The 72089-nt window shown below is 37.2% G+C and overlaps 1 non-coding gene across 1 annotated transcript; it reads right to left on the bottom strand.

Moving 5' to 3' along the window:
- Positions 1 to 37972: 37972 nt before the first annotated feature.
- Positions 37973 to 38079, bottom strand: LOC138093318 (U6 spliceosomal RNA). Its single transcript, XR_011146051.1, has one exon. It is a non-coding gene; the product is annotated as a U6 spliceosomal RNA (small nuclear RNA).
- Positions 38080 to 72089: the final 34010 nt, after the last annotated feature.

Below are 72089 nucleotides of genomic sequence, written 5' to 3' on the forward strand. Positions count from 1 at the left end.
ATATTTAACAAAAATTTATACATATGTACACCAAAAGCCACGCACAAGAATGTTTATAGAAGTATTACTCTTAATTGCCTAGGTCTGGAAACAGTCCAGGATCCATCAACAGTAGATTAGATAAATAAATTGTGGTATATTTATACAATGGAATGCTAAACAGCAAGGAAATGAATGAACTATTGCTACATAAAAAAAACCTGAATGAGCTGAACAAATACAGTATTTTCCTAAAGGCACCAGACACAAAAGAATACATTTTGTAGTTTGTTGTTCAGTTGCTCAGTTGTGTCCAACTCGTTGTGACCCCACACTGGGTGTATAGTATACATATATATAAATTCGGAATCAGGAAAGACTAATCTGGTGGTTTTTAGGGGAGGGGGAAGGAGAGTGACAAGTAGGTGGCAGAAGAGGACACTCTGGGCTTCTTATTCAGTTGCTAAGTTGTGTCCAACTCTTTGCAACCCCAGTGTGCCAGCCTTCCCTGTCCTTCACTATCTCCTGGAAGAGTTTGATCAAACTTATGTTCATTGAGTTGAAGATGCCATCCAACCATCTCATCCTCTTGTTGCCCCCTTCTCCTTCTGTCTTCACTCTTTCCCAGGATCAGGATCTTTTCCAGTGAGTAAGCTGGGTTTCTGGAGATGTTCTGTTTCTTGACTTGGTTCCAAGTTGGCCTCACTTTGTAATAGACAATTAAGGTATATTCTTTATTTTATGCACTTTTTGATTTATACCTCAATGAGAACATTTTTTGTTGTCGTTGGAAAACCATATGCACAAAGTTATGTGATCACAGCATAACAAAATATCTGACTTTAGACATCAAAGAAATCAGCTCAAAGGGGGGATTTGAAGTCAGGTTTTATACCATGATGCATTCCAATACAAGTTCAGAAATTCCTTTCTTTAGTAGCTTAAAAGTAAGACTTTATGTTCATTTAAAAAATAATAATAATAACCTTAGGAAAGTACATGTCTCAATTAAACATGGAACTTAGGCTAACTCAGCTTTCACTGACCTTACTCTATTTTGTCCTGTTGGCTGCAAGAGGCTGTTGCTTCTCCAGGGATTTAGTCTCAGCTTTAGGAATGAAGAGGAAAAAGAGGAAAAGGTTTCTTGGCAGTCACATACTCATGCCTCACTGACCAGAGCTGGGTCACCTCTAGGTTTGAAGAAGTTGATCATGATAAAATAGATAGAAACAAAAGGAAGAGGGGTTGAAATGGGTGTTCAGTAAGCCAACCTATGTGATTTATTGCACACCTAAAAGATATGTCTTAACAACAAAACAACTCTGCTTGATATGTTTTGGGAGGGTGTGTGTGCATACTCAGGTGTGTTGGACTTTTTACAACTCCATGGACTGTAGCCTGCCACAGTCCTCTGTCCATAGAATTTTCTATACCAGAATACTGGAGTGGGTTGTCATTTCTTACTCCATGGGAATCTTCCCAACCCAGGGATGGAACCTGTGTCTCTTGTGTCTCCTGCATTGGCAAGCGGATTTTTTTACCAACAGCACCACCTGGGAAGCCCCTTTGGGAGGATACTACAATGCAGTATATATGCTACGTATTTATATATGTGTGTGTATATATATATATATATATATATATATATATATATATATATATATATGTACTTTGACCACCATCTACTTCTTCTACCTTAAGGAAGGTCACATGTTTTCAAAAACTTTCTCATCTCTTTATGTATAGTAAGGTTTAAGGTATAGTGACAGTACTTAAAGTTATGGTGATTCTCCAGGACATAAAGGGCCACAAAGGAATTCACTGCTAAGGCAGCTATTAATAATTTAGACACAGAAAGAGAAGTGTCTGGCATAGTAACTGTGGGGTGATTTTTTTTTTCTTTTTTGTTGTTCTTTAATAGTTTGGCAGAGAAGAGATGATGGGAAAACTAATTTTAGGCATCAATTTTCTGAACCATTCAGTATATAGGCATTCAAATTTAAAGTTTATTAAAAAAAAAAAAAGCAAGGAAAGAGGAAAAAATATGTCAGTAACTTTAGAAACAACAAAACTATCTTATTGGTCAGTTCACCTTCAGTAGAATAGAAAGAAGATTTTGTTAATTCTTGAATTCCTGAGAATTGATCACTCATTTATTCAACAAATGATTATTGTGTACCCCTATGTGCTGGTACTGTGCTACCTAATTAAATATTCATCTTCACAAAAGCCCTTGCCGATTGCAAACTATAAAACTGAGTCCCAGATGGGTTCAAGAATTAACCAATTGTACAGTTAATAAATTCTAGAATTGGAACCAAGCCCTTCTTGACTGTCTTTCTACTCTATGAGCTGCTTAAATGATCTCAATCCCTGTAATGACCTTGATGCTTGACTGCACCCACCCAACAGCCCAACTGAGTAGCCAGTTCATACTAACAATATATGGACATAGTAAAATGGATGCAGTTCTACATCATGTTACATCAGCATCAGTTGTTGTCAGTAGGTTCTAAGTTATTTCAGTTCAGTTCAGTTCAGTTCAGTTCAGTCACTCAGTCATGTCCGACTCTTTGCGACCCCATGAATCGCAGCATGCCAGGCCTGTCCATCACCAACTCCCGGAGTTCACTCAGACTCACGTCCATCGAGTCAGTGATGCCATCCAGCCATCTCATCCTTTGTCGTCCCCTTCTCCTCCTGCCCCCAATCCCTCCCAGCATCAGAGTCTTTTCCAATGAGTCAACTCTTTGTATGAGGTGGCCAAAGTACTGGAGTTTCAGCTTTAGCATCATTCCTTCCAAAGAATACCCAGGGCTGATCTCCTTTAGAATGGACTGGTTGGCTCTCTCTAAGGTATTTACTATTAGCTAATTCTGAAAGGGAGAGATGTTCGTGAGGGAAGTTACACAGTTCCTCCCAGGGATGGATCACTGGATTGTAGAATTTAGGTGAGATTCTAGTTCAGTGTTCTGACTGTGTAAGCATGGGGGTCTGAATTTATCTCATGCAATCAGATATTTTGAAACATCACTTTAGAAAAGATTAGAAAAATCCTTATGCATTTAATTCTAAATGATATAAAAGAAAAGCAGCCATTTCCAGAGACAAGATACCTAAATAAAGTACATCACTCATTTTTCTAGTCTTGGCCAGTCCTAAACTGGATCCTAATCAGAGTCTATATGAGCAACTTCTAAGAAGCATTGCTGTACAGCGAGGTGGCACCCCCAATTTAGCTTTGCATTTTCCTTGGCATTGTTGCATTGTTTGAGGACTTTGACTTTTCTTAAATTAACAGTTGAGGCAAAAGTGTTCCAAGTGATACTAAGAATGGAATCTTAAACAAAATAAAGTCCTATTCAGAACTTTAAAATAGAATCATTTTGTTCTAAAATGTTGATAACCTCATGGCGGTGACTCAAAGCCAAATTAGGAAAACAGCATGTTGATGTCGCTGATCCTTGCACAGATGAACCTGAGGCAGGATATGCATCATCCATGAACATGTAGGAACACTGAGACTGGATTATAGTTTTGCCTTGTAAACTGTACAGAATAGTTTTACTCTTCCACTGCCCTTGAGAAACTGATAAACACTTAAGGACTGCACTTAGCATATTGAGTGGGGTGGGCTTTTTCTTCCTTCTCTCTCTCTCTTTTTTAAATTTGAAGCAAAATATCTGGCTTGCCTTTCAGTCATGGAAATAGATCCATATGGGTGTGAAGGAAGCAAAGATAGAGATCTTTCATATGGCTCTTTCCAGTGTAAACCACCTTTAAAATAAATACAATCCCTTGCCTGAGAAAAACCAAATTTGTATACTTTATACATTTTTTCTTTTGTCAGGAAGACATTGCAGAGGATGGAAAATCCCTTCTAATGGCTCTGAAACTTGTCACAGGTAGGTGGCAACTGATGACTCACAAAAGAGGAACTGTGGTACAGATTAATTTTTCTTTTTGGCTATAATATAATGCTGGTTTACTTTGTACTAATAATAGGAAAGTTAATAAATGTCATTCAAGTCATTAAAACTGAAGTTTCTGATGCTATTGGAAACTGTAATCCAAGAATATTTTGAGGAAACTAAAATGTACGGTAGACTACCAAAATTGCTAATATTCTTACTATTAATTTAGTTTGCCATTTAACCTACCGTTAATTGTTCAGTTCAGTTCAGTTCAGTTGCTCAGTCATGTCCAACTCTTTGCGACCCCATGAATCGCAGCACACCAGGCCTCCCTGTCCATCACCAGGTCCTGCCTGTCCATAACCATCTCCCGGGCTTCACTCAGACTCATGTCCATCGAGTCAGTGATGCTATCCAGCCATCTCTCATCCTCTGTCGTCCCCTTTTCCTCCTTCCCACAATCCCTCCCAGCATCAGAGTCTTTTCCAATGAGTCAACTCTTCTCATGAGGTGGCCAAAATATTGGAGTTTCAGCTTTAGCATCATTCCTTCCAAAGAACAGCCAGGGCTAATATCCTTTAGAATGGACTGGGTGGAACTCCTTGAAGTCCAAGGGACTCTCAAGTGTCTTCTTCAACACCACACTTCAAAAGCATCAATTCTTCAGCACTCAGCTTTCTTCACAGTCCAGCTCTCACATCCATACATGACTCCTGGAAAAACCATAGCCTTGACTAGACGGACCCTAGTTGGCAAAGTAATGTCTCTGTTTTTGAATATGCTATCTACGTTGGTCATAACTTTTCTTCCAAGGAGTAAGCGTCTTTTAATTTCATGGCTGCAATCACCATCTGCAGTGATTTTGGAGCCCCAAAAAATAAAGTCTGGCACTGTTTCCACTGTTTCCCCATCTATTTCCCATGAAGTGATGGGACCAGATGCCATGATCTTCGTTTTCTGAATGTTGAGCTTTAAGCCAACTTTTTCATCTCCACTTTCACTTTCATCAAGAGGCTTTTTAGTTCCTCTTCACTTTCTCCCATAAGGGTGGTGTCATCTGCATATCTGAGGTTATTGTTATTTCTCCTGGCAATCTTGATTCCAGCTTGTACTTCTTCCAGCCCAGCATTTCTCATGATGTACTCTGCATAGAAGTTAAATAAGCAGGGTGACAGTATATAGCCTTGACGTAGTCCTTTTCCTATTTGGACCCAGTCTGTTTTTCCATGTCACTTCTAACTGTTGCTTCCTGACCTGTATATAGGTCTCTCAACAGGCAGGTCAGGTGGTCTGGTATTCCCATCTCTTTCAGAATTTTCCACAGTTTATTGTGATCCACACAGTCAAAGGCTTTGGCATAGTCAATAAAGCAGTAATAGATGTTTTTCTGGAACTCTCTTGCTTTTTCGATGATCCAGCAGAGGTTGGCAATTTGATCTCTGGTTCCTCTGCCTTTTCTAAAACCAACTTGAACATCAGGAAGTTCATGATTCACGTATTGCTGAAGCCTGGCTTGGAGAATTTTGAGCATTACTTTACTAGCATGTGAGATGAGTGCAATTGTGCGGTAGTTTGAGCATTCTTTGGCATTGCCTTCCTTTGGGATTGGAATGAAAACTGACCTTTTCCAGTCCTGTGGCCACTGCTGAGTTTCCCAAATTTGCTAGCATATTGAGTGCAGCACTTTCACAGCATCATCTTTCAGGATTTGAAACAGCTCAACTAGAATTCCATCACCTCCACTAGCTTTGTTTGTAGTGATGCTTTCTAAGGCCCACTTGACTTCACATTCCAGGATGTCTGGCTCTAGGTGAGTGATCACATCATCATCATTATCTGGGTCATGAAGATCTTTTTTGTACAGTTTTACTGTGTATTCTTGCCACCTTTTCTTAATATCTTCTGCTTCTGTTAGGTCCATAACATTTCTGTCCTTTATTGAGCCCGTCTTTGTATGAAATGTTCCCTTGGTATCTCTAATTTTCTTGAAGAGATCTCTAGTCTTTCCCATTCTGTTGTTTTCCTCTATTTCTTTTCATTGATCACTGAAGAAGGCTTTCTTATCTCTTCTTGCTATTCTTTGGCACTATGCATTCAGATGCTTATATCTTTCCTTTTCTCCTTTGCTTTTCACCTCTCTCTTTTCACAGCTATTTGTAAGGCCTCCCCCAGACAGCCATTTTGCTTTTTTGCATTTCTTTTCCATGGAGATGGTCTTGATCCCTGTCTCCCATACAGTGTCACGAAACTCATTCCATAATTCATCAGGCACTCTATCAGATCTAGGCCCTTAAATCTATTTCTCACTTCCACTGTATAGTCATAAGGGATTTGACTTAGCTCATACCTGAATGGTCTAGTGGTTTTCCCTAGTTTCTTCAATTTCAGTCTGAATTTGGCAATAAGGAGCTCATGATCTGAGCCACAGTCAACTCCCGGTCTTGTTTTTGTTGACTGCATAGAGCTTCTCCATCTTTGGCTGCAAAGAATATAATCAATCTGATTTTGGTTTTGACCATCTGGTGATGTCCATGTGTAGAGTCTTCTCTTGTGTTGTCAGAAGTGGGTGTTTGCTATGACCAGTGCATTCTTTTGGAAAAACTCTATTAGCCTTTGTCCTGCTTCTTTCCGTATTGCAAGGCCAAATTTGCCTGTTACTCCAGGTGTTTCTTGACTTCCTACTTTTGCATTCCAGTCCCCTATAATGAAAAGGACATTTTTTTTTAGGGTGTTAGTTCTAAAAGGTCTTGTAGGTCTTCATAGAACCATTCAACTTCAGCTTCTTCAGCATTACTGGTTGGGGCATAGACTTGGATTACTGTGATATTGAATGGTTTGCCTTGGAAACGAACAGAGATCATCATCTTCATCAAGCAATGGATGACTTGCTTCTCTATTTTGGCCAAACAGGATAATCTAAACATTAGCACTTAATACTGAAGTTTTTTTCCTACACATACATACCACGCCATAAAATAGTTCTTAAATATGCCATTAGCCAGGGCTTGTGTGGGCGAGGGTGTTAGAGAATGGACATCTTTATATTTTACTTGTGGGAGTAAACTAGTACTCCCTCCAGTATTTCTAGAGGGCAGCGTGTATCAAAAGGTGACATTCTCTTTGAATTCGAGTCTAATTTTAGAAAGCTGTTCCAAAGAATCAATCAGATAAATTCTAAGGATTTTTATCACCATAAGATTTACAATAGAAAAAATGAAATCATTAAAATTTACTATAAGAGGACTTGAAAGATGTTATCATTGATCTATATCATAAAACATGTCACATTTAAAACTATTATGTGAATTTATGTTTTTGATATGGAAGATATTCATAATATGTTGTTAACAAACATAAAGAAGTTACAGAAAACTGTATATGGTATCCCTACTTTTGTAAAAATAAGTGTATTTATTTAGAGTTTAACATGTATGATATATAGATATGTGATCTGTGTAACCAGTGCTTAGACAATTATAACTATATTAAATAGATGTGAATGATTAGAATAGAAAGAGTATTATAACATTAAAACAGTAATTTATATATGTATAGATGATTTAAAATTTTCCTTCTGCTCTTACGTGTATTTTTAAAAAATAAATATGAATACTTGCACAGTGAAAATTAACGACTTTTCCCTACGCTGCCACTGGGATGACTCCAACCTCTTGTGAAATTGTAAGTGCAGAAAGAACATTCTAAGCAGTAAGCTACCTAAATCACACCTCCTAATTTCAACTACACAGAAGGCACCAGAAATCAGTCTCTGAATCTCTCTCTAATTTTCCTCCTTTCATCAGCTGATCGAATTTTCCCCTTCTTTTGAGTTTGAAGGATGTGCTTCCACTATTATATATTTTTATCCATGTAGGGAAGGACTTTGAAACTTTGCATCTGTGTACCAGCAAGTCAAATTCTTCAGCTGGAGGTCTGGCGCTTCAAAAGAGAATTATCCTTCACTCAACTTCCTCTCCTGTTTAGAAATGTCAGAAAGGACTTCCCAAGCCCAAGACTGATGACTCTTGCCATCTAGGATATAAAGGGAATCTAGAGAGGTGTTAGGCAAAGCCTCAGGAGGGATTTTTACTCCATTTTGGACATTACATCAGTTTAGATGTAGAATAACACTGGTCCTGCCAAAGGGCCAATTTGAAAGGATACAGGAGATGATAGATAAGGGAAACCATGAAAGTTAGTGGTTACTAACATGACTTGTTGTGTTAGGCACACCTGGATTTGATTTCTAACTTTGCCATTTACCACTGGTGACCTTATGGCAGTTCACTTAGGTTCCCTAAACCTCAGGTTCTTCATATGTGAAACTACTATAAGAATACCTATCATTCAGTTATTTTTAATGTGAAGATAAAATAGACAGTATATGCAAAGTAATTAGAGTAATGCCTAGTATAGCATCAGTTTAGTTCAGTTCAGTCGCTCAGTTGTGTCCGACTCTTTGCGACCCCATGAATCACAGCACGCCAGGCCTCCCTGTCCATCACCAACTCCCAGAGTTCACTCAGACTCATGTCCATCGAGTCAGTGATGCCATCCAGCCATCTCATCCTCGGTCGTCCCCTTCTCCTCCTGCCCCCAATCCCTCCCACCATCAGAGTCTTTTCCAGTGAGTCAACTCTTTGCATGAGGTGGCCAAAGTACTGGAGTTTCAGCTTTAGCATCATTCCTTCCAAAGATATCCCAGGGCTGATCTTCAGAATGGACTGGTTGGATCCCCTTGCAGTCCAAAGGACTCTCAAGAGTCTTCTCCAACACCACAGTTTAAAAGCATCAATTCTTCAGCGCTCAGCCTTCTTCACAGTCCAACTCTGATATCCATACATGACCACTGGAAAAACCATAGCCTTGACTAGACGGACCTTAGTCGGCAAAGTAATGTCTGTACTTTTGAATATGCTATCTAGGTTGGTTATAACTTTTCTTCCAAGGAGTAAGCGTCTTTTAATTTCATGGCTGCAGTTATAGCATAAGAGTACAAAAATGGTAACTTATAGTGATAATGATTATTCATGTGGGTTGTCATCATTATCATCCTTATCATTAGATGGAGTCCATCTAGGAAAGTAGAGAAGGCTGAGAATCTGGGTTAGAAATCACAATAGTAAACACTATTGTTATTCATACAGAAGAGTAACCACAGAGTTCATTGGCCCATATTCCCATGTATATATTTATACATATATTTACCATCCATTACGTGTTGTTGTTCAGTTGCTCAGTTTGTCTGACTCTGTGACCCCATGGACTGCAGAATGCCAGGCTTCCCTGTCCTTCACCATCTCCTGGAGCTTGCTCAAATTCTTGTCCATTGAGTCAGTGATGCCATCCAATCATCTCATCCTTTGTTGTCCCCTTCTCCTCCTGCCTTCTGTCTTTCCCAGCATCAGAGTCTTTTCCAATGAGTCATCTCTTCGCATCAGGTGGCCAAAGTATTGGAGCTTCAGCTTCAGCATCAGTCCTTTCAATGAATATTCAGGGTTGATTTCCTTTAGAATGGACTGGTTTGATCTCCTTGCAGTCCAAGGGACTCAAGGGTCTTCATTCAAAAGCACCAATTCTTAAGTGCTCAGTCTTCTTTATGGTCCAGCTCTCACATCCATATATGACTACTGGTAAAACCATAGCTTTAAATATATGGGCCTTTGTTAGCAGAGTAATGTCTCTGCTTTTTAACACTCTTTCTGGGTTTCTCATAGCTTTTCTTCCAAGGTGCAAGGTTTCATTACTTCTAAGTCTGGTTATACTACATGTGTAAGTTCAGCCTTTGGCTCAAAAGTGGAACAAAACAAAACATAGACAGATAAAACAGATTTGTACTTACTCCTATGAAAGGTTGACCTGTTTGCTCCAAATTGGGACAGATCCTGACAACTAGGAGTCTGAAATCAAGATGTTGGTTGGCAGGAACATGGTCCTTCTGAGGACACAAGGAAAGAATCCCTTTTTGCCTCTGTCTTCCCATGGCCTTCTTCCCTCTGTGTATCTGTATCTCTGTTATCTTCTCTTGTAAGGATATCAGTTGTTGGATTTAGGGCCCAGTCTAGCTCAATATGACCTCGTTTTACCTTGATTGTATGGGTGAAGACCAAATCCCCAAATAAAGTCACCTTGTATACTGTATACTTTGAGTAAAGCTATGGTTTTTCCAGTAGTCATGTGAGGATGTCAGTTGGACTATAAAGAAGGCCAAATGCCAAAGAATTGAGGGTTTTGAATTGTGGTGCTGAAGAAGACTCTTAAGAGTTCCTTGGACTGCAAGAGATCAGGTCAGTCAATTCAAAAGGAAATCAACCCTGAATATTCATGGGAAGGACTGATGCTGAAGCTCCAACACTTTGGCCACCTGATGCAAAGAGCTGACTCATAGTAAAAGACCCTGTAGCTGACTGAGGGCAGGAGGAGAGGAGATGGCAGAGGATGAGATAGATGGTTAGATAGCATCACCGACTCAATGGACATGAATCTCAGCAAACTCCAGGAGATAATGAAGAAAAGTTAAGGAGGAGGAGACTGACGTGCTGCAGCCCATGGGGTCACAAAGAGTTGGACACAACTTAGCGACTGAACAGAAAGAACAACAACAGCATGGGTACCAGGGATTAGGACTTAGACATATCTTTTGGGAGACACAGTTCATCCCACAACAATCACACAGCACTTTATACCTGAGTTATAGTGCTTAATGTGTAATTACTAACTTACGTAATGTCCACACCTTTCCCCACCATCTCCTATTGCCCAACCCTCAAGGGCAAGATTAATTTCTTAATTATCTTTATATCTGCCTTTGAAGTTAGCATGTTGCTAAACCTATTCCCTTAATTAAGTTAAGTGGTGGATAGAATGGAGGAGGTGAAGAGTAACATGAGAATTCTAAAAGAAGAGTTGGTTGACACCAGTGGTTTGCACAACTTGCTGGTTGTCAGCAGTGTTTTGCAACCTTTGAAAAAAGAATCGTGTGCTTGTCCCCTAGATATTCTCATTCATTGAATGAGAATTATGTGACCCAGGAAATCTGTATTATAGAAAACTTGCTCAGATGATTTAACTTTTGGTCAGAAAAGTTTAACTTTTGGTACAGAAAACACTCTGTCCCTTGTGATTATAGGAAAATGACATGGGGAAAGTGCAGGCAAGCTAGCCTTCATTTCTCAGGCCAGTGCAAGCTGTTTTTCCTTAGTCAATTGCTTCGTTATCCTGAAGATTTTTCTTCATTGGCAAAAGAAGTGACAGTCACTACTAAAATTCATTTTTTCCTATTCAAGGTTATTGTTTGGCCTTAAAAATGTGTGAGTGTAGTGGAAGAATTTCCACATTTGGTCTTTATAGAGGACATAGTATATTATATTTGAAATGATTTCTCAAGTGTCATCTTGGCCCAGTGATTCTGAGTTATAAGAAAAGTGTCAATGTTGGTTATCTTTTAGTGTTAAAACAATAGATACTTCTTTCTCTTACTTGTTTCTATATTTCACATCTATATAATGAGTCTGTATTAACTTTATAATGGAGATCTATTAATATACATTATAGGTTTGTTTAACAAGCAAAAATTAAATGCCAGGAAAAGAAATGCAAGAAGTTAAGTGCTATTAATAGTAAAGAACTAAAGGGAAAAAAACACAAACACAAAACATAAGACAAACACAAAAAACAAAACAAAAAAGCTTCACAAAACTTAGAAAAATTCAAGAGGCAAAGAGAAGCAAAAGAAGTGCATATACAATTTAAAATAGGGAAACAGAGTTTACATAAAAGTTGATGGGGTATTAGATTTTCAATGTCAATATTTGTGGCTTTTCTTTTAATTTATATCTTCCCTAAGATATTCGGAATTCTTTTACTATAAAATGGTATTTTTCTCTTAAGTTTTCTAAGCTGAAGTTTATTCAAACTTAGAATATATTGGACTTGTCCAACCCTCAGCCAATGGATAAAATAATGAAACTGTCATATTGAGGGTGACATGTCAACAGCACTGTCAGAAAGTGGGTGTTCTCAGATGAAGACACAAATATAAGAAAACTGGTATAAATTAAAAGTGCTTACACTTTATTCTTTAAAGAGGACTGAATGGAAAATATTTGTACATAAAGTACATAATCTGTATTTTTACACACATATCTATATACTTATAGTTTAAGAATTTGCAACAAGAATTTAGCTTTCCTGTTTTGAATTCAAGTTTCAAAATCTATTCTTTAGAAGAAATGAAACTCCAGGAAAAAGGACACTGCAGAATGGGTTGACAAGAAAGCCAATGTGACATGTGACAGCTTTATTATTTCCTGTGATTTTATAAGAGGCTTTGTCTTGAGAGAGAAAGTCACACTGAAAAACTTCAACATGAATGGGAGAATTTATCTTTGTGAATTCATAGACAGGTCTTCAGCAGTCAGACGAGTCATACAAAAATTGTTGAGGACCTAATTTTGACCGTTAGGAAAAACAGATCATGGAAGTGCTGTGAATAATTGAGACCATGCCTTGAATTATTTTGGAAACAATTACTCTATTAAAAGGAAAAGAGAATCTCAATTACAAATTGAAGTTGGATCCAATATTTGAAAAGTTACTTAATTCATTGTGTTACCTTCTTTGTTTTTGTCCCGGATTCAAAACTCACATCAAAATTCCCAATATTAACCAAGAAGGTATATGAAAGTAAAAGTCACTCAGTCCTGTTCAACTCTTTGTGACCCCAAGGACTATAGTCCATGGAATTCTTTAGGCCAGAATATTGGAGTAGGTAGCCTTTCCCTTCTCCAGGGAATCTTCCCAGCCCAGGGATCCAAGCTTCCTTGCCCAGATATTTTCTACTTCAAGATACTTCAGTGTTTTTCTCTTAACCCAAAATATTCTTGGAGTACCATGTAACCTTTCTTTCACAGCAAATGTACCATACCTGCAATTTTGTATTGATTTATATGATTACTTAATTAGTGCCATTCTTCCCCACTAAGTCATTAGTTCCATAGGCATAGAAATCAAGTCTTTTTTTGTCATTATTGACTCTTCCTTTCCTAGCATATAGTCTAACACTTGGTTGGTACTCAATAAATATTTTCTTGAATTTATAAAAGGATGAATATAGTAAATTCTTTCTTTTTTAACCTTTAAAAGGCAATCTGAGGTGACACTATAATCAGTATCCTAACATGTCCATAGAGTAATTATTTTTCAATATTCCAAGGTCAATGTGTTCCTTTTAAATCACAATAATTAAAAATAGTTAGAGTTGCCCTCTTTCTAAAGTACTTCTAGTTTAGGAAAGTATGAAAACACATATCTTCTTTTGGGATCAAAACATATAAAATTTTTCATGTTTTCTCCTCATCTGCCATCACACAGGTAGCATTATAAAACCTTGATGAAATACTATGCAGCCTTGGAAAGAAAAACTCCATTTAAAAGCTCCATAACTCCATTTTTATTAACAAATAGCAGAGATAAACCTGACCTATTTTAAGAAAGATGTGTAGTATAAATGGATGCTATAATGATACATTATTTTACTTATTTTATTTATTCATTTTAGCTCCTGGAATTTTTAGAGATAATTTCTTTTTTTTTTTTTTTTTGAAAATCAATGATACAAAACCAAACTTAATCAGTGGTGTGGGCGGGGTCACTAATTAAATTTCTAAAATTACCTTCTCTATTAATATTTAGAAATTCTCCTCTGAATTAAGTTAGGTGGCATTATGTAAAAAGAAGCAACCAAAGTGCTAAACCAAAGGCCCAAATTAGCAGCAGGCTTTACTGGTATTTGTAACTTGTAAATTAAAAAATCACAAACAGTAATTGCATCTTTGTAGTATATAAATTAATAATATAATGATGACTTCATCTTCATGTTTAATCTTACCAAAAGAAAAATCACTTTATGATTAATTCAGTTATCTTAAATTTAGAGTTATTGGGTATTCTCATACATCAAAATTATTTCCATAAAGTGTCAGTTCAAAGTATAATTATCTTTGGAGCTATATTTAATGTGTTTTATGACTATAAGAAAATATATCCACAAAGTAGCCAACTGTAGCACATGCTTATAATTGACAACTAATGAAGGCCACCATAGAATTTGCAAGTTCACAATTTTCTTTATGCTAAACTTCTTTCCTTTGGTGATTAGTATCAATTTTTGTGATTTGGGAGCAACTGAGTTCAAGATCAGGGTGCCAGTATGGTTGGTTTTTGTGAGGACAATTCTTGACTTGCAGATGCTTGCCTTCTAGCTAATTGTGTGCTCAAGTGGCTTTCCGCTGATGCAAATACATGGAGAGAGTAATCTCTCCTCTTTCTCTTCCTCATACCACCAGTCCTATCAAATTAAGTATCCACTCTTTTGACTTTACTTAACCTTCAATTAAAACTCTATCTCCAAATAAAAAGATTTATAAAGACCTACAAGGCCTTCTAGAACTAACACCAAAAATGATGTTCTTGTCATCATAGGGTACTGGAATGCAAAAGTAGCAAGTTAGGAAATATTTGGAGTAACAGGAAAGTTTGGCCTTGGAGTACAAAATGAAGCAGGGCAAAGGCTAACAGAGTTTTGCCGAGAGAATGCACTGGTCATAGGAAACACACTATTCCAGCAACACAAGAGACAACTCTATACATGGACATCACCAGATGGTCAGTACTGAAATCAGATTGATTATATTCTTTGCAGCTGAAGATGGAGACACTCTATACAGTCAGCAAAAACAAGACTGGGAGCTGACTGTGATTCAGATCATGAACTCCTTATTACAAAATTCAGACTTAAATTGAAGAAAGTAGGGAAAACCACTAGGCCATTCAGGAATGACCCAAATCAAATCCCTTCAATTATACAGTAGAAGTGACAAATAGATTCAAGGGATTAGATCTGATAGACTGAGTGGCTGAAGAACTATGGAAGGAGATTTGTACATTGTGTAGGAGGTGGTGATCAAGACCATCCTCCTGAAAAAGAAATGCAAAAAGGCAAAATATTTATCTTAGGAGGGCTTACAAATAGTTAGGAAAAGAAGAGAAGTGAAAGGCAAAAGAGAAAAGGAAAGATATACCCACCTAAATGCAGAGTTCCAGAGAATAGCAAGGAGAGATAAAAAAGTGTTCCTAAGTGAACAATGCAAAGAAATAGAGGAAAACAATAGAATGGGAAAGACTAGAGATCTCTTCAAGAAAATGAAAGATACCAAGGGAATATTTCATGCAAAGATGGGCACAATAAAGGACAGAGCAGTATTGACCTAACCGAAGCAGAAGATATTAAGAGGTGGCAAGAATACACACAAGAGCTATACAAAAAAAAAAAAAAAAAAGGTCTTAATGACCCAGATAACCACAGTGGTGTGATCACTCACCTAGAACTAGATATCCTGGAATGCGAAGTCAAGTGGGCATTAGGAAGCATCACTGTAAACAAAGTTAGTGGAGGTGATGGAATTCTAGTTGAGCTATTTCAAATCTTAAAAGATGATGCTGTTAAGGTACTGCATTCAATATGCCAGCAAGTTTGGAAAACTCAGCAGTGGCCACAGGACTGGAAAAGGTCAGTATTCATCCCACTCCCAAAGAAGGGCAATACCAAAGAATGTTCCATCTACTACACAATTGTATTCACTTCACATGCTAGCAAAATAATGCTAAAAATTCTCCAAGCTAGGCTTCAACAGTACATGAAGTGAGAACTCCCAGATGTTCAAGCTGGATTTAGAAAAGGCAGAAGAACCAGAGATCAAATTACCAGCATCTATTAGATCATTAAAAAAAAGCCAGAGAATTCCAGAAAAACGTCTACCTCTGCTTCATTGACTATGCTAAAGCCTTTGACTGTGTATATCATAAAAAACTATGGAAAATTCTTAAAAGGGATGGAAATACTAGACCATCTTACATGCCTCCTGTGAAATCTGTATGCAAGTCAAGAAGGAACAGTTAGAACCAGACATGGAACAACAGACTGGTTCAAAACTGGGAAAGAAGTATGTCAAGGCTATATATTGTCACCCTGCTTATTTAACTTATATGCTGAGTACATCATGAAAAATGCCAGGCTCGATGAAGCACAAGCTGGAATCAAGATTGCTGGGAGAAATATGAATAACCTCAGATATCCAGATGACACCACCCTTATGGCAGAAAGTAAAGAGGCACATGATGAATGTGAAAGAGGAGAGTGAAAAAACTGGCTTAAAGCTCAACATTCAGAAAACTAAGATCATGGCATCCAGTCCCATCACTTCATGGCAAACAGATGGGGAGACGATGGAAACAGTGAGAGACTTTATTTTCTTGGGCTCCAAAATCACTGCAGATGGTGACTGCAGCCATGAAATTAAAGGATGCTTGCTCCTTGGAAGAAAAATTAACCTAAACATTGTATTCAAAAGCAGAGACAGTACTTTCCCAACAAAGGTCTGTGTAGTCAGAGCTATGGGTTTTCCAGTAGTCATGTATGAATGTGAAAGTTGGACTATGAAGAAGGCTGAGTGTCAAAGAATTGAGGCTTTGTAAGTGTGTTGGAGAATTGGTGTTGAGTGTTCGTTGGACTGCAAGGAGATCAAATCAATCAATCCTAACGGAAATCAACCCTGAATATTCATTGGAAGGATCAATGCTGACGCTGAAGCTCCAATACTTTGGCCACTGATGCAAAGAATTGACTCACTGGAAAAGACCCGGATGCTGGGAAAGATTGAAGGCAGGAGGAAAAAGGGACCACAGGGGATGAGACGGCTGAGTGGCATCACCAACTCAGTGGACATGAGTTTGAACAAGCTCCAGGAAGGACAGAGAAGTCTAGGTTCTGCAGTCCATGGGGTCGCAAAGAGAGTCAGACATGACTGAGCAACTGAACAACAACATCTCCAAATATGAGACTGGATGTTAAGGTGTCAACATATGAATTCTAGTGTTATACAATTCAGTCCATAGGATATAACTGTAAACTTGTTACCAGTCTATTACTTCCATGTCCCCATGATAGGATTTCCTGCCATAGTTAATGGGCCGCTTGCTTGGAGCAATACTCTACAAAGGAAGGATTTTTAAAGACCATAAAATACATTTTTCTAAAATCAGCTGAGAGGGATTTGGCCAGTAGTTTCAGTATGAGGCACTAAGTCATTTTTCGCCATCTTTACAGGTTAACACAATTGGAGAAGATATGATTCACACAGGACAAGTTTCCTGTCTTGCTGTGTTCCTATAAAGATCTGACTCAAGTGTGAGGATCCAATTTAAAACCAGCCTCTTGCCTGGATCAAGATTGAAGAGGGGGTGGAAGTGGTGGCCGTGTTTAAGCTTTCTTAAATATAAATTACTTTTATGGAACAAATTGTACCTTCTTGGAATATAGCTAAGTGGAAGTCTTATTTGGATTGAAGCTTAAAAATACAGGTGTCAACTGATAAAGTAATGAAGCCCCAATATAGGAAGAAGCTTATAGGAAGAAGCTTATTTGAATATATGTGGCTATATTCTGTTGGTTTCTTCTATAGAACTGTAACCAATATTTTCTACTATGTCACTTTGCCACATTTGAAAGCCAAAAGGGATTTGTGTAATGATTATACTTGATTGAAAAATACAAACTTAGAATCATCAAAAAAGTAGATTATTGAAAGCTATCTGAAGAAAAGTTGCATACTCAGTCTGTAAGCTTATATAGTCCCAGTTTATTCTTATAATTTTTATATCACAACTCAGGAAAAACTCAGGACAACCTACGGCAGTATCCTGTTGGTTCCTCTAACCCAAGCTAAATCATAAGGTATTGTTGTTGTTGCTTTAGTCACTGAGTTGTATCTGGCTCTTTTGAATCCCATGGACTGTAGCCCACCAGGCTCCCCTGTCCATGTGATTTCCCAGGGGAGACTACTAGAATGGGTTAGCCATTTCTTTCTCAAGGAAACCTTCCTGGCCCAGAGATCAAACCCACATCTCCTGCACTGACAGGTGGATTCTTTACTACTGAGCCACCTGGAAAGCCCAAACCATAAGGTATATGTTCATGAAAATCTTTTAGTTAATGCTGTGTGGACTGTCTGCTCCAGAATGATTTTACTTAAACACTAAAGTCAGTTGTTCTGTTTAGACATAGTCTTGATTCTGTATTCTTGATGAAGCTCTGGACTAATCTACTAGAGACACTAAATGTTTGCCCCCTCCAAACCCCTTCTTGAGAAAACCCCCTGTCCACAGCCCTAGATTCCAGTTAGATTATCTCTTCTAGTTACAGAGAGAATGTGAATTAGTTAACTGGGGAGTTGGTGGTAATGATTGACTATATTCAAGGATACAGGAAAAAACAGCTTTCAGAGAGATTGACTAGAGGGAAAATAGAAAATCAGCAGCAAGAAACAGAAAGAGAAGATAATTCTGAGCAAGAGAAAGGAATACATTTCCACTAGTGAATTTGTAGGTCTCTCACTCATCTTCTCTGATGTCTACTCCTTTCATTTTCCAGTTATAAATGAATGTGTATTTCATGATTACATCTGTTTTTAAAGGACATCTGTTATTAACTTTATTTTTGATTTTTGCTCTTTGCCACCAAACATATCTAACTTAGAGAGCTACCAAGAACAGGACTCTATATTTTGCCCTCTAGATGCTTTATTTCTTCTTCTTATGGAGTAGAGCTTTGTGTATAATTCGAGAGTGAAATTTAACAAGGCTGATACAGTGATTCTATCCTTCAGTATTAGGAGACCTGGTTTGTAGGAGAGCTCTTCTTACTCCTGATCTTGTCATTGAGGATTCTGGCTCTGGCCTTTCTCCAAAAGCAAAGCCAAGTTATGGTAAAGAGGCCCATCTTAGGTGTTTGATACTGGTTCATTCATTTTTGTCTGTTTTCAGCCACAGAGTCATTTGCCTTGTGAGAACTGAGAACCACACTTAACAGAAATAGATAGGAACTCTGAAACATAGCTGAAAAGCTATTCTTATTACTTCTCAAGTTCTAAATAACATGCCACATTCATATCTGAATCATTGAGACTTCTACCATAATCATATTTCATATTTTTCCTTTATGCCAATTAGCAGCAATGATATTAACCCTACTATATTATTAGTCTTTAAGGCACATCATTTCCAGGACTAGAATTGCTACACTTTGCTTTATTTATGTGTGTAATCCAACTGTAGATCACTGCATGCTCTTTTTAATCTTCAAAGATGCTTCTTATTCCCCAAACATCTATTATCCCCACTGCTTACTCACTGTGTTTTGGCTGTCAGGCCATAGATTACTGATGAAAGAAAATGCACAAGAGTGCGACAATTATAGATTCATTCTAAGGAGTCTCATCAGGATCATGCCTGTCATCACATCACACCTTTTATTCACCTATCAAATGTCACAAAGCGATTCTCTCACTTATTATTGTTTTCTCCTGGAAACATTCACCTATCTTCCATTTTCTCCCCCTCATTCTTAGTGAAAATATTGCTTCTTATGTTGCAAACTTAATATTCTTGCAAACTTGGTCACATTCCTTCATCATCAATTTAGTATCTTCTCATGAATTCATATGGGGTCTTCAGAGAAGAGTCCACTGGATTGTTAAGTCCTTGAGGGCAACCCTCATGATTTTTTTATTCACCCTTATATTTTTGATGCCCAGCTAATTTTCTTATGTTGTAAAGATGGCTTCCAAACACACTCAACAATATCTGCTATTAAAATAATAAACACCTCCCTTGACGTTATTACTTCTTCTGAAGGTGTTAGTGCTCAGCCATGTCTGACTCTTTGTAAGCCCATGGACTGTAGCCTACCAGGCTCCTCTGTCCATGGGCTTCTCCAGGCAAGGATACTGGAGTGGGTTGCCGTGCCCTCATCCAGGGGATCTTCTCAACCCAAGGGTCAAACTCAGGTCTCCCTTGTTGCAGGCCAAGATTCTTTACCATCTGATCCACCAGGAAGCCCAAGAATATTGGAGTGGGTAGCCTATCCTTTCTCCAGGGGATCTTCCTGTCCCAGGAATTGAACCTGGGTCCCCCTCATTGCAGGCAGATTCTTTACTGTCTAAGTGACTATAGCTACGTTTTAATCTTTTCATTTGTTATTGAAATCTTAAGTTTTTTCCATTGCTTCCACTTCCAATCTGACTCATTTTAACTATGAGAGATAGGATTCGGCTTTCTTCCAACCCTGTGAACTCTTGAGAACAGTATCAAAAGATTACGAGTGACCTTTATGTCCCTAAAGCCAATAACTGTACCTTTCCTCTTATGTTCCTTCAATACACTTAGATGTTTGATATTTGAGAACATATTCTTCTTGAATCATTCTTCTGCCTGAGCCTTTGCTGTTCTTACAGATATTCACAGCTTCATTTCTGATCTCTATGTAGACAATTCCCAAATGCCATCTTTAGCCCTCCTCGCCTGTGTGCCTTCTTCCTGAGTTTATTCTCAGCTAGCAATCGTATGGGTTGGATTGAACTGTGGATAACATGTGAATTCAGTGCATACTAAATGAATTCAGTATTTTGCTCCCCTAACTGTCCTTACTTTCTAGATAAAATTGTATGCAGTATCTCTCTCATATGTCTAGGTCCCTGAACTTAAATCAGAGCATTGTCCTTCATTCTTCTCTCTCTGTCCTACACAGAATCCAGTATGTCACTTTGCCTTTTGATTCTTCTTTTGAAAAATCTCTGGGTTTCTTTGTTTCCCTTCTCATTATTCACAAAAGCCCAGGCTTTCAACACCGCAGCCTTGATACTATCGCATGATTTTCTGGTCTTTTCCATTGTTTTTCTATCATTGGACCATCACTGTGGCACTGATATTAAGAGAAACTTTAAACCTGTCACTCCATACCTGACTTGCCTACAACATCAAGTTCATATTTTCCGGGTTGGGTTTAGTATTCTGATAAGCTTACCTCACTTTATCTTGCTAATACTTTCTCCTTAAACACTAACTTCTAACCTCTGCCCCAGATCAATCTGTGTTCTCACATTTTCTATCTGAACTTTGCAAACATATGCCAGGCTCTTCCTTATTTCTAGATTTTACGTATTCATCTTGCCCAATGTAATCCTGCATTTCCTGTGCTACAGTACCTATCTCATTAAATTTCAATTTCCTGTTTACGCATCAGTCTTACCAGACTCATAGTGCATAAGGATTTTGTTATTATGTTTCCTGCTTATACACAGTGCTTAGCACTATGTCTGTCATTTAGCTAGTGCTCGGTGTATATTGAAAAATAAATATCTTAGCTCTGAATCACCTACAGGATCTAGTCAACTAAGGGCCACATACTATGTCCACCATTCATCTTGGCTGTTTAATTGATGTGCAGACTTTTCTTCTTTGTCACAAGTGAATGATATCTATTATTGGCACCACTTCGTTGGGTAGATTTATACTAAGCACACTCATATTTATATTTGGTTTTTGCTTCTCCAATGTCTTTAATACCATGTCTAAATAGCTAAATTGCCAAAAATAATTTCAGTAATATCTAATGTATTAAGCACTTACTTTCAATGATTTTATATGAAATAGATATATTATGCTGACTATAAAAGGGAAAACATTACTTACCCACTTAATACTCCTTCCTTGACCTTATTAAAAATTAGTGGCAAAGAAATTTCACAGTTTGTCCCATCTACATTTTATATAATTTCATGCTGGTTGATGTAACTCACTGTTCTGTACCTATGTAGTTAATGTATGATATTTGCTTAGAAACAAGTGGGGCTTTTGTTCAATATATTCAGACTAAACAAGGTTTATTCTATTATTTATTAATGTTAATATTATTATTATTCAGACTCTAAAGATTCTCAAAGTAAGTTATTAGGCTTAACTGTATTATCGAGGTAAATAATTTGTGAAGAAATTTGTGAATAAATTGTGGAGAATAATTGTGAAGAAGGCTGAGTGCCAAAGTATTGATGCTTTTGCTGTGGTGTTGGAGAAGACTCTTGAGAGTTCCTTGGACTGCAAGGAGATCAAACCAGTCAATCCTAAAGGAAATCAACCCTGAATATTCATTGGAAGGACTGATGCTGAAGCTGAAGCTCCAGTACTCTGGCCACCTGATGTGAAGAACTGACTCATTGTAAAAGGCCCTGATGCTGGGAAATATTGAAGACAGGAAGAAAAGGGACGACAGAGGATGAGATGGTTGGATGGCATCACTGACTCAATAGGCACGAGTTTGAGCAAGCTCAAGGAGTTGGTGATGGACAGGGAAGCCTAGTGTGCTGAAGTACATGGGGTTGCAAAGAGTCAGACACAACTGAGTGACTGATGTGAACTGAAATAATTTATGTACCTTAAATATATTTCATAAAATTTACAGCAGTTAAGTATGGGAAGACAACCCAGCACTTCTGTAGTGAAATCATAGTGCAGAGAACTTTTGTTCAGACATTCATACATTCATGAACATAATAGGATAAAAGCAGTGAAAATTATGAGTATCTTTGATTTAATAATATACAGGTTTTAAAATATATTTTTTTGTTTGCTCTGTATAATTCCAAATTACTAAAGATATTCAGCGCACATTTTAGACAAATGACTACATTCTTTATAGCACAGAATCTTGAATATTAAGCTTTGTTGTAAAAGTTACACAGTTCTTGATAAAGCAAGAAGCAACAGATTCTTTAAGAACCTTTAAGTATGAAGATTGTGCTTAAAGACTCTTAAAATTGACTTAACCTTTGGTTTCATTTGTTTCGGGGGTGCTTGACAAGTTTTCTTTTAAGGAATTCGCTAAACATAAGTACTTTCATAGATAGAAATGTGTAGTAATGTGACTTATGCATCACCATAGGTTAAAATACCAAAAGAAGTAATGCCTCATGGCATTCTGAATGGGAAACCTGTACTAAGTCTCTTTTCTGCTGGAGACCTTCCCCTCTGTCACCTGCCACCCACTTCTGACCTATGAGTCACTGACTATTCCAACTTCATTTAAAGTCTTCATTAAATTACTTTGAATCCTAAGCCTCTATACTAAGAAAAAAAAAAACTATATTGAATTTTATACCTTTAAAATGAAGAATTGTAGTGGAGATTACAGAATCTTTGACTTGCTTGTGTATATATATTTTTGTGTGTGAAAACATATATGTGTGGGTATATATATGAATGCAACTGAATTGACATCCACCTCTATTTTCCATAAGTCTCTGATAGCATGTAGTATTCTTTGAGAAGGAATAACAACACAAATAGTGATGAACATTTATGGAGTGTTTATTACGTGCAAAGTACTATGCTAAGTGCTTTGTCGCACATTTTCACTAATGAAATCTCCTCCGTTCAGTGGTAAGTTGAGTATAGTAGCCTGTGTGTATCTTGTTTATTGCTAGATAATGTTTACTGAGTAGTGGATACTCAATAAACATTAACTGAGTGAAGGAATGATATTCTATATTTTTAAGGTATTATGCAAATGAGAAAATGAGACTGAGAACTCCAAATTCACTCTTCATGCAAAGCCCATGGGTTTAATTACATTATAATTAGATAGGAGCATTCACCAGAGGCAAACATTTTTGGACAAAATTTCCAATTTAATTTATTAATTCCTTTGTGGAAAAAAATTCAATTACTAACACATAATTCTTTATCTCTCATGAAACACTAGCCTACTAAAAACTTTTCTTTAAATAAAAGTGTCTACAATGCTTTACACAGTTTCAGATTATTAATAAATGGTTTCTGGGTAATTTAAAAATATGTTTATGTTGCTTTAAGCTATTTTCATTGTATAGATATGGAACTCATAAACTAGATATATTTAATAAGTAAGTTTATATCAGTTAGTTCAGTTCAATCGCTCAGTCATGTCCGATTCTTTGCGACCCCATGGACTGCAGCACGCCAGGTCTCCCTGTCCATTGCCAACTCCTGAAGTTTACCCAAACTCAGTTTTAGAATTATTTATTTAAGTTTGGAATTATCCCTTGGATTAATCTATCAGGAAAATCTTTACTCTTGTCTTTGATATAAGTGAATAGAAGGTAGATGCCTATGAGCTATTTGTGTTTGCCCCTTTAAAAACTGAAGAAAAAGTTTCCCAAGAAGTCAGAAGTTTTTTGTTTTTTTTTTTTTTTTCTGGAGTTCTCTGGGAAATCAATGCCTTCTAAAATTGATACTATGTTACCCACCTGTCTTCATAGAGTCTTCATTTCTAGTCTTTATCACTCTGACTGTTCACATGTTCCTAATATCACTTGTTGAATTCTAATTTAACAGTAGCCCACATCAGCATGGCTAAGAAGTAAAATGTTCTCCAAAGTATGCAATGTATTTAGAAACAACATATTTTATATGGTTTATTGTCATTTCCTTTCCATTGTACTAGCTGATAAGAGTACATTTAGTGAGCAAGTTAAAGGTTAGTTACCAAATGTCTCATATACATGTGTCAAGCATTAAGCTAGGGAATGGGGATTCTAGGATGAACGAGACCAGTATCTCCCTTACCTTCAGTCTGAATTCATAATGTAATGGGGAAAATACAGTAAACTTAACTGAAGAATATAGAAATACAAATTGCATGATAGAGAAAATTTGAGGTACTCTCAAAACACTTAAGAAGGGCCTGTGATCCATGTTGAGACAATGAAAGAATGCTTCTGGGAGGAAGTGTCATTTAAGCAGAGAAGTGGAAGATGAATCGGAGCTTATCATTTCTAAGGACATGAGAAGAGTGTGTATGCAGTAAGATGAGGATGACAGAACACTAACAGTAACATCATCTATTGTGGGTTAGATAGGAGTCTAATTCCCATTTCAAAAGAAATGAGCTCAAAACCAGGACTTGTGGCTTTCTAGAAAATAGATCAATTCTCTAAATAATTTAAGAAATGTCTATTTTGTTATTATAAAAGTAATAAATGATCATTTTTGAAAAATCTGGAAAATACTGAAAATTGAGAAAAATTGAATGTGAATCACCTAGATTTAGGCCATGTATCACCTAGATTTAGGCCATACAGAGTTCTGGGATATTAAATCTTGTCAAGTTTACTACAGGAATTTAATTTCTTCATGTTTCCCTGGACCCAGGGCCTCGGGACTTGCCATATGACCAGTTTCAGGAAATGGAAAATATGATGCAAACAGAGTGATGAAACATGCCTTTGGGGCTTGCTATCTGCCCACTCCAGCTCCATGAGACTGCCCTCGGGAAGAGCAGCCCAAGCTAGCCTTCTGGGTGATGGAGCAGAGAGGAGTTGTCTCAGCTAAGACCTCCTATACCTACCAGACTTCCAACTTGTCAGTGAGGCCATCCAGAATCATCCAACCCTAGTCAAAATGTCCCAGACCATAGGAATATCAAGCCAGCTTACTATCATGAAAAAAAAAAGAAATGTTTGTTCCTTTACACCTTGAGTTTTGGGGTGATTTGTTAATAAAGCAAAAGTTAACTGATAGGATAGGTGTTAAATGAATTAGCAAATAAGAGATATTTTACCCATACTTAGAAAACTTGGGTTTGATCTCAACTCTGCTCTGCCCTGACTATACGACCTTGGGTAGGAAATGGCAACCCACTTCAGTACTCTTGCCTGGAAAATTCCATGGACAGAGGAGCCTTGTAGGCTACAGTCCATGGGGTCGCAAAGAGTCGGACACAACTGAGCGACTTCACTTCACTTCACTTCAATTAACTTCACCTATTTGAACGTCCATTTCTTTATCAGTAGAGAATTTCTCTAGCTCTACTGAGTGTCCAACTCTTTGCAACCCCATGGACTGTAGTCCACCAGGCTCCTCTGTTCATGGAATTCTCCAGGCAAGAATACTGGAGTGGGTAGCCATTCCCTTCTCCAGGAGATCTTCCCAACCCAGGGATTGAACCTGGGGTCTCCTGCATCACAGGCAGGTTCTTTACCGTTTGAGCCACCAGGGTAATTTCAGGGTATTTCTCCAGATTAAGGGTAATAATGAAAATGAAATTACTGAATAAGTTCTGAAACATTATCTGTAATTGTTTTGTTTTATGAATCTCTTTTCTCTAAACCAATTTTCCTACTAGGCAACTATCAATTTAATATGACAAAATTCTCATCCAGTTTATCCTATTGCAGTATCCAATACACTGTACTAAGAAGTTATGAAAGTATCCATATTTGCCAAAGTAAAACATGACCTGGAATTATTTCTGTTGTTGTTCAGTTGCCAAGTCATGGCCGACTCTCTGTGACCTCATGAACTGCAGCATGCCAGGCTTTCCTGTCCTTTGCTATCTCCCTGAGTTATTATTTTGATAATTATTATAAGAATAAAGGTAAAAGCTCATATTATATTGAGGGATTTGTGCTATGTTTTGTCCATTTTACATCATGGAAAGTTCACAACAACCCCATTACCCATTTTTATGTGGGGAAATGACCAGGACTTAGCCTCTAAGTCAGGTTTTTCTGAATTCAGTATCTGGGCTCTTAACTACTATATTGTTGTGTTCTAGAAATAGAGTCCAAGGTTTCAGAGAGTAAACTGTAGAAACCCTGTAAAATTCACATATCACTTGGGGCATCAACTTAGCAACACTCTATTCAGTTATAGCTTTTCTAAGAGTGAAACTATATTCCCAGATCTCCCTACAGAATGTGCCTGGGACATTTCAGGATGCTTTATCCATGGTCCCTTACTTAGAACCTCTGAGAGATATCAAAACACTCCCTGCTTACCTGCAATTAACCAGCACAAATTTCTGAAAAATATATCTCTTCCTACATAGATTTATCATATCCTTTTAAGCCGTTTTTTCATCCTATGTCAGGTGGTTTGCACCAGTGTTAAAATTTAAACCTTAAAAACTTATAATTCTTATCAGGCTTACTATCTTTCTTTTTACAAAGAATTCTCCTTTCAAGCTAACCTCTGTCCTGACCCTTGCTTTAAGGCAGTGCTGACTCACTTAATAACAGTTCAAAAATATGAATATGATTTTGGCTGAAGATTTCTCTGGGCTGGTGTTAAAAACCAAACTTTTATAGATATTTTTTTCCTTTCCAAAATAAATGCTTTCAGTCTTAATAATTTCATTTCAAACCAAGACAACATAGCTCCTAATGTAGAGTCAGAAGATAACAAAGTATCATTAACTCCATCCACTCATTCCTTTTACCTGTTTCTCTTTATTCACTACTGCCCCCTCTAAGCCACTCCAGGGACAACATTACTATGGGAATGCAGAAGTTTAAATAGTTTGAAATGATTTTTTCTTATGGCTCAGGTATGTGGTTACATGTTTTGCAGATATGGGGTTATACCTCACTTCTTGATTCATAAGCTACTGCCAGGTTTATGCTAGTAGCGAAAGTTACTTTTCCTCTCTAAATTACAGCCTTTAAGACAATGTATCCTTCCTGTTTCTTCTTTGTGACAGATGTTTCCTGATGTAATGTAAGCAGGAATGCCATGATAAGGCACTGTTTGAAAATCTGATAATTGATATTTGCATGTATTTTAGGTTTACATTTAAAACTAAATTGTAGTTAAAAGAGGTTATGATTTTGATCTATTGCCTGAGTGTGCATTTTTTCACACTAACACTAAAAACAGACAAAACCTGTTACAATATCTGCTGAATAGCCATGTTCTTGCATACTATCATTCTCAAGTTATCACATTTTATTTTTCTTGAACTTCTTTAGATTTTCGGGTACTTTTATTCTTTATTTGCTTTATGTCCTATTACTCCCAATAATAAGCTGTCCCTTGCTATATATACCTGAATCACATATCATTTTATATTGCACTTGTCAGTTTTCCTAGGTCTCTTGCTATCTAGAGTTTGAATTTCTCAAGGGTGGGGATTTTAATTGGCTTTCTCGCACCAGTGCCTAATTTAAAGACTTACTTACAGTGGGTCTTCAAAAATATCTGTTGAGTAAATACATCAACTTATGATGTGTCTAACATCCTTTCCCTTCAGATTTCCCTGTCATTTTTCCTCTTTCTCTCTTCCTATCTCACTCTTCATGTTTTAAATCTACCTGGGCTCATAACAACCTTCTAGAGTATCCAAGACCTAATCTTTGGCTCTCATGTAGGAAGCCCAGGGTCTCTGTCTTCCTGGTTCCCTGCAGATTCATTACTATTTGCTCAGATCTTTGCACAACAGCTTTATTATTACATTTTCTGTTTCTCCAACTAGCACTTCCAGATCTTTAGATAGCTCTATTCCTTTATTTTCCCATGAGGTCCCAAAGCATAAGCCAGATGAGATGAATGGACTGGAGTTGAAGTGAAGTAAGCTCATGGCATCCCAGCAGAGAAAGTTCCTTATAGCTCGTCATTTCACTGGAGCACAGTTTACAGTCCAAAGATAGCCGATCTGGTGAATAACCATAGTAGGTCTTGGGCCCAGGGAATAATGCACTGTATAAATGTACATCAGCTGCTACTCTGCACTTTATTTTTTTACATTTTATTTATTTAATAAAAGAAAAGACCTTGGTTTTAATGTTTGAAAAGAAATATTCCAATATAACACACTGTAAAATACTCACTTTCTCTTAAAATGATCATGAAAGACTATGATACTAAAATGATTCAGATGTTTGTTTTATAGCATTATAAATCAAACTTCATTATCTGTTGGTATAAAAATCTAACTTTAAAAAAATATAAACTTATTTATTTTAATTGGATATTAAATATTATTTAATTTACAATATTGTATTGGTTTTTCCATACATCAACATGAATCCACCACAGGTATACATGTGTTCCCCATCCTGAACCTCCACCCCCCCATACCATCCCTCTGGGTCATCCCAGTGCACTAGTCCCCAGCATCCTGTATCCTGCATCGAACCTGGACTGGCGATTCATTTCATATATGATATTATACATGTTTCAATGCCATTCTCCCAAATCATCCCACCCTCTCCCTCTCCCACAGAGTCCAAAAGACTGTTCTATACATCTGTGTCTCTTTTCCTGTCTTGCATACAGGGTTATTGTTACCATCTTTCTAAATTCCATATATATGCATTAGTATACTGTATTGGTGTTTTTCTTTCTGGCTTACTTCACTCTGTATAATAGGTTCCAATTACATCCACCTCAATAGAACTGATTCAAATGTATTCTTTTTAATGGCTGAGTAATACTCCATTGTGTATATGTACCACAGCTTTCTGATCCATTCATCTGCTGATGGACATCTAGGTTGCTTCCATGTCCTAGCTATTATAAACGGTGCTGTGATGAACATTGGGGTACATGTGTCTCTTTCAATTCTGGTTTCCTTGGTTTGTATGCCCAGCAGTGGGATTGCTGGGTCATAAGGCAGTTCAATTTCCAGTTTTTTAAGGAATCTCCACACTGTTCTCCATAGTGGCTGTACTAGTTTGCATTCCCACCAACAGTGTAAGAGGGTTCCCTTTTCTCCACACCCTCTCCAGCATTTATTGCTTGTAGACTTGGAACGCAGACATTCTGACTGGTGTGAAATGGTACCTCATCATGGTTTTGATTTGCATTTCTCTGATAATGAGTGATGTTGAGCATTTTTTCATGTGTTTGTTAGCCATCTGTATGTCTTCTTTGGAGAAATGTCTGTTTAGTTCTTTGGCCCATTTTTTGATTGGGTCGTTTATTTTTCTGGAATTGAGCTGCAGGAGTTGCTTGTATATTTTTGAGATTCGTTGTTTGTCAGTTGCTTCATTTGTTATTATTTTCTCCCATTCTGAAGGCTGCCTTTTCACCTTGCTTATAGTTTCCTTTGTTGTGCAGAAGCTTTTAAGTTTAATTAGGTCTCACTTGTTTATTTTTGCTTTTATTTCCAATATTCTGGGAGGTGGGTCATAGAGGATTCTGCTGTGATTTATGTTGGAGTGTTTTGCCTATGTTCTCCTCTAGGAGTTTTATAGTTTCTGGTCTTACATTTAGATCTTTAATCCATTTTGAGCTTATTTTTGTGTATGGTGTTAGAAAGTGTTCTAGTTTCATTCTTTTACAAGTGGTTGACCAGTTTTCCCAGCACCACTTGTTAAAGAGATTGTCTTTAATCCATTGTATATTCTTGCCTCCTTTGTTAAAGATAAGGTGTCCATAGGTGCGTGGATTTATCTCTGGGCTTTCTATTTTGTTCCATTGATCTCTATTTCTGTCTTTGTGCCAGTACCATACTGTCTTGATGACTGTGGCTTTGTAGTAGAGCCTGAAGTCAGGCAGGTTGGTTCCTCCAGTTCCCTCTTCTCTTTATAATCTGCAACTTTTCTTTATTCTATGTGGCCAGCTGCTGGCCTGCCACTTGGCAGGCTCACACCAATGTGGTGTTAACTGATTTGATTTCCTCTCAATTGGTTCTTGAAATTGATCCATGCATATCTGATTCATTACTTCAAACGAGCCCCTGATGCAGAGGCTTGAGCATCATAGGTGGCCACTGTACCTGGGGGAAGCAAAAGATCCTGCAGAGATGATCTTGTTAGAATCAGTAGATAGCCCTACTTTTATTTGTAGCACTAGGACCTGATTTCCTGTGTATAGCAAGTATTAATTCATATTTTGTCATGATCATATTTCTCTAGCTCTCAAATGAATTTAATATAATGAGATACAACTTTGCATTTCTTTCTACATAGGGAAAACCACATTTATCTAATGTATTTTCTGGTCACTAGTACTTATCTGAGCCCTCTTATCTCAGCGCTCAAACATTTTCTAACAAGGAAAGCATGATCACATTCTAGGGCAAAATGGACTTATACTCAAATATTGCTGAAAAGGTATTATATCCTCATCTCTTCAGTATAAATGGAAAAGGAAAGATACTGTAAAATATTGTAAAAATATTGTAAAACATTTACATTGTTCTTACTAGGTAAGGGCCAAAAATGTGCATTTTGGGCATTGTGTGAAATTTTTTCTTTTAATTTTCAGAATAACCCTGTGAGCAAAAGAGATATACAATGCCCATATTACAGAGGAGAAAACAGGGCTTCGTAAAGTTAAGTCACTTGCTTGGGCTCACACAGTTATTAAATCATAGAATTGAGAAGAAAACCACTTTTGCTGAGCACTGAATTCTATACAGCTATATTTTACATTATGCTATTGTGTCTGTGGAAACTAATAACACTGGTCGGTACATGGGGTATTGTGGAAAGAATTGCAGATTTGCAAGTGAAAATTCCATTTTATTATAGTTAATCCAGTAGCCTAATATTCTCTGGAACAAGTCACTTAGTCTCCCTGGAATCCTACTATAACACACCATTCACAGTGTTTTTTTTTTTCAGTTTAATTTTTCAAGATCTCTACTTTTGATAAATTCTGATTGGTTTGATGGTTCTATATTTGTTTGTTTTTACTGAGTGGAAATGGGGACTCAGAATTGCTGGTAGTATGGCATATGGAATTATTTGCAGTCTGACTGATGCAATATACTTCATTTTTGTCTCTGTATTTTTTTTCCCATCCCCTTTTTTCCCAGTAAATATACTATTGAAGACACTGTGCAGGTTACTATTTATCTCAAATGCACCATTTTTTTCTATACCTCTTAGATTTTGCACATACTATTCCTCAACATATGCAAATCACTTAAAACAGTTAAAGTGCTGTGACAAAATAAGAGGTAATGTATTATTACTGTTAATATCATTATTTTCCTCCTGTCAAATTGCTCTTCAACTTTTAAGAGTCAGTTAAAATGTTGTCTTTTCTGTGATCCCATGTATTGGAAAGAAATTCCATTGCATGTGACACAAAGCTGTACTCAAACTGAATTAATCCAGTAAACAAAAACTACCTGTGCTGTGCTTAGTCAGTTGTGTCCGACTCTTTGCGACCCCATGGGCTATAGCCCTCCCAGCTCTTCTCTCCATGGGGATTCTCCAGGCAAGCATACTGGAGTGGGTTGCCATGCCCTCCTCAAATGAGAGGAAATTTTACTTACATAACTGAAATACTCAGGAGGGTTAAATGAGTAGGTTCATGGACTTGTGAAAGCCAAGTGCCTGACTGAAAGATACTTCTAGTGCAGTGAAGTAATGGATTTAGTATTCATTTGTCTGTTTATTCAAGTAATACTCATAAACCACCTCTAATGTGCCAGGCAGCACACCAACTATTAGGCTTATGGCAGATGAGAGATAAGAGAAAGATCATCTCTGTTCTCATGGAGTTTACAGCCTACTGGAGGAAGCCAACATGCAATTATAAATGAATAATATTGTGATAGAGACTAAAAGGACCTTTGGAAACTTGGGAACAAATTGACCTAACCTAGAGATCTGGAGAAGGCAATGGCAACCCACTCCAGTGCTCTTGCCTGGAAAATCCCATGGACAGAGGAGCCTGGTAGGCTTCAGTCCATGGGGTCGCTAAGAGTCGGACACGACTGAGCGACTTCACTTTCACTTTTCACCTTCATGCATTGGAGAAGGACATGGCAACCCACTCCAGTGTTGCCTGGAGAATCCCAGGGATGGGGGAGCCTGGTGGGCTGCCATCTATGGGGTCGCAGAGTCGGACATGACTGAAGCGACTTAGCAGCAGTTTAGAGATCAAGGGAAAGTGCATGTCGCGTTTATCTTTAAACCGAACCCTGTGGGGATGAGTAAATTAAGGCAAGAGAGCCTTAAGAATCAGCACAGGATTTGCCTAGTAGTCCAGTAGTTAAGAATCTGCCTGCCAATGCAGGGGACATGGATTTGATTCCTGGTCGGGGAAGATTCCTCATGCCACAGAGCAACTAAGCCTTTGCACCACAACTACTGAGACTGCATGCAGCAACTACTGAAGCCCGCACACGGGGAGCCTTGTTGCTCCTCAGCAAGAGAGGCCACCACAACGAGAAGCCTGTGCACCACAACAGAGAGTAACCCCCGCCAGCTGCAACTAAAGAAAGCCAGTGGGCAGCAACAAAGACAGCATAACAGCAAGGTGTAAATAAAGAAATAATTTAAAAGGTAATTAGCGCAGGATACAGGATGCTTGGGGCTGGTGCACGGGGATGACCCAGAGAGATGTTACCGGGAGGGAGGTGGAAGGGGGGTTCATGTTTGGGAACACATGTACACCCGTGGTAGATTCATGTCAATGTATGGCAAAACCAATACAGTACTGTAAAGTAAAATAAAGTAAAAATAAACATAAAACAAAAATAATAAAATACATTAAAAAAATAAATAAAAGGTAATTAGCATAGCGCATTCAAAGAACTGAAAGAAATTCCGGTGGATGTTTAGGATGAGGGTGGTTTAGGCTGGGCGATGCTGGGGGGTGGGGCTTAAAAATCCTTACTGGGACTGTGAAGCTAATCTGAAGAGAAATGGAAAGTCTCAATATACGATCATATCTGAATTGTATGGTAATGACTGTATTAAAGGTAGATGTATAACCAGGTTGCATGCTTCCTAGAAAGTCACTGAGAAGAGCTTGCAAAAGAAATGATCTGTTTCTTGTACTTTGAAGAATGAAGTTTTCTATTGCAAAATGGGTAATGATAAGACAACAGTGCCATTAGCAGGTTGATGCAAAGGAACCTTATAATGTTCTGGATTTGGTGGACTTCTGGTGTGTATTGGCAGGATACTGTGCCTAGTAGGGTGTTGAGAGGGTTGGATATGAACCTGGAAAGGTAGTTAGCGGCCAGTTTGTGAACATCTTTGCTTGCCATTGTAAGAAAACTGAATTTTATCCTATAGTCAGCAAGGAGTTTTAGATAATGATAGCCATTGTCTTCCGATTCTTTCAGTTGTACCCTGTTGTCAATTCTGGAATAATAAGGAACAATAAATATAGATCTAAACTATGTTTTAATTTAGTTATAAAGACCAACAAAATAACTTACATAAATTTTTTTTAGATTGATACTTCAGTACTCCTTGAAATTTTTAATAATACAGATCACAAAATTGCTGACCTTCAAAAGACCACATTTGACGTCACCCAGTAGTCCTAAAATAACTCCTTGTTTCCTATATTTGCTGCACAATACATTTTCTTTTGCTCACACCTTAGAAGATCTCTGTTGTTTTGTAGGCAGCTGCTCTTTCCCTTTACAAGGGAAGTAGCATTTTATCACCTACCAAAGATCACTGTTGTGAAAATAAGAATTATCACTCAGTTAATGACCTATTTAAACTACCTTCCTTGAGTAGTGATCAGAAATGGGCTGCATAAAAAAGAACTGAAAGTATTCAAATCTACTTATAGTACAGAGGAAACAAGAAAAGCTACAGTCTTGACTCTACTGGTTTCTCATTATACAGTAGCATACTCTGCTCTTGAAAACTTCTACAATATCAAGGAATAGAATGCAAATATCACTTGCTAAATCGTCTAGGAGCGTGGAAACTATATTGGTATAATTTTAATTTTTGAAAATATGTAGAATGTATTAGGTACCTTTTTACAGATTCTATTTTGTCAAGACAGCTGTGTTAAAAATAGCTCACTCGGGAATAAGTTTGCCTTTAGGCATCAGCTTCTTTCTGCCTGATGTTCTAGGTGCCTGCTTCTGTTCCTTTCCTCAGATCACCATTTAAGCATTACAGTTTGTCCCTCAAACAGCCTCATTTATACAAGTCATAAAATATCATCTATCTGCATTATTTTCCTAGATTCCTGATTCCTGGATAGGGAATTAGTTTAATAAATGAAAGAACGCTAATGCATGATGCAATAATTTTAGACAGAAACTTTTCATGATGGTATTTTAGTTTTAGAAAGGCAGTTCTCATGAAAGTGGGTTGAATGCATTAAATGGTAGGACTTGCGGGTTGCTGTGGGAACAGGTAAGAGATGATGAAAGCATTAGCCAGGAGACAGTAAATGTTAAAGAGTGCTTCCCTGGTGGTCCAGAGGTTAAAACATCATGCTTTTCCTGCAGAGGCCATGGATTCAATCCATGGTCAGGAAACTAAGGTGCTGCATGCCTTGTGTGGCCAAAAAATATATATTTTTTAAAAAGAATATAATAATGATGAATATGTCATTATACATTATCTTCCCGACCAGGGATTGAACCCAGATCTTTCACATTGCAGACAGATTCTTTACCATCTGAGCCACCAGGGATGCCTAAAAAGAATGTGATAGGGTCCAGACACACATACACAGCCAGCATATGGAATTTATAGAGTTGGTTTTTATGGGAAATGAGGAATAAGAAATGCAAGAATGGTAAGAAAGTGGACAATTGGAGGACATTGACTCAAAAACATATAAAAAGAGAAAGGCCTTTGGGGTAAGGAAATAATAATTAATACAATTATAGGCATCTGAGTCTTAAGGTGCCTTTGGGCATATCTAAGTGTGGCTGCACAATAGACCATGAAAATATGTCTGTAACTCCAGGGAGATGTGAACTGTAGAAGTAGATTTGATAATCTTCAATATATTATATTATGGATACATAATTTTATGTTACCCACAACTAGATGGAAGTCAAACTATATAGAAGTTTCCAAATCAAAACGCTGTTCTCTCAGAACTGTTTAATTGCATTTGAATTCTGTTTTGCTAATGATAATTTCATTGCTGATCTGATTCTGTCTTGGTTACATGTAATCTTCACCTATTCCCCCTGTTCCTTCTTCTGCTCTAAATCTTTAGTAGCTTCCCTGTATTTGTGATATACTAAAATTTCACGATAATGGAGTTAGAGTGCTTTACATCGGCTCTCTCAACAATTTCCATGTTTTGATGCTTTGAATTGGTCATTTTTTTCTGTGGAAATTTTCTTAGGGTTTTTTTTTTTTTTGGTATTAGTTTCTCTTTCCCATTTCTCTTTTCTTTATTTGTGAAATACTTCTACGGTTGCATGTTAGGTTTTGTCTCTTCACATTTCTTTATTTTAAGTCATTTAGCACTGTTCTTAAGATTTTTCTCTTTTTTTTCCTATTCTTTTTAATCAGCTGGTATATTAGACCACATAAACTTAATTGATATTTGTAGGACATTCCATCTGAAAGTAGTAGAATACATTATTAAGACATGATTTTTTAAAAAATATAGGTGGTATGGGCCTTCCCAGGTGGAGCTAGGTATAAAGAACTGTCCTGTCAATGCTGGAGACATTAGAGATGCAGGTTTGATCCCTGAATGGGAAAGACACCCTGGAGGAGAGCACGAAAACCCACTCCAGTATTCTTGCCTAGAGAATCCTATGGACAGAAGAGCCTGGAGGGCTACAGTCCATAGGGTCGCAAGTGTTGGACATAGCTAAAGTGATTTAGCACAGCACACACATAGGGTGTATAGAGGTAAAGCTTGAAAGATAATCATAACCTACAACCAAAGCCATTACTCCTAGAGGGGAGGTTTACTATGGTTCTCAGCCCACATCTGTTCTTGTAGAGGGGATGACTTCTCCATTTTCTGTTAAATAAATTTTTGCTTTTCTTTGTAGTCTAAGTATGTACTAAGTACATACCCCTCCACAAAATACCATTGCCCATGTTTTCAGATATTTAAAAAATATTATATTTCATAGTTTTATAAAGTTATACTTTCTAAATAGCATATTATTAAGACCTGTTCATTTTGCTATATGTGATTATAGTTGGGTTTCATTCAGATGAAAAATTTCATTGTAAATACATGAGGTTGTAAGACAGTCAGCCAACAGGAGCAGAGACTTGAAATCCAGCCTGAGCTATTGCTCTGAGATTCAGTCCAGAAGAGGAATACTTCTTTGTAATTGTCTACCCAGAAGGGAGATTCTTGGATTTTATGCAGAGATGTCATATGAGGTGAGAGATAAATAGGGGCTGATTTCACAATTGGCTTATTTATTCTCTGTCAATGATTTTTAAAATTATTTGTTTTTTGAAGACTAATGCTTTTATGAAATATCTTGTGCATGTTTTCAGGGTGTTTTTTTCTTTTCTTATTCCTATATATAAGCAGACTTCTCTGGGCTGGAATTACTGGGTAATAGGTATGCAAATGTCTGACATTACAAGAAAATACCAAATTAAAGTTTGCTATTTACATTCCTATCAACAGTTTGTGAGGGTTCTCATTGTTCTGTAACTTGACCAGCTGGGATGCTGTCAAAATTTAAAACTTTTGCCAACTACTATTGAATTTGACCATATTTTTATACAAGGGGTAATTTTGTTAACTTCCATGAAAAATATTAACACATTGAAATTTTTATTAGAACTCCAGTTAGTCTAGAGATCATCTTATGGAAAATTTATATATTATGATATTTAGTTGGGGCTTCTCTGATACCTCAATTGGTAAAGAATCTGCCTGAAATGCAGGAGACCCTGGTTCAATTCCTGGGTTGGGAAGATCTGCTAGAGAAGGGATAGGCTACCCTTTCCAGTATTCTTGGGCTTCCCCTGTGGCTCAGCTGGTAAAGAAATCCTCCTGCAATTCGGGAGACCTGAGTTTGATCCCTGGGTTGGGAAGATCCCCTGCAGAAGAGAAAGACTACCCACTCCAGTATTCTGGCCTGGAGAATTCCTTGGACTGTATAGTCCATTAGTCAATATGTCCAAGGAAATAATCTCTTTTTGGGGATCTTCTTTATTGTTATTGCTATGAAGTTTTATGCTTTCCTCCATAAAGATCTTATATACTTAGGCCCATCAACTTTGATAAACCCTCATATTCATTTTGGACTTCCCAAGTGACTCAGTGGTAAAGATCCCACCTGACAATGCAAGGATTTGATCTGTGGTTTGGGAAGATTCCTTTGGAGATGAAAATGGCAACCCACTCTAGTATTCTTGCCTGTGAAATCCCATGGACATTGGAGTCTAGCCAGCTATAGTCCATGGGGTTCCAGCAGTCGGCCATGACTTAGTGATTAAACAACAACATATTCATTTTGGATTTCTTTTGAATTTTCTTAGTGGCAAAAAAATCTGTTAATGGCTACTTGTATGATTCTTGTGTAGATTTCCCATGTATTTAACTGTATTTTCCTTTTTTTGTTGCAATTTAGTACTTATACAGTACACTATAAAAAAATTTGGCATTTTTTATCTTGGTCTACATTTTCTTTCTTTCTTTTTTTTTTCATTGAAAATGTTTTATTGGCCTTTTGGATAGAAACGGGAATTTATTTGCCAGGAAGGAAAAATACGGAACGCTTCACGAATTTGCATGTCATCCTTGTGCAGGGGCCATGCTAATCTTCTCTGTATCGCTCCAATTTTAGTATATGTGCTGCCAAAGCGAGCACCTTGGTCTACATTTTCAAATTAAGTTCTTATTTTTTTCTACTAAGAATTTATTAATTACTTTTGATCAGGTCTTATATTATTTGTTTTATAAATAGGAATATTATGCTACGATATGCCAGTCACTTAACTTTTAATTATTTCAGTAGATTTCTGGGATAAGTATTTTCCATACTTATGTAAGAAATAATAAAAAAATAATATGCATGTGGAAAAGACCTACTTAAGGGCTTCATTTACAGTCTTTTAAATCAAAATTTTATTTAATAACATATGTGTTATTGGAATGGTATATATTTTTTCAGTCTTATGGGATAAGTGTTTTCTATATTTAGCCCATGAGTCTGTTGAAATAATTAAAATAGTTAGTATATATTAAAAAAATTTTTTCCTGGCTTTATGTAGGCCATGGTTTTGCAAAGAGATGGACATGACAGTGACTGAACAACAACAAATGGGATAAGTACTAGTTTGCTTAAAGCTGTTTGTTATAATATATATGATATTTTATTTAAAGCTGTATATTACTCATACAAACTGTATCCTTTTTCTCCTTAATCTATTAATAAATCAAATTATGTTAACAGATTTTTTTTAAGTGAAGGCATCCAGACCAGGACTCTATGGAGCCTTCCTGGAACAGACCTTCCCCAATATCCTCTGCTTTAGCTCCTCTCTGAAGTACCTGTTGAATCAGTTCAGTTCAGTCGCTTAGTCGTGGTCCAACTCTTTGCAACTCCACAGACTGCAGCATGCCAGGTTTCCCTGTCCATCACCAAATCCCAAAGTTTACTCAAACTCATGTCCATTGAGTCAGTGATGCCATCCAACCATCTCATCCTCTGTTGTCCCCTTCTCCTCCTGCCTTCAATCTTTCCCAGCATCAGGATCTTTTCAAATGAGTCAGTTCTTCACATCAGGTGGCCAAAGTATTGGAGTTTCAGCTTCAGCATCAGTCTTTCCAATTAATATTCAAGACTGATTTCCTTTAGGGTGGACTGGTTGGGTTTCCTTGTAGTCTAAGGGACTCTCAAGAGTCTTTTCCAGCACCAAATTCTAAAGCATCAATTCTTCAGCACTCAGCTTTCTTTATAGTCCAAATCTCACATCCACACATGACTACTGGAAAAACCATAGCCTGACTAGACAGACCTTTGTTGGCAAAGTAATGTCTCTGCTTTTTAATATGCTGTCTAGGTTGGTCATAACTTTTCTTCCAAGGAATAAGCATCTTTTAATTTCATGGCTGCAGTTACCATCTGCAGTGATTTTGGAGCCCCCCAAAATAAAGTCTGTCACTGTTTTCATTGTTTCCCCATCTATTTCCCATGAAGTGATGGGACCAGATGCCATGATCTTAGTTTTCTGAATGTTGAGTTTTAAGCCAACTTTTTCACTCTCCATATATAGATAACAGTATTTGATACAGATTTCCTAAATTGTTTTACAGTTGTGCAAACCCCCTACCAAATGGAAGATGTTCACTACTTGATGATCATGAGCACACAGTCCCTGGCCTCCTGGAGCCTAAGGAGTGATAAAGTTAACCCCTGTGACCCACCTGTTCCCTCACCATCAGCCAATCAGAGAACTCTGCATGAACTGATCAAGTACCCTGCAACCCCACTCCCTCACCTGGCTTTTAAAAATGCTTTGCTGAAACCCTTCAGGGAGCTCAGGGCTTTTTAAGGCAGGAGCTACCTGACTACTTGCATGAACCTTCAGTAAATCTTTCTTTGCTCCGAACTGTGCATCAAGCACATGAACTTGTGCTAAAAATCCTTGCAAATTAGATAAACTCCAACTGATCTTGATATATTATCTGTTATATATATATAGACATAGAATACATAGATATACTGTTTCTTAATAATTCCAACATCACAATTTTCCCTTCTATATTGGTATAGACCATTGATTCTTCACTTGAACCACAGGTAGATTATTATTATTTTTTTTTTACAAAGGCTATCATATGAAAAATATATACTTTTAAAGAGTAGACATAGCAAAGTCAGATGTTATTGCTTTAAGATGAACAAAGGAACTGAGACTAAACAAGAGAGGAATGTATTTTAGACTGCAAATTGTTCCCTCTGGAACACATGCCCAGTGAGTGGAATAATGACAAATTATTTTTACATTTATGCTGTAACCATCTCTCTCACTCTAATTTTTTATTTGCCCAGAAAACAGATTTGATTTTGAGTAGGTCAAAAGCATGTATGTGACTACACTGTGCCTAGTTTATTGTGTCATTGTGAGGATCAAATAAGATGGGCAATGTGATTGCCTTAGAAGGGTCAGTACTAAGTGCTTAGGGAGTGCTGGTTTTTCTTATTGGCATCAATATATTTTAAATTGCTCATTGAACCAGAATATTGAATATAAATTTACCAATTCAAACAATTTTCTTACCTTGCTATACTTTAGTATTTCATTTATGAACTTGCATTATTTAAGACCTTCATCTTAGATATCAATGCTCTGATATTCATTTTATAAATAAAAAAGAAATTTCCATTTTATATTTGGAAGTGATGAGGGAGAGTCAGTTATCCTTGTTTCTGCATTTGAATCCACATTATTTAATCCTACTGTTATCACAGACAAAAAATAACTACCATGGTGGATCTACCTGCTCAAAACCTAGGTATAGCATTGTGATTAAGAGCTCCTTGGTGACCTGTGTTTAAATCCTGGCTATAATACTTGCTATCTTGTTAACATTATGCAACTTGTTTAGTCACTCTGTTCTTTCATTCCTCATGAGTAAAGTGAAATAATGGAATCTACTTCATAGGATTATTATGAGAATTATATGATTTTCTGTGTAGCAAGTACAGAGCCTGCTAGCTATATCTGTTTTAATACCATGCTAATCCCATCTATCTTCTCATTTAATTTTCATTGCAACCCTATGAGGCAGGCAGTAATATCTCATTTTTTAGATAGGAGAAATTAGATTTCAGAGTACATACATACCTTTTACAGGGTCACAAAAATCGGGAAATTTGGGGTATAGGATTTTAATTTAGGGCTGCTTGGATCATAATCAACTACACTGAATATTACTTTAATGCATCTTCTACCAAAATATGATGCTCCATTAAACAAAGTGATAAGTTAGTGTGAATCTTTAATGTGAAAATGGGAAATTGTTTTATAGATGGGAAAGCTAGCATTTCTAAGTCTCCACTTAAATCAGAGAAGAGAAAAACACATTTCTGTTGTAATATGAGATTAACTAAAATATAAATATATTTGTTTATATTTGGAAGTATTTGTTTACTTTGGAATGGGCAATCAAGAAAAATATGGATTCTTTATAGAAGCCTTGGTAGGGGATTTGATTTTATTTGGATTTGCTAAATATTGATATGACTGGGTAAAAGCATAGAGTCTTCCTCTTGAAAGATTTGGGTTAAGATCATGTTGTTGTCACTTTTAAAGCTCTTTGTCTTTGGGCTATTCATGTAACCTCAGAACCTCAGTTTCTTATTGAGTAATTGTACATGATGATATGCTATTTCACTTTGGTAAATGAAAGAATTAAATCCTTCAGCAGTGTGCCTGGCATAGAATGAGAATCCGTGAGAAAATATCAGCTTTTTATCACAAATGGGGAGGGAAAGAAAGAGAGAGATTTTCTCAATCTCTTCTAATTCCATATTGATGTAATGCAGTTTTGAGAAAATTCAGTGTGTTTGTCTTCAGTGGGCTGGTTAGATAAAAATATACTGTAAACATCAAGAAGTTAAGATTATGGACAATTTTAAGATTTTAATCTAAATTCTTGTTAATCTAAATTTTCTTTGTCTAAAAAAATCACAAATACATAACTCACACAAAAGCAAATGCACACATACACACACACCACAAAAACCAACAAAAAAATCCCCTGAGTCTTTGAAAAGAAATCAAATCTGTTAGCTGTTATTATCACTAATGTGGTATGAATCGTTACACACTTAACCTAAAATGTGTCATAATAGTTGTTAAGATCACAGTCTTAAGAGTCAGAAGGTTGGAGTGTGTTTTTTGTCTTACTGTGTATTCTTGGGCAGTTACTTACCTTCTTCTTCTTTTTGCCTTTTTGGTAAAATCAGGATAATAATAGAATATACTCTAAAGTGTTGTTTGGGGGGCTTAATCCTGACACTTAGTAAGTACTTAATAAACATATTAGCTATAGTTATTATAAAATAGGGATAATAGATGACCCAATTTATCTTACAGAGCTATCCTAAGATTTAAATAAATATATGTTTAAGCTACTTTGATAAATGAGGACTAAGTGAAAAGATATATTATTTTAATCTTTTTTGGCATTCAGTAACTATTCTCAGGTTGGAAGACTTTCTTATTTTCTCTTTATCTGATAATTTCATTCTTAGTATAACTTAAGCATATGGGCTTCCCTGATGGCTCAGATAGTAAAGAATCTGCCTATAATGCAGGAGACCTGGGCTTGATCCCTGGATCGGGAAAATCCCTGGATCGGGAAAATCCCTGGATCGGGAAGATCCATTGGAGAAGGGAATGGGTACCCACTCTAATATTCTTGCCTGGAGAATTCCATGGACAGAGGAGCCTGGCAGGCTACAGTCCATGGGCTCACAAAGAGTTGGACATGACTGAGTGATGACTAATATGGACATGCAAGCATATGGCTATGTGGCTTCTGCTTAATTGCTTCCAATGTCTAGAACCTCTCTGCATTTCACAGCAACCCATTCCATTATAGAATACATTAGAAAATATTTCCTCTCGTTGAATTATTGTGTGGCTATTTATCAAACCAGTCAGTCCTAAAGGAAATCTATCCTGATTGTTTATTGGAAGGACTAATGCTGAGGCTGAAGCTCCAATACTTTGGCCACCTGATGTGGAAAGCCAACTCTTTGGAAAAGACCCTGATACTGGGAAAGATTGAAGGCATGAGGAAAAAGGGATGACAGAGGATGAGATGGTTGCATGGCATCACCAACTCAATGGACACGAGTTTGAGCAAGCTCCAGAAGTTGGTGAAGGACAGGCAAGCCTGGCATGCTGCAGTTCATGGAATCACAAAGAGTTAGACATGATTGAGTGATTGAACAACAATGGCTATTTATAACTTGCACTAATTATACTTAGTTCTCTCCTTTGCAGACACACAAAAAATAGCAGTCAATTTATGTTCTGGTTAGTATTGACACGTAGCAAATGCCATCACAACTTAGCAGTGTAAAACAGACATCTTTTGCAATTTTATATGATTTTATGAGTCAGGAATTTGAGGGATCTTCATTGGATATTCTGTCTTTCGTTCCCTGTGGCCATCTTTTGAGGTCAGAATCATCCAGATGTTAGGAGGGCTAGTTTGGGGGCCCCCAGGATGGCATCATTTTCATGCCAGGTACTTAGTAAGGATGAACTGGACTGTTAACCTTTACATATATGAGTGGTCTCTCTCACTTGATGTTCTCAGGGTCTAGTTGGACTTCGGCATGATAACTGGTTTCAATCATAGTAACCAGTATGCTTCTAGCTAAGTGGACCTCTGCCCTTAAAGCAGAAAAAGGCTCTGCCTCTGGCAAGATTTATAAAACACTCAACTTAGAAGGAGGTCTAAGTCACCACCTGAGGGTCTAGAAGTCTATGCACATCATCTGGTCCTCTTTGGACTGGATCATTTCTTGTCATTGGAGACTGGACAGAAGCAACCATAATTCTTGTCTATATATTTGATTAAAAAATCTTCAAAGTGAAATTGTAATGGCATTGTTCAGTATATAAATAGCAGACGAAAATTTGGTCAGAATCTGCAAAATCTTAAGATTGCTGTGTAATAAACAAATGATAACAATAAGAACAGCTGCAGACCCATTGTTTTCTAATTATAGTTATCAAATGATGCTTGGCTATAATTTTGATTATGAAATCCAGAAAGTAAGAATCATAGTAACCAAAGTTAGAAGCTTAAAATGTAAATCTTTTTTATTGTCACATGATAGAAGTGATGTTGACAGTTGTGACACCAGCTCCTTATTTCCCTCTGGGTTCCTATTAAGGAAGTCTAATGGCCTACAGCAGATCGGTCCTACATTGTTGGTTTGGGGCTAGAATCCAAAAATAAATTAACTTGGATTAAACAACAAAATATTTTAGTATAGCTTATGTAGACTAAGTATAAGCCTTATAAATATCATAATTCATGTTCTATTCATTTTTACAAAGTTGACAGGAGACTGTATATGAAAGAAATTTTATAATAAAAATAAACAGAAAATATGCCCATATAAAGAAGTGAAAGTAAAATAAAATTAAAAAGAAAGAAAAGAGAGTAAGTAATGAAAGAAGAGAGAGAAAAAAACTAAGTGAGAAAAAATACGATTGTCAACAAAACTCTTTATAAAAAGAGTTTAAACTGATTTTATGATTAAAATGATTTACCTAAAGGAAGTCAAACCTGAAAGTTCATTGGAAGGACTGATGCTGAAGCTGAAACTCCAATACTTTGCCCACTTGATTTGAAGGGCTGATTCACTGGAAAATACCCTGATGCTGGGAAAGATTGAAGACAGGAGGACAAGGGGATGACAGAGGACAAGATGATTTGGTGTTATCACTGACTCAATGGACATGAATTTGAGAAAACTCTGGGAGATGGTGAAGAACAAGGAAGCAAAATGTCAAATACCATATGATATCACTTATACATGGAGAAGGGAAAGCCTTCCCACTCCGGTATTCTGGCCTGGAGAATTCCATGGACTGTATAGTCCATGGGGTTTCTTATACATGGAATCTAAAATATGGTACAAATGGCACAAAGGAACATACCTGTGAAACAGAATCATGGATACAGAGAACAGACTTGTGGTTGACAGTGAAGGCGGGAGGGTGAAGGAGGCAAGGATTAGGAGTTTGGAACTAGCATATGTGAACTGGTGTATATATATATATATATGTGTGTGTGTGTGTGTGTGTGTGTGTGTGTGTGTATAGGATGAATAAAAAACGTGGTCCTATTATTATATAGCATGGGGAACTATATTCATTATCCTGTGAAAAACCATAATGAAAAAATATGAAAAAGATTATATATATGTATAATTGAGTCACTTTGCTGTACAGCAGAAATTAACACAAAATTGTAAGCCAACTATACTTCAATATTGATTATCATACTAAGCGAAATAAGTCATAATTTTGTTTCTGACTTACTTCACTTAGTATGATAATCTCTAGTTCTATCCATGTTGGTGTAAATGGCATTGTTTTATTCTTTTTTATGGCTGAGTAATAGCTCATTGTATTAATATGTGTTTGTATATATATTTTGTTGTTGTTGTTTAGTCACTAAGTAGTGTCCAACTCTTTTGTGACCCCACAGACTGTAGCCTATCAGGCTCCTCTGTCCATGAGATTTCCCAGAAAAGAGTACTGGAGTGGGGTTACCATTTTCTTCTCCAGGAGATCTTCCCAACCCCAAGGAGGGATTGAACCCCTTCCTTCTGCGCTGTGAACACAGAAGTGCATGTATCTTTTTGCATTATAGTTTTGTTTGAGTATATGTCCATATATACTCAAGGTAGATGTATATGTGCTTCAAAGTAGAAGTATATGTCCAGTAGCATTGCTGGATCATGTGGGAACTCTATTTTTAGCTTTTTGAGGAACCTCCATATTGTTCTCCATAGTGGACGCAGCATTTTACGTTCCTACCTACAGTGTAAGAGGGTTCCCTTTCCTCCACACCCTCATCAACTTTTATTGTTTGTAGACTTTTTAATTATGGCCTCTCTGACTGATGTGAGGTGGTGCCCCATGGCAGTTTTCATTTGCATTTCTCTATTAATTAGTGATGATGAGCATCTTGACATGCCTGTTTCCTTAGCTCAGGCTCCCAAACAAGAGAAATAAAAGTAAAGGTAAACAAATAGGACTTATGAGCAAAATAAACCAGAAACAAAATGAAAAGACAACTTGCAGAATGGAAGAAAATATTTACAAATGACACAACCAACAAAGGTTCAATTTCCAAAATACACAAACAGCTTATACAACTCGGTAACAACAACCAGAAAGCAACCCAGTTGGAAAATGGGCAGAAGACCTAAGTAGACATTTCTCCAAGTTCTTTTTTGGACTCTATGAGAAGACTTTGTTCCAGTCAGAATACTAGTTATCCAGTCACAAGGAAATGGTTTATATGGTTTATGCTTTCCTTCTTTATGTTTCTCTGTCTACATTATACATACCCAAATCCAAATCTTAAGGTTCTGTCCCCATGCCATCTCTTTAACAAACTCTAACTGGTATTCCTGCTTCAGTGTGATGACCTGCTCTCATCTATGACACCTACTTTTAAGATGCTGCCTTATTTATTTGAACCTTTTGGTAAGGGCAGTTGCTACTCAGCTCTAACCCACAGTCACCATATTACAGCCCTTGTTAATGGATCATCGGAGTTTTTTTGTTTTGTTTTTTTTTTAAGAGAAGCTGAATGGGAGACTATTATGTGACTCTCTTCATTAGTAAATATGTGTGTGTGATAGTCGGTTAATTGTGTCCAACTCCTTGCAACCCTGTGGACTATAGCTTGCCAGACTCCTCTGTGCATGTAATTCTCCAGGCAAGAATGCTGGAGTCATGAGTAAATAGTGGTTTAATTTTTAAAAAAATCACCATTGTACTGGCTGAAATAAATCTGTAGCCTGTGTAGGGTTTGTCGGGCTTCTATTGATACTTTGACACTTTTAGAGCATCATTTGTAAGAAGAAAAAAATAAATAAGAAGGTTTCCCTCTTCCTTTTCAGGGCAGCATGGTGAATATCTCTCTGCCTCTTTCTCACACTTCTACCCCACTGCTTCTACCTTCCCATCTATGGGTTGAAAGCTAGGCCTCAAAATTTACCCACCCTTAGGAATAAAGTGTGGAAAATTGTGAAAGAGATGGGCATACCAGACCACCTAACCTGCCTGTTGAGAAATCTGTATGCAGGTCAGGAAGCAACAGTTAGAACTGGACATGGAACAGACTGGTTCCAAATAGGAAAAGGAGTACATCAAGGCTGTATACTGTCACTCTGCTTATTTAACTTCTATGCAGAGTACATCATGAGAAACACTGGGCTAGAAGAAGCACAAGCTGGAATCAAGAATGCTGGGAGAAATATCAATAACCTCAGGTATGCAGATGACACTACCCTTAAGGCAGAAAGTGAAGAGGAACTAAAATGCCTCTTGATGAAAGTGAAAGAGGAGAGTGAAAAAGTTGGCTTAAAGCTCAACATTCAGAAAACGAAGATCAGGGCATCTGGTCCCATCACTTCATGTGAAATAGATGGGGAAACAGTGGAAACAGTGTCAGATTTTATTTTGGGGGGGCTCCAAAATCACTGCAGATGGTGATTGCAGCCATGAAATTAAAAGACGCTTACTCCTTGGAAGGAAAGTTATGACCAACGTAGAGAGCATATTGAAAAGCACAGACATTTACTTTGCCAACAAAGGTCCGTCTAGTCAAGGCTATGGTTTTGCCAGTGGTCATGTATGGATGTCAGAGTTGGACTTGAAGAAAGCTGAGTGCCAAAGAAGTGATGCTTTTGAACTGTGGTGTTGGAGAAGACTCTTGAGAGTCCCTTGGACTGCAAGGAGATCCAACCAGTCCATTCTGAAGGAGATTAGCCCTGGGTGTTCTTTGGAAGGAATGATGCTAAAACCAAAACTCCAGTGCTTTGGCCACCTCATGTGAAGAGTTGACTCATTGGAAAAGACTCTGATGCTGGGAGGGATTGGGGCCAGGAGGAGAAGGGGATGACAGAGGATGAGATGGCTGGATGGCATTATCAACTCGATGGACGTGAGTTTGAGTGAATTCTGGGAGTTGGTGATGGACAGGGAGGCTTGGCATCGTACAATTCATGGGATCGCAAAGAGCTGGACATGACTGAGTGACTGAACTGAACTGAACTGAACTGAGGAGTTCCCTGGTGGTCCAGTGGTTAAAACTCAGCATTTTCAGCACCATGTCCCCAAGTTCAGTTCCTGATTGGAGAACAAGGTTCCCACAAGCAGTGTTGCACAGCCCAAAAGGAAATGTATCCACTTTCCTAGCCATATGTATATTACTGGGGATTCATAATAGAAGTAAGTCTCATTGGGAATCTGTGCAAGTCAACTTGTATATGGAATATAAACATCTGTCTAGTTGGAGTGAGAACACACTCACTTCCCTTTGCCCTTTATTAACTTTCTGCGGTTGAGTTGATTATGTTGGAACCTGAGGTTAATGTGAATATTGTACATGATGATCTCATTTGCACAGAACATAATATAATATACCCACATAGAGGCTATCATATTGTGATTTCCAACCAGTGCATGAACATTTAATCCATATTTTTGGGGTTTATGGCCATGTGTTTGGTGGTCTAGGCAGGAAATACATGGGAATTGAACACCTAGTATGTGCCAAGATTTTTACTCTCTTTAACTCATTTTGTAAATAGAAAATAATATTATAAGAATCTCATAGTATGTTTGGAGTAGCTTACAAGTACACATGGGAAAAACAGCTGACAGTACAATGCATTGAATGTTGTATATCATGACTGGTACAAATAGCAACAATAATAAGACCCTATAGCAAGAAGGCATTACCTTAGGCAGGAGTGATCATAGAAGACTTCCTGGAGGAGTAAAGCCTTGGAACTGCCTGGATGAAGGGATAGAGGTAACTTTGCAATTCATCATGCCATGGTTCTAGAAAGAACCAAAGGATATAATCTCTCTTCTCCTCAGGATATCTTCATCAAATGATTATGTTGTCAGAGATAAACTCCCAGAACATCTGGTACCACCAACTATAATACAGAAAAATACAAGTTCTTGAGTAAACTTTATATATACACACACATATTATGCATATATATAAATACATGAACATGTATATGTGTACATATAGTGTGTGTGTTAGTCACTCAGTTGTGTCCGACTCTTTGAAAGGTGAACTACAGCCTGTTAGGCTCCTCTGTTCATGGAATACTCCAGGCAAGAATATGGAGTAGGTAGCCATTCTCTTCTTCAGGGGTTCTTCCCAACCCGGGGATCAACCATCTGAGCCACCAGAGAACCCCACACAAGTCTAAATAATCTTCTAATTCATCCTCCTGGTAGAGCAGAAAAGAAGTAAACTAAAAATTCAAATTATAAAATAATGTATAAGACTTTTGTGTAACATAAATAAACCTCTTCTCCCTTTGATTTGCACATCAATTATTGGATCTCTTCTAAAAACTTGCATGGGTCAGATCTATTAAGGTAGAGAACATTCACATTGTTTATTTAGTCACTTTGTTTTAGCCTTTATATTTTGTTATACTAAAGAGCCAACTGTCTTCAAAGTTGCATTTTAGGTAATAATAAACTATAGGGTTTATTTTTCTGCACTTAACAGGAACATCATAAAAATCTTCTTAAACTTGACAACCTCTGACAGCTAAGAACTGGTGGCTTACCATTGAGGGTTTGAGACTAGCACAGATAAAGAAAGATATGAAGAAAGCAATGTTTTAGGAACACACATAATGTTGTGTTATGCCAGATAGAAAATTTACAAGAAGAACAAATGAAGAAAACTTAAGAGAATATAGTATAGTAAATTCATATGTCATTAAACATAATTTTATGTTAAATTGAGGAAACCATTATTTAATTCAGACTTCTTTATGACAGGACCAGCACTGAATCATGGATACCAGTAGCAGTCAGCTTCCAAGATGGCCACCAACCAGCCTACCTTTTGATATTTACACTCTTTTGTAGTTCCCTCCCGTTTTGAATCACTGTCTGGCTTGCGTGATCTAAAATATGAGAGTGATGCAAAACTTTTGATGTGGGATAATCCCATGGACAGAAGAGGCTGAAAGCCTACAGTCCATGGGGTCGCACAGAGTTCCGACACAACTGGAATGATTTAGCACACGCGTATATGGGGTTACAGCTTCCTCCTGGCATTGTGAAAGGCACCTCAGGTTCTGTCTCTGTCTCTGGGATCACTCGCTCAGGGGAAGCGAGCCGCCATGTGGTGTAGAGTCTCACGTGGCCTGGTGCAGATACCCACATGGAAAGCAGCCTCCCACCAACAGCCAGTGCTTACTTGCCAACCGTGTGAGTGAGCTATGCCAGAAGTAGATCTTCCAGCCTCAGTCAACATTTCAAATCTCTATAACCCCAGCTGATATCTTGACTGCTTTGGATGCACTGAGTCAGAACTGCCTAAGTTGCGTCTGAATTCCCCTGCTCTTTCTTTCAGAACTTGAGTGAGTCCCCAAAGTTGTTGTACAGAAACCCCACAAAACCTCAGGTAGGTGAGGAGGAAAAGGAGGATGGAAGAGCTGTTGAAATTCTTTCCTAATTCATAGTCTCATCTTTCCCAGAGGTGTCTCTGAAATCATGCGAGTCATAGAAGGATGCTTTGCCCCTTTCTCTCCTCTGTGTAAGTCTTCCTAGACCCTGACAGTACAGGATGTGGGCAACAGAAGAGATTATTTCCAGGGAGTACTAGTAATGATGCTGAGCATGAAAATAGTTAACCAGGACAAAAGAAATATCTCAGACAGATCAATTGAGCAGAGAGCTGATGTGCATATAAAAGAATTCCCATCTGGAAACCAGAGGGTTGAAGTTCTGAAGAAAACTTCAGGGCCCCAGTCAGACAGTGTCTGTCATGCAAAAGGCCTCAGTGATGGAAGGAACAGGAAATGTCATCAAAAAACTAATGAGACTGTCAAGTTTCAGCTAGAATTAGATGAAAGCCTGCTTCACTTGCAGGGGATAGTCCTAGTTAGAAGATGAGGAGCCAGAACAGAGCTTGAAGAATTGGATGTTTAAGATAGATTTTTAAATCTCTCCTTATTCGCCTACACCCTCTATACTGCATTTAAGAATAAAAACTTCAAAGTATCTGACAACCCAGAATAGGTGTGATTTCCCTTTGGAGAAAGCACTGCTCAAAAAGGTACCTGGAATCTCCAGTTTTAAGGGAGAAAGTTTACGTGGATCATGTACAACTTGAGAAACTGGGGCCTTTAGAGGGTCCAATTATGGAAGATAATTTCAAGGGTCCAATTATGGAAGATAATTTCAAAGAGAAACAAATTGAAATGTATGCATGCGTATATATAAATTTGACCCAGTTGTCAGGTTTGCTTTGCATTCTAAACATGCTTGAAAATGTTTGTGACTAAAGGGATTGGCACTGTTTTTTGTACATATTTTTCTTAAGGTTTAAAGTCAAAAGGCACATATATATTTAAGCTGTGCACCGAAGAATTGATGCTTTTGAACTGTGGTGTTGGAGAAGACTCTTGAGAGTCCCTTGGACTGCAAGGAGATCCAACCAGTCCATGCTAAAGGAAATCAATCTTGAATATTCATTGGAAGAACTGATGCTGAAGATGAAACTCCAATAATTTGGCCACCCGATTTGAACAGCTCACTTACTGGAAAAAACCCTGATACTTGGAAAGATTGAAGGTGGGAGGAGAAGGGGACAACAGAGGATGAGATGGCTAGATGGCATCACCGACTCAATGGACATGAGTTTGAGTAAACCCCGGGAGTTGATAATGGACAGGGAGGCCTGTCACGCTGCAGTCCATGGGGTGACAAAGAGCTGGACATGACTGAGCAACTGAACTGAACTAAACTGGAATTATCTAATACTCATATCAGTTTCCCATGTAGGACTTGTTTTTCCCTAGTCATTATGTGAATGATCCAAATAGGTTTATTAAAATCATGCTAATTGGCTATGTTTCTTCTTTTATGACTTACCTATAAATGTGGTCAGACCACACTGTCAAAGTATTTATGCTTTTTCTCTCCCTCTCTCTTCCCTTCTCCCCAACCTACTCCATATGTGTGTGTGTGTGTGTGTGTGTGTGTTTGTCTGGTGTGAATAAATCATACTTTCAGTATAGTTTAGGCTAAATCACATACTGCTTAAAATATTGACATCTATTATAATCTCTCTATAATAGCCCTGATGTCAAGCAACGATGGAAACCACATTATCCTTTGATAATGCTCTTTGGTCCTCTTCCTGCATGCATAGCTTTACCCATCACCCTGCGTCTCATCCCTCTTTAATTGGCCTGCTACACATCACCTCATTAGATGTCTTTAGTTTCTCTTGTCAAAATGAAAATCATTTCACATCTCACTTTTTGTTGAAGGTGTGACCTTTTATTTTTTCTCCCCTGTGTCCTGTTTGTTGTTTTAGTGTAAAGTTGGGGGAAAAATGTATTGGAGGCTTTTCCCCAATTGATCCTTCAACCTTGATAACTTATAGTTTTCAAAATCCATTTTATTTCTCTTTCCTTCATATCAACTTTTGAAGTTTATTCTGTCCTTTATCATCCCTCACCTGGATATGGTAATAGTTTCTAAATTTATCTCCCTGACTCCTGACTCTGTTCTCCTTAAATATATTATATACCATGGTTCCAACAGGGTAATCATTGTAAAACTCAAATATAATTATGATAATTCCTCAGTTAAAATATTCCACGATTCCTCAATACCAACTTACTTGGTAAACAGAAATGAAATGTCCTGGTATATAAAATCTTTTATAGTCTATTCCCAACCTACTTTATCAGACTCATCTTCCTTTAACCCTAATATATTTATTTCTGTTTTCCCACTTCATTTCCATTGAAGGGCTCTCTCCATCTATAAAACATTTTTTTGTCCCATATTTGGTTTTTAATTTCAGAATTAGATACTGCATGAAGAAAGAAAGAAAAATAGTGTTTACCTGTCCTTTATTATACATGCTCTGACTTGGAGTACCAGAGATTCTGCAATCTGAGAACTGGCAGCAATTCCTTTCCTAGCAAATGAGAGACAACAGTTTTATATGGCAACTATTGTCCTGCCAATTCATCCCTTCTCTTCTGTTTTCTCCTCTTCTGGTCAAATTTCTAAATCCAAACATAGAAACATCTGAGGCATAGCTAGAGTAAAGTAGGTGGTGGCGGCTGTTGTTCAGTCACTAAGTCATGTCCGACTCTTTGTGACCTCATAGACTGTAGCACACCAGGCTCCTCTATCCTCCACTATCTCCTAGAGTTTGCTTAAACTCATGTCCATTGAGTCGATGATGCTATCTAACCATCTCGTCCTCTGTGGCCCCCTTCCCCTCCTGCCCTCAATCTTTCCTAGCATCAGGGTCTTTTCCAGTGAGTCAGTTCATTGTGAGTAGTGGAAATGGCATGCAAACATGGAGAGGGACATGGCTGGTGATGTATTCAGACAGGTGAAATCTCCACAATTAAAATATTGTTTGTGTGACAGAGACAGGAAAACCCTGGTAATAGTTTATGTAGAAATTTTCAAAAGCTTTTCCATCAGTTCCTAAAAATCCAATAACCAGGAATTAGATATGAAAGACAGCTAACAGACCAGAGTTGCATTAGAAAATTATCTTCCAAAAAACATATAATTATTTGCATTATTCAGTCCTTAAGCTGTAGAACTGAAAAAGAGATTCAAATAATATCCAAAAGCACAGGAAGTAGAAACAAGCGCAGCTTTACAAGCAAACACAAGGCTTTAGTTTAGGAAAAACTTATTTTATTCAAGGAAAATTATAGAGAAAGAAAACAAAGCAATTTAAAATGTAGTACTAAGGGAAAAATACTACAATATAAAAGCAATAAAGTCTTACTCTTAAAACATAGAGTAAATAGATACCTCTGAAAATAATCTATTGTAACAGAAGAAAATATCTTTATGCCCTCAGGGAAATTCAATAACAGTAGTATAACAAACATAGAGGACAAAACGGTGAAATACAGGAGTCAAGATAAGTAGGAAAATGAATGAGTAGGAAGAAAGAAAGAACTGCTAGAAAATTAGCAATAAAAGAACTTCATTAACTGTCACATTTAAGTAAGAGCACAAGATAGTAGGGAAAACTGGATTGGTTAAATATAGGAAAAACTTGAGCTAGACTACAGAGATAAAAATTAAGAAAACTATGAGATAGGTGCTGTATTTGAACAGATTGAGAATTTACTATACATCAAGCCTTATATAGCATTTATCTATTAGACCCAATTTTCATTCATCATAACACAATTATTCCTAATAGCAAATCTATCAGATAGACCATTATTATCTTCTTCTGTTTACATATGAGAAAGTTAGAGTTTAGGAGCTTAACTTGGCAAGCCTGGAGAGATGGTGAGGACAAGGGCTGTTGACTCTAGGTTGAGGAAAATGTTATTAACTCTTCTTATAAAAGTAAAAGTCTCTATCATAAAAAAACTAAAACTATAGCTGAAAGACTGAGAACAACATATATAAGACATATGACAACTGGACATGTAATTAGCTTATTTTAACTGTGAAAGGAAAACATGAACAATGAACAGCATATGAGAGACAATGATCTGAGGACATTTATAGGCAAATCATAAAAGAAATATGGCCAAGTAACATACTTTGAGTAAATAATAATACATAGATCTGCTGAAGAATCATCAGTACATAGGTATGCTGAAGAATCATTTAGCAATGTAAGTTAAAAGCCTTAAAAACTAAGATAAATTTTAAGATAAAAATCTACTATCAAGAATTTGTCATCATAGATAAATTAATTTTATGAGTGCACAATTGCGTATGTTTGTTACAACATATATGTCTCATAGTATTGTTTGCAACAGGGAAAAAAGAAATAGTTAAGTGTTCTAATATGGGACATTAAATAAGTTATTGAATATACAGTGAATCATTTTTATGAAATAATTCCAGCTATTCAAAATGATGTTACATCTGTATTAGATGGGAAAAGATGCTTCAATTACAATATGTGAAAAAGGACAGAAAAGCATGTATGACATCCTCTATGAAACTCTTTTTGCTTATTTGTGTTTTGTATTCTTTCCATAAAGAACCTAGATTATTCACATTAAAGTAAATAGAAACATCCCTGTGAAGAAGATTCTTGGTTTTCCATAACTTTAATGTAATAAAGCTCCTGTTCCTAACACCACATCTTCATCTTCCTCTTCTGATGACATCACCTAAATCAGTCACAAATATTTTGCTAAGGACAGACAACTAGGAAAGATATACCACAGCAGGACTGCCTGGAAGGAACTGGAACCATCTGTGGAATGCCGTTCCCCCCAGTTGCCCCCAGAAACTGAGAGGAAGGAGTAGAGATACTCTGGAGCACCCTATGCCTGTCCTCTGAGATCCTCTGCCTGTACCACCCAGTGCAGAAGCAAGGTAATGTAGAAGTGTGCATTTCAGTAGCAGGGAAAGAGTGAGACCTCGATCTAAGGGAAAACAGGACCAGGAGCAGAACAGGGGCATACAGAAACCAAAAGGGTAGATGCCACTGAATTCTCTATCAATCACCATTATTCAGAAGTGCCTGGTCTGAGAGGGTGATCTACATATAGAGAGCCAAAGGGCTATAGGTAGGTTAATTCTGGTTTCCCTGGGTAGTCTTGTTTTAGGTGTGTTGTTTTAGTATAAATTTTAATAATGCTCTTTGTCATTCTCACAAATGTCTTACTTTAAATGATAAATTACATCATTGTCCTAGCTATGACTTCCTTCCTCAGATTCTTTTCATCATCTAGATTTTCCAAAATTGGTAGAGGTAATACCTAGCAAGAGGATGTATATGGCCAAATTATTTTTATATATTGGAGGCCAAACAAAACAGAATCCTTTGGAATAGCAAATTCAGTAAGCATGGTAAAGAATCCATGCAAAAACAAAATTTTCAATCCCAGAAGATATTATAATTCTCATAGGCTGTTGCTAGAATAGTAAACTGGAGCTGAATTTTTATTTAGATATCTTAAAGTCCATAATACATAGCAAAGTAGTAACTGAAACAAATATGAAGTAATAGCTAGAAAAGATGTGGATGCATACTTACTCACATCAAAAAAGAACTAAATCGTGCTAAGGAAGAAGCCTAAGGAAAAGCTCTATGCAGCCTAAAATAAGTTAACAAAGGAGACTGCTAGGTAGAGCAATTTTGGTTGTTAATCATTTTATTCTTTCAACTTTTCTATAGTTTCCATTTTTCCTACATTGAATTTTAATTAATTTTTTAACATAACAGAGCATTTAGAGATTGAAGTTGTAGTAACTATATGAATGATCATGTCTAAATGCCTTAATGCTTAGCATACAGTAACAGCTCAAATCAGTTCAGTTCAGTCACTCAGTTGTGTCCGACTCTTTGTGAACCCATGAATCGCAGCACACCAGACCTCCCTGTCCATCACCATCTCCCAGAGTTCACTCAAACTCATGTCCATTGAGTCAGTGATGCCATCCAGCCATCTCATCCTCTGTCGTCCCTTTTTCCTCCTGCCCCCAATCCCTCCCAGCATCAGAGTCTTTTCCAATGAGCCAACTCTTTGCATGAGGTGGCCAGAGTACTGGAGTTTCAGCTTTAGTATCAGTCCTTCCAAAGAACACCCAGGGCTGATCTCCTTTAGAATGGACTAGCTGGATCTCCTTGCAGTCCAAGGGACTCTCAAGAGTCTTCTCCAACACCACAGTTCAAAAGTATCAGTTCTTTGGTTCTCAGCCTTCTTCACAGTCCAAATCTCACATCCATACATGACCACTGAAAAACCATAGCCTTGACTAGATGGATCTTTGTTGGCAAAGTAATGTCTCTGGTTTTCAATTTGCTATCTAGGTTGGTCATAACTTTTCTTCCAGGGAGTAAGCGTCTTTTAATTTCATGGCTGCAGTCACCATCTGCAGTGATTTTGGAGCCCCCCAAAATAAAGTCAGCCACTATTTCAACTGTTTCCCCATCTATTTCCCATGATGTGATGGGACCAGATGGCCTGATCTTCGTTTTCTGAATGTTGAGCTTCAAGCCAACTTTTTCACTCTCCTCTTTCACTTTCATCAAGAGGCTCTTTAGTTCTTCACTTTCTGCCATAAGGGTGGTGTCATCTGCATATCTGAGGTTATTGATATTTCTTCCGGCAGTCTTGATTCCAGCTTGTGCTTCTTCCAGCCCAGCGTTTCTCATGATGTACTCTGCATAGAAGTTAAATAAGCAGAGTGACAATATACAGCCTTGATGTACTCCTTTTCCTATTTGGAACCAGTCTGTTGTTCCATGTCCAGTTTTAACTATTGCTTCCTGACTTGCATATAGGTTTCTCAAGAGGTCAGGTGGTTTGGTATTCCCATCTCTTTCAGAATTTTCCAGTTTATTGTGATCCACACAGTCAAAGGCTTTGACATAGTCAATAAAGCAGAAATATATGTTTTTCTGGAATTCTCTTGCTTTTTCCATGATCCAGCAGATGTTGGCAATTTGATATCTGGTTCCTCTGCCATTTCTAAAACTAGCTTGAACATCTGGAATTTCACAGTTCATGTATTGCTGAAGCCTGGCTTGGAGAATTTTGAGCATTACTTTACTAGCGTGTGAGATGAGTGCAATTGTGTGGTAGTTTGAGCATTCTTTGGCAGTGCCTTTCTTTGTGATTGGAATGAAAACTGACCTTTTCCAGTCCTGTGTCCACTGCTAAGTTTTCCAAATTTGCTGGCGTATTGAGTGCAGCACTTTCACAGCATCATGTTTCAGGATTTGAAACAGCTCAACTGGAATTCCATCACCTCCACTAGCTTTGTTTGTAGTGATGCTTTAAGGTCCACTTGAATTCACTTTCCAGGATGTCTAGCTCTAGGTGAGTGATCACACCATTGTGATTATCTTGGTCGTGAAGATCTTTTTTGTACAGTTTTTCCGTGTATTCTTGCCACCTCTTCTTAATATCTTTTGCCTCTGTTAGGTCCATACCATTCTGTCCTTTATCGAGCCCATCTTTGCATGAAATGTTCCCTTGGAATCTCTAATTTTCTTGAGGACATCTCTAGTCTTTCCCATTCTGTTGTTTTCCTCTATTTCTTTACACTGATCACTGAGGAAGGCTTTCTTATCTCTCCTTGCTATTCTTTGGAACTCTGCATTCAGATGCTTATATCTTTCCTTTTCTCCTTTGCTTTTTGCCTCTCTTCTTTTCACAGCTATTTGTAAGGGCTCCCCAGACAGCCATTTTGCCTTTTTGCATTTCTTTTCCATAGGGATGGTCTTGATCCCGGTCTCCTGTACAATGTCACGAACCTCATTCCATATTTCATCAGGTACTCTATCTATCAGATCTCGTCCCTTAAATCTATTTCTCACTTCCACTGTATAATCATAAGGGATTTGATTTAGGTCATACCTGAATGGTCTAGTGGTTTTCCCTACTTTCTTCAGTTTAAGTTTGAATTTCCCAATAAGGAGTTCATGATCTGAGTACAGTCAGCTCCTGCTCTTGTTTTTGTTGACTATATAGAGCTTCTCCTTCTTTGGCTGCAAAGAATATAATCAATCTGATTTTGGTGTTGGCCATCTGGTGATGTCCATGTGTAGAGTCTTCTCTTATGTTGTTGGAAGAGGGTGTTTGCTATGACCAGTGTGTTCTCTTGGCAAAATTTTATTAGCCTTTGCCCTGCTTCATTCCGTATTCCAAGGCCAAATTTGCCTGTTACTCCAGGTGTTTCTTGATGTCCTACTTTTGCATTCCAGTCCCCTATAATGAAAAGAACAGCTTTTTGGGATGTTAGTTTAAAAGGGTTGTAGGTCTTCATAGAACCGTTCAACTTCAGCTTCTTCAGTGTTACTGGTTGGGGCATAGACTTGGATTACTGTGGTATTTAATGGTTTGCCTTGGGAACAAACAGGGGTGGCGGCTGAGAGGAGCTACCCCACATCCATGGAGCGGTAGCTGCGTGGGCACAGGAGGGCCTAGAGGAGCTACTGCACGTTCAAGGTCAGGAGTGGGGGTGGTGAGGAGATACCCCTCGTCCAAGGTAAGGAGCAGAGGCTGCGCTTTGCTGGAGCAGCCGTGAAGTGATACCCCACGTCCAAGGTAAGAGAAACCCAAGTAAGCTGGTAGGTGTTGCAAGAGGGCATCAGAGGACAGACATACTGAAACCATAATCACAGAAAACTAGTCAATCTAATCACACTAGGACCATAACCTTGTCTAACTCAATGAAACTAAGCCATGCCCTGTAGGGCCATCCAAGATGGGCAGGTCATGGTGGAGAGGTCTGACAGAATGTGGTCCGCTGAAGAAGGGAATGGCAAACCACTTCAGTATTCTTGCCTTGAGAACCCCATGAACAGTATGAAAAGGCAAAATGATAGGATACTCCAAGAGGAACTCCCCATGTCAGTAGGTGCCCAATATACTACTGGAGATCAGTGGAAAAATAACTCCAGAAAGAATGAAGGGATGGAGCCAAAGCAAAAACAATACCCAGCTGTGGATGTGACTGGTGATAGAAGCAAGGTCTGATGCTGTAAAGAGTAATATTGCATGGGAACCTGGAATGTTAGGTCCATGAATAAAGGCAAATTGGAAGTGGTCAAACAGGAGATGGCAAGAGTAAATACCCACTTTCTAGGAATCAGCGAACTAAAATGGACTGGAATGGGTGAATTTAACTCAGATGACCATTATATCTACTACTGGGGGCAGGAATCCCTTAGAAGTTAAATCTAAGAGAGTCCTAATTTTTTTTGATGATGTCACCAATGCTCAAGACAGTTAGATATAGTATTTTGTGTGGGAATTGGCTTTACAATGTGTGGTACATTCTTAGAAATGTTGTCATTGGCAGGAAATATCAAATTTTGAAGTTACATTTTATTTTTGCATATTGACTAATTTTTCCCAAATAATTGTAGAGATTGACTAGTCTAGGGAACACTGATTTAGGGAGTATTTGTTGGACTATAAGAATATTGGTTTTCTTCTGTTATATGAAAATTGTTTTTGGAGATAATTTTGAAAAAGTAATGCAGTAGATTGAATTATAAGTTCCTAATGACTTATTTCCTTCCCACCTGTCTCCCTTCCCTATACACATTGGTTTTGAGCTTGGTTCTGTAACATGCCTTGGCTAATGGCATATAAACAGACATTTGCCATACCTAGGCAGAAACCTTAAATATGCCTTCAATGCTTAACTCTGTATCTGTTTCATTCCCACCCTTTACCATGAGAGAGGAGCATTTTTAGATTGTAGACCTCCGTGGGTTCCAGAATGAGAAGAAACATGGAAACCAGTTGCTCTCGTGTTACAGAGCAAGATATAATTATTTTTTGTTTGTTTTTAGCCTAGAAGATATAGGAATTGTTAATTCCTACAAATATTGACCAGTAAAGTAAATGCCAGAAGTGGAATGATGCCAAAAAGTACCCAACTATAGAACTAGGAAGTATATAGCAAGTAAACTGATATAGGAGGCAGGAAAAATAATAGTCTATATTATGCATTGGTAAAATGTGTGATAAAATGATTACCTGCAATAAGTTGGAAGCACAAAATACATCTAATAAATTTCTGATGGGCAAAAGAGATATTGAGCAGAATTTTCATAGCACAATTTGGGTGTTATTAGCTCAATTTGATTACCTATTATAATATAGAATGAGCTAAGAGTATAACTGGCATTCTTCCAAGGATGAAGAAAGAGAAAATGATAATTTAAACATTCTGGGATTGGTGGATTAGGTGTCATCTCCTTCCAGTAAAATATTCTCAAATTAAGGCAGTCACAGAGCAAAAAACTAATCAAGAATGTGGCCATCATACCTTTGTTACAACCTGTCATTAGATTAAAATAGGTCCAAAAGTCCTCTCAGTTGGACAGAGGTCTCAGGGAAAAGACCACGATGGGTTGATATCCTAAGGAATAACATTAATCTCAAGGCAACCAAAATTAATGCCAGACTAGCTCTGTCCAATAGAAACATACTGCAAATCACATGTCACCTAAAAGTTTTAATAACTGTGTTTTAAAAAGTGAAAAACATGAAATTAAGTTCAATAATTTTATTAACTTTAGTAAGTATATTCTTATTCAATCCAATATATACAAAATAAAACAATATCTGCATGTGATCAATATGAAAATACTGAAGAGAGCTTTTCCATTTTTTTTGTACTTGGTGTGGAAAACAAGTGTGTGCTTTATCTTATATTCCATCTCAATTCAGACTAGTTGCAGTTCAAATGCTCAACAGCCATAGTTGACTGATGGTTACTGTACTGGACAGCAGAGCTCTAGTAAGTGATGTATACCAGAAAAACGGTTAAAATTGATATGGTTCCTAGCAAAAGAGATGAAAATGTTGAAATACATGGAAAAGTTGCCAACAAAGTTTTTGAGAAGAATTATATTATCAGAATAAATTACATGACTCTTTGAAATGCAAATTGACCCTTTGGACCTTCTGTGGCATTCTGAGAACAATCTGAGAACTGTAATTACTGTATTCTGTTGTAATATTGAAGGTGTTTGTTGCCATAGCAAAAGCTAACTAATGCAAGGAATATTAAAATATTTTTTATATCAGTAGACCTTTAATAAGATAGGTTGTTACTACTGCCAAATCATGCATAGCTATCCCTCCCAATTTAGGTCTCTGCAACACTTATTGAAAAAGTGAAAGATTATCTCACTACATACCAGAGACTAATAGGAGCATTGGAAGAGCTGAAGGATGGTTATCAGAAAGACTTGGATCTGAATCTTAATTTTACCACTCTTTAAATGTGTAATATTTACACCAGATACTGTTAAACATAGCATAACATAAACTGAGTCCTGAAAAGCATTTATATAAAGGAGCTTGCTTTATTTAATGTGGCCCCTGTATAAAGGAGTTTATGAAAGCTTACTAGAGACATGTGGCCTGGCCTATAGTCATTCCCAGTAGTCAAACATGAGAGTGAGGCACTTTGGACCACTCAGCTAAGGCAAACCATCTGATGACTGCAGCCACATAAGTGACCCAGTCAAGTCTAACAGAAGGCCTGTCCAGCTGAGCATATCTCAGATTGCTAAATCCAGAGAGCCACAGGCAAGTGAAACAGTTGTTTTAAGCCACTAGGTTCTGGGATAAACATCTGTTACAGAGTAACTGGGTATGACTTGAGTATGTGTGTGCTCTGTTGCTCAGTAGTGTCCGATTCTTTGTGACCCCATGGATGTAACCCACCAGGCTCCTCTGTCCATTGGGGTTTTCCAGGCAAGAATACTAGAATGTGTTGATATTTCCTACTTCAGGGGATCTTCCCAACCCAGAGATATAACTCGCGTCTCCCTATAACTCCTGCATTGGCAGGTGAATTTTTAACACTGCTCTACCCAGGAAGCCAGGTATGATTTAAGGGTTTTTTTTTTTTTTTTTTAACCCCCTTTGCCTGGCCTTGCCATATAACAACACTGCAATAAATATTATTATCCTTGTTTTGTAGATAAGGCAACTGATCAACGGCTTATGACTTAAGGAGGGTTATGTAACCCCCTTGATCAGTTGCCTTGTCTGCAAAACAAGGCTAGTAATATTTATTTCAGTGTTGTTATATGGCAAGGCCAGGCATATAGCAGGTTCTTTTAAAAAGCACTATGTTTTCCTCATTTTTTTTCATTTTGCCTCTCTTTTTCTATTTTTTATTCCTCTGTGACTTCTTCTCTCCTCCTCCCTTGATGTTGTAAAAACAATATTGCTGAAATCAATGTGTAGCCTATCAAGATGGTTACTTCAGAAAGGCCAAATGATTACTCATTTGGCTAAGTCAGTACTAAACAAGTTGGTATAAAATTAGCTGCATCCCATTATAGACAGATTTGATAAAATATCTCATTAAATGCAGGGGGGAAAGTGTACATCCCTGTAGAAGTACAAGTTTTCCTAAAAATATTCCTGTAAAATATTCTCCTAAGTGATACATTTCTCAACTAGTCATGATGTTTCTCATCAGGAGAGTGAAATATGTATGTTTTTGTGTCTAGTCTTATTTCTATTCCAAAAAAAAAAAAAAGAGCTTTTTCTTTGGCAAAGCCTAAAGACCAACAAGACATTCTTTATTCCTCTGGCTTAATCAAAATTTGTAATCAGTGAATAAGAATCATTTGCCTAAAAGAAAGAAAACTGGGTCTAAGATTGAATGACTCATGCAGGAACTTTCTGATTTGCTCTGTGCTTTATGAAGTAATTTCATAATCATATGTAATTATTTTAAATATTTTATAAACTACAGTGACTTTTTAATGAATTTCCAATTATTCAATACAGTTTCTAGAAAGATTTGCCGAATATGTAGTATACGTGTGATGAGTCATTTGTCATCCAAAAGCCTGTGAAAAAACCCTCATTCCTAAAAATAGGGTTCCCATAGATTCGATACCAGCTGTAATTTTTCACTTGAGACATTTCCTTTTCTATCTCTGACTCCACTTTTGGTAAATCATGATACATAACTATATAAAGCATCACATAATCTAAAAAAAGGGAATAAAGGTGCCAACTGTACCACATCACACACAGTACTCTATGCACCAAAGAATGTAACTAGCAAGTGAATTCCAGGAGAGGGAGGATTAACTTTTCAGTTTTCCTTATGCTGTAATCCACTGTCTCCCACCCTACCCTTGAGCCCCCACTTCTTGGAAATTTATGAGATCTGGAACATACTGACAATAAGGAAAACTCAATTATTAATATTATCAGTACATTTTTTTTTGGTTTAGTTTCTTGGGGTAAAGCTTTTGCATTAGTACAAGAACTCATTCATTCTTGTGTGTCCAAAAGATAGGACTCTAACAATGTATCTTAACATTTCCTCTCAGAAATAAAATCAGGTTAGGAGGGACAGAAAGATCTCTTAGACTGCATGTCTTCTGAATATTCAGCTCCTCAGTTATGTGGCAAAGTGTGGAAACATGAATTGATATAAGAATATAACATAAAATTTAAATAGAAAGCTATATGGCTCACAAATTGTTCCATTCCTACAAATCTAAAGCATAACATTGCAAGATTGTTTTCATTTTTGGTGCACCCTCGTAAGCATCTGGAAAAATCCACAAGATTGGGTTCATCTTAGGTTCTGATTACACATGCACATTTTACATCAACCAAAAATGTTCTAGTCCAATCTGATCAAATCAATATTTTAAAATACTTCATTTTAAAAAAAGAGAGAGAAAAACACCTAAAATTTGGTTTTTGTCCTCTTTGGCATAGTTCTTTGAAGTACTTGTGATATTTTTGCAGGACTTGCTAGGTAACAGAGCACATGCTTCAGGTTTATTAAGTTTATCCTGAAATGCTTGTTTCTGCCTGGGAAATATTTTTATGTCACAAGTCAGCCCATAGCCAACACTGCTGTATCATAGATAGCTATGTATAGAAGGATTTCAGAGTGATCCAAATCTCTCTGATTCAAATATTTCATTTAATAGATGGGAGCTAGTTCCTAAGAAGCTAGTATTCTTTCCACAAGGTCACACAGCTTTTAGAAAAATAAAAAAGCAAAAAAACAAAACAAAACAAAACACTCACAGAATCTCTCTTGTTATAGTGATTCATTCAAAGGTAGGCACTTGACCAAAATTTGGCCAGTTAGAATAATTTTGCTGCTGCTGCTGCTGCTGCTGCTAAGTTGCTTCAGTTGTGTCCGACTCTGTGCAGCCCCATAGATGGCAGCCCACCAGGTTCCCCCATCCCTGGGATTCTCCAGGCAAGAACACTGGAGTGGGTTGCAATTTCCTAATTTTGCTAGGCACAGTGATTATTTCAGTAATACATCATTGAAACAAGAAACAAGTTGGTGTAATCAGAACAAATTTCGGAGCCCATATCAAATTCATAAGAGGTCTCTTGTATTTCTTATGCCAAACTTGAAAGTCCTAGTGCAGGGGGCAGCCATGGAGACACTTCAAGCAAGCAAGCCACTTGAATAAAACTGGAGAAATTGCTTTTCCTCCTCAGTACTTACATATCTTCCTTAGTATCTCTCTCCTAGAATTTTAACTATGTAAACTGTTGACCTGAACAGAGAGACTGCCACATATTTCTCCAGCAAAAATTGATTTATTCACAATCAACAGAAAGGCAATTTGAGGTCTGCAGCCATGGCAAGCCACATGCAAGTGCCCACACAGCAAGGGCAGGAGAATATATAGAGGGGAAAGGAGGTTGCAAGGGCTACAGTAAACATAGAGTGCTTGGCTTTTCATTGGCTGAGTCCTTGCCAGGAAAGAAGAGCAGGCTTTCTTCTTCCTGTTGGGTTCCGCTGTTATCATAGGGCGTGAGAGCTCCCCCTTCTGGTCTCCTAACTCTATTTAACTGAGGTTTCTGTTTATCACATTTTTACAAAGCCAATATATTTCTTCTATTTTTGATGTATGCATTTTTTTTTTTGATGTATGCATTTTTAATTAGCTTAAGTAAGTCTGAGCTGGGTTGTGTCCTTTCTATGAACTCAACATAATTTACTTGATTATTAAAACAATGTAAGACTTTTAAATCTTTCAGATACATTGATACTGGTAAAAAGAATGCTTTGTATTGAAGTCTTTCTTTGTACTTCAGGATTATTTTCCTAAGAGAGCTATACAGAGATTCTTAAAAATGAAATTCTTCAATATGAGAGAGCTTCTTTAAATATGGAATTAGTGGGCCATGAATATTGGCCTGCTATTAAAATATCTTTCTGAATACAAAAATATTCAGAAAAATGAATATTTTAAGGACTCCTTATAAGTATTTTCTATTTACCTTCTAGACATGATCAAGCTTTATTTCTTTTAAGACAATATGGGCAGATTTTCCTCATCTAAATTTTGTTAGACTTGAATAGTATCAATAAAAAAAATGCTGTTTTTAGTTCAGGGTAAAAACTGGTACCTCATTTTCAAAAATGAAAGTTGATTTTTTAACTAGTCCTTTACATTTCTTTAGGATGGCTGATATGACAGTCATAGCAAAATCATTCAATTCTAAGCAGTTGCAGTTGTCAAAGTTTCTAATTTGTCAGCCAAAATACAGTTAATATAGAGAGAGGCAGAATGAGATTATTTGGGATGGTGTTGAGTAGGAAAGAGAGCAGTTAAACCCACCAAAAAACAGGGCATTTCTTGGAAACCAATTTTTTTAAGTTAATTTTTTTCTACTTTGTATCACAACTGCATGTATTTGTAATCTGAAAGTAATGATTCAAATGTTTCTTCTTATATTTGTGCTTCAAATTTAGTTCTGTTCAGTCGCTTAGTTGTGTCCGACTCTTTGCGACCCCATGAATCGTAGCACGCCAGGCCTCCCTATCCATCACCAACTCCTGGAGTTTACCCAAACTCATGTCCATCGAGTTGGTGATGCCATCCAGCCATCTCATCCTCTGTCATCCCCTTCTCCTCCTGCCCCCAATCCCTCCCAGCATCAGAGTCTTTTCCAATGAGTCAACTCTTTGCATGAGGTGGCCAAAGTATTGGAGTTTCAGCTTCAGCATCAGTCCTTCCAATTAATATTCAGGATTGATTCCTTTAGGGTGGACTGTTTGGGTCTCCTTGCAGTCCAAGGGACTCTCAAGAGTCTTCTCCAACACCACAATTCGAAAGCATCAATTCTTTAGCGCTCAGCTCTCTTCACACTCCAACTCTCACATCCATACATGACCACTGGAAAAACTATAGCCTTGGCTAGATGGACATTTGTTGGCAAAGTAATGCCTCTGCTTTTGAATATGCTATCTAGGTTGATCATAACTTTCCTTCCAAGGAGTAAGCGTCTTTTAATTTCATGGGTGCAATCACCAACTGCAGTGATTTATTTATATTCAAAAAGTGTAAGTGATTTAGTTTGAGAAACTCAAGGAGAATGAGACTAGGTCACTAGTCATTTTGAAATATGAAATAATACAAACCACTCAAGAAACAACAGAAAGATGTTTTCTGGAAACTTTAAAGTACTTCAAAAAGCAAATATTATAATTTAATATTTCTTTTATTTTGACACAGTTTTATATCCTGATGAATCAAATATGTTATATAATTAATAAAAAATCCCAATGGGAGAGGAGCAGCCAAATTGTAGGGTTGTAACATTGTGTTCTATGTATATATTTCCATTTGTAATTGGAAATGGGCATTCTGTGTAACCATACATGGTAGTCTTGCCAGTTGACAGAAGATTCAATTAATGACATAGATGTGATCACTGAAAATTTTAAGCATATAATATGAGGATCACAGACATCTATGGAATAGGTTAAGTATATTTTCTCCTCAATTTAGAGGGAAGAATTCTCAAGTTAGGTCTCTTATATATAACACACTCAAAATCGCAAAGAAGTATAAGAACAGGGCTCAGAAGCACTAAAGTTGTCATTGACTTTGTTTTTAATTCTGTTACCTGCTACATATTATATACTTCATTCTACAGAATTAAATTATTTAACTACAGAAGAAAGAAACACTTTCCTAATCCTATGATCGTAATTCTAGAAAAGAATTTTTCTTGGTGATGCAGTTGCTGTTGAAATGTTGTTTCTGTGACACTGTCACTGTGGGTTTTTATCATGAACAGAAGACATTTCCATCTATCTATAGGGAACAGAGCTTGTGCATCACCTGATCTAAGCTGGTGTTTTGTGACATTTGAATAAATTAGTAATACACTGAATTTGGGAAGGAAAAATTCCATCTTTACTAAAATATAATTTAAAAAATCTCATTTAAGAAAAGCTCAGAATGGTTATATTCTTTTTTTTTTTTCAAGTGTACTGACTTATTGAGTAAGATCATTCTCTGATAACTCTGCAATGAATAATACTCATACTAATACCCTGATCATCCTCAAACAATAAGCATTGTCATGGTAACTACATATCATGGGAAAACAAACTGTGCAAATGAGTTTCTTCCATAGCTTTAATTATGCAAATAGAAAATTGAAGGAGTTCATTTTAAGGATTCAGTTTCCTATTTAAGTATTGACTGAAGTAAATGACTCAAGTACTTCTCCACATCTGACTGTTGATATGTTGAAGACGTTAACGTGATTATGTCTGTCTGGATTTGTGTTGACATTTAATACAGGAAACAGTTTAAATTTCTGCTTAATGTTTTACTTTAAAGCCCAGTAATGGAATCTGATTCAGTTGTTTTAATCAGTTATTCTGACTGCCATTTTCTACATTCAGTGCATGTAATTTAGTGACTGCTATAAAGCAAACTACTGACTTTTTAGGTCTAATGCAATCAGTTTGAGTAGTTGTACAGGAATAATAAGGGCTAACATTACAGATTTATTTATTCCTTTAGTTTATATTTATAAGCACTTGCAATATGTACAAGGTGCTGTTAAGGGTACTCAAGTGAAAGTTAGATGTGTAATTCCCTTAAAATTTGACTCAGTAGGAGACATTAGATAAAACAACTAAAATGCAGTGTGGCATGGGTTATGTATAAGTGCTCATGATGAATGGAACATAAAGCCCTGTTATCAGCAGACCCTGCAGAATGAATAAATGATTCAGAGTGGAGAGAAGTGGGAAATTAAGAAAGAAAAGACAGATTAAGGAAGCTAGTGATAGAGGGGCTCATTAAAAGGCATTATAAGTCCACATGACTGACTTGGATAATTATGGATAATTACAAATCAATGAATGGAAGGGTTTTTTCTTCTTTACTTCTTTTTCTTCTTCAAATGGAAATTTTATGGAGAGGCTTAGAAAACCAGAAAACCATAAAGAATAGGATATCCCTAAAGAAATAATAAATGAGGGGTAGATCATGGCCAGCATATTCAAGTAGATGTCATAACCCTCTTTAAAATCAGATCACTGAGGTGTAATGTGGCAAATCACACACACACACTCACAAGATTCAGGATGAAAAGTGTTAGTTGCTCAGTCATGTCTGACTTTTTGTGACCCCATGGACTGTAGCTTGCCAGGCTCCTCTGTCCATGGAATTCTCCAGGCAAGAATACTGGAGTGGGTTGCCATTCCGTTCTCCAAGAAAGAAACAAGAGTGGCATTGTTAAGGAATTGATTTTTAGTCTGCTCGATCAGATGGGCGCTATGTTCAAGGCTTGTCTAATAAGGATTACAAAGGCATCACTATAGAAGTAAGGGATGGTAGGAATGGAGGACTTAAGCATATGCTGAATGTTTCAATTTCTCTTGAAAAAGGAAAAAAAATATTGAGAAAGCAGCTGCATTAGGGGTAATTCTGATAGCCAAGGAGAAAAATTTTATACAGGTAAATGTGAGGTGCTTCTTAGTAGAGGAGAGTCATGTTATATTGGATAAATATATAGCAAAGAAGAAATTACAGAACATTATTAGAAGATATTCTCATTTTCCTGGAAGTCCATAATGAAGGTAAAAGCATAAAAGGATAATTATGCTCTGTTAATCGCCTTCCAACTAAGTACAAGAAACACCATATAGAAAGCCGTATTTGAACTTAACAAATTATTAAGCAGCTGTTAGTTCATCAGGAAGAAAACCCTGTATATTAGGAATTTAAAATTGATATGCCTTTGGCAGTAAGTGCTTCCAGAGGCAGTAGATTTGCAGGTAAACTTACACTGAAACACTAGAAGATTATTTTTTCACCAAATGTCAACCTTTATCTGATAAATATTAAAGGGAAAATATCCTTAAAGTAAAATTAAAATACAAATAAAATTAGGAAAGCAATTGTAAAAGCAAACAAAAACAGCAAGATCAAGCATTTTCACTGCTTCTAGCTCAGCCTCCAATGCCAATATTAGACAAGTTTTATTTCATCAAATGATCAACATTTCAGAGAGGTGGCACAGAACAATCAGTTTACTAGGTATAAGCCCTGAGATAAGAAGTGCTCATTCTGAAGTCAATTATGGACTTAAGAAGTTTTCATTAAGTATTGAATTTGGTGGGGGTTTATACACTTAAATGTATTTTTCCAATAAAATATTAATTCCAATATCCAATAATGAATGGCTAACTATTGTGTTATAAATCTTGTCAAAGTCATTTATGCTGCCCAAGAATCAGGAGAGACTCTAGTACCTTCTTTTTCAAAATATAATCTATAGAATGGTAGCAATGATGTGTCCTGGGAGCTATTAGAATTGGAAAGACCCCAGGCATGCTGAATCAGAATCTGCATCTGAGAAGTTCCTAGATGACCCCATCTAGTTATGACATCCACTTTCCTTTCTTTCTGCCTAAAAATTTCTATATGATATAGGTTTCCCCCACCATTAGCAGATTTTTCCCTGTAGTTTTTGAATGAGCTCTTTGGCAAGAATGTGTAATTGTTTTGAGTTATAATGAAATTCGGCAGCCTCCAGGGATGCAGTGTGAGTGGAGTTCACTGACTCACTCTTTTGAGGTCCGATTTGGGGCTCTGTATACATGATGCCAACAAAAATTGAAAAGTGAAAAAAGTGCAATGTAAATTGTCTTTGGTATGGTGAATGATGTTAGGCAGTGTTACAGATTTATTTTGTCTTCAACTTACTGGAGTTAGAATATGACTCAGTGTCATGAGGAATCAGGTCACTGCTCTGGGAAGAAATATGATCTGCGTTGTGACTCAGAACTCAGCAGAAAATGGTCTTCTCACTTTAATCCCTTTGCAGCTTTGAGCTGGCTATGCCGTCTGTATCAGTCAAGTATTACTGTGTAACAAATACAGCAAACCTAATTTATTAACTCCTGACTCAATGAGTAGACAATTTGGACTGGTCTCAGTTGAGCTACTCTGTTTATCTTGCCTGGATTCACTGAAGTCACTGCAATTAGCTTATGAATCACATGAGAGTTGATTGATCCTGGGTGACCTTTTCCATATCTGGTTTTTTGCTAGGGTTGATAAACTATAGTTCTTCAGAAGGCTAACCCAGGCTTTTTCACATAGAAACTGACTTCCAAAAAAGTAAGTTCCCATTTTTTTTTTAACTTTTACTTTTTAAGTTTTACCTTGCATCATTCTTGCTAATATTCCATTAGCTAAAGCAAACCACATGGCTAAGTTCATACCAAGGGGTAAAGATATAGATGCATAGGTTCTATCACTTGATGTGCTGATATGCTCAGTTTGTATCCAACTCTTTACAACCCCATGAACTGTAGCCTGCCAGGCTTCTCGGTCCATGGATTCTCCTGGCAAGAACACTGGAGTGAAGTGCCATTTCCTCCTGCAGGGGATCTTCCCGACCCAGGGATCAAACCTGTGCCTCCTATGTCTTGTCTCCTGCATTGGCAAGAGGATTATTTACTCCTGGAGGCACCTGGGAAGCACCCTTTCACTTGATAGATGGTGTGAAATGCCTTGGCCTTTTTATTTTTTCTCAATTTACCCCCTCTTTATCCCAAAATAATGAAAAGGTTTTATGAATCTGTACCTCTTTCTTTGTAAGCGTTTTTCTGTTATTAGAAAATAACCTAATGGCAGTGAAACTGTAGTATGTGTCAGACATGCCATAAGAACTCTAAAATCATGGAACGTGACTTTGAGCTTGATCAGCAAAGGGCACTTTGTTATCTGTTCTGAAAGTCCACTTCCCTGCTTTTACTCTAGAAAATCTGTATTTGTGAGTGGAACTCTATTTTGTCTTGTTTATTTCACTTCTTTTGCATCAATAAAATCTGCACCTGTTTGTTCTGGCATTGAGAGCAGCTGTCTGCTCTGTAGCAGTATTTCCCACCTGGGTAGCTGAGCTGCTTCTCAGTGGCAGACATCTTTGTCAGTGTTGGTGGGAAATGAGCATCTTGGCTAATTTGGGTGCTTCCCTTTGGACTTGGTTAAACAGGACAGAACAGGAAGTGTTTGACTCCCAGATCTGTACTATGAGAAGTTGCCTAAGATGCAAGCAGTGAGTGAGAAAAGCATCAGAAAGAGGTGGGTGGTCCTTGATATAAAGTGGTATTAATAACGGATGTGAATTGTGAGGTAGAAGAATATATACCAAGGGACTTTTTGATTGTGTCACAGTAAACACGTGAGCAAAACCTTTGCAGTTTTTTTTAATCCAGGTATAGTTGATTTCAAATTATATTAGTTTCAGGTGTACAACATATTGATTTAATATATTTAGAGTTCATA

This window comes from Capricornis sumatraensis, chromosome 16 (genome assembly GCF_032405125.1).
Source record: "Capricornis sumatraensis isolate serow.1 chromosome 16, serow.2, whole genome shotgun sequence".
In the NCBI taxonomy this organism is placed as follows: domain Eukaryota; kingdom Metazoa; phylum Chordata; class Mammalia; order Artiodactyla; family Bovidae; genus Capricornis; species Capricornis sumatraensis.